The sequence below is a fragment of the Calliphora vicina genome, chromosome 5 (genome assembly GCF_958450345.1).
Source record: "Calliphora vicina chromosome 5, idCalVici1.1, whole genome shotgun sequence".
In the NCBI taxonomy this organism is placed as follows: Eukaryota; Metazoa; Arthropoda; class Insecta; order Diptera; family Calliphoridae; genus Calliphora; species Calliphora vicina.
Genome location: NC_088784.1, coordinates 66249396 through 66321484, shown reverse-complemented (window position 1 = coordinate 66321484; position 72089 = coordinate 66249396). Strand labels below are relative to the sequence as shown.

Below are 72089 nucleotides of genomic sequence, written 5' to 3'. Positions count from 1 at the left end.
ATACTAATAATTTTTTTTTATATTTTAATTTTTAACAAAAAAAAATTTTTTCATACATTTTTTTTACTAATAAATTTAAAAAAAAAAATGGAAAAAAATTAAAATAAAAAACTATTTCGAACAAAAAAAAAAATTTTTGTTAAAAATTTTGAAAAACATTTTTGAAAAATTTGTATTTATTTTTTTGAAAATTTTAAATATTTAAAATTTGTATTTTAAAGTATAATAATTTGGTGAAGGGTAGTCAGATTCGGTACAGCTGAATATAGCTCTCTTACTTGTTTAATTTCAAATCATTTATTCTACTCTAGAATGCGCATTTTACGAAATTTGTTGGTGTTCAAAAGTAATTTCCAAAATATTTTCGGATCGAAATAATTTGGATTCACCCTATAGTGTATATTTATAAATTCTCCAAATTCACATTTTTCCCAAATCTGCAGTATTTTTGAAATATCCTTCCAAATTGAACCTGTTGGTTTTAATTTCGTGCGAAAGAAGTGCTGCGTATGTTATTTCGTGTGGAAAAATAAGGTTGCGAGATGTATTTCACACATTTTCCACAATAAAAACAGAGTACTGCTTTTGCGAAATTATTTCACATATGGGGCATTTCATGTCAAGTGAACCAACTTTTGAAATCGATGTCTTCCGATCGGGATGAAATTTGCACCAAGGTTAGCTCTATTGGATAGTAACTCAGACACAATTTTTCAACAACATCGGTCGAGAACTCTCTGAGTTATTTTTAATATTTTTTTTCCGAAATCAAAAACTTTTTTGACTTTTTTTTAAAATTTTTTCTCTTTTTTTTTTTTTTTTTTTTTTTTCTTAAAATAAAGTTTAGATATTTTCCTTGAACACCTACTTTGTCGCTTAGTGGGATGCGAGTGGGATATCTATCAAAATAAATATTTTGTAACTCAAAACATAAAATTTTTGACTTTTTTTGCAAAATCAAAAACTTTGTTGACTTTTTTTTTTCAAAATGGACCCTTTTTTAATCTTTTTTTTTAGGTCAAACAAAAGCTTAGATATTATCCTTGAAGACCCTTTTGGTCGCTTAGTGGGATGCGAGTGGGATATCTATCAAAATAAATATTTTTTAACTCAAGACTTACAATTTTTGACTTTTTTTTTTGCAAATACGATTTTTTTTCCAAATGGGCCCTTTTTTTAAAATTTTTTTTGTAGTCAAAAGAAAGCTTAGGTCCATTCCTTTAAGATATTTTTAGTCCCTTAGTGGGATGCGAGTGGGATATCTATCAAAATAAATATTTTTTAACTCAAGACTTACAATTTTTTACTTTTTTTTTGCAAAATCAAAATTTTTTTCCAATATGGGCCCTTTTTTAATTTTTTTTTTGCTCAAAAGAAAGCCTAGGTCCATTCCTTTAAGATATTTTTAGTCCCTTAGTGGGATGCGAGTGGGATATCTATCAAAATAAATATTTTGTAACAATTTTTTAATTTTTTTTTGCAAAATCGAAATTTTTTTCCAATATGGGACTTTTTTTTAAAAATTTTTTTTTGCTCAAAACAAAGCTTAGGTCTTTTCCTTTAAGACCTATTTTGTCACTTAGGAAGATGTGAGTAGGATATCTATTAAAATAAAAATGTTGTAACTCAAGACATTCAATTATTGACTTTTTTTTTGCAAATTCGAATTTTTTTTCAAAATGGGCCCTTTTTTAAAAATTTTTTTTTAGTCAAAAGAAGCTTAGGTCCATTCCTTTAAGATATTTTAGGTCCCTTAGTGGGATACGAGTGGGATATCTATCAAAATAAATATTTTGTAACTCAAGATATACAATTTTTGATTTTTTGGCAAAATCAAAAACTTTTTTGACTTTTTTTTTGCTATAAAGAAAGCTTAGGCCTATTCCTTTAAGATGGTTTTGATCGCTTAGTGGGATGCGAGTGGGATATATATCAAAATAAATGTTTTGTAACTCAAGACATACAATTTTTGTGTTAAAACATTTATTTTGATAGATATCCCACTCGCATCCCACTAAGGGACTAAAAATATCTTAAAGGAATGGACCTAGGCTTTCTTTTGAGCAAAAAAAAAAAATTAAAAAAGGGCCCATATTGGAAAAAAATTTTGATTTTGCAAAAAAAAATTAAAAAATTGTATGTCTTGCGTTACAAAATATTTATTTTGATAGATATCCCACTCGCATCCCACTAGGGACTAAAAATATCTTAAAGGAATGGACCTAAGCTTTCTTTTGACTACAAAAAATTTTGATTTTGCAAAAAAAAATTAAAAAATTGTAAGTCTTGAGTTAAAAAATATTTATTTTGATAGATATCCCACTCGCATCCCACTAAGCGACCAAAAGGGTCTTCAAGGATAATATCTAAGCTTTTGTTTGACCTAAAAAAAAAGATTAAAAAAGGGTCCATTTTGAAAAAAAAAAGTCAACAAAGTTTTTGATTTTGCAAAAAAAGTCAAAAATTTTATGTTTTGAGTTACAAAATATTTATTTTGATAGATATCCCACTCGCATCCCACTAAGCGACCAAGTAGGTGTTCAAGGAAAATATCTAAACTTTATTTTAAGAAAAAAAAAAAAAAAAAAAAAATGTACGCATTTTAAAAAAAAGTCAAAAAAGTTTTTGATTTCGGAAAAAAAATATTAAAAATTTTTTATTTTTTTTTTAAAATATTTTTTTTCGAAAGATCGAAGAAATAGCTATCTATACTATTTGGGACACATTTTGCTAAGAACAATAGGTAATAAGTTACATGGATAAGAAAAAACCCCTGTTTGACCAAATTGTCAAAATTTTACCCCCTATAACTCAGAGAGTTCTCGACCGATGTTGTTGAAAAATTGTGTCTGAGTTACTATCCAATAGAGCTAACCTTGGTGCAAATTTCATCCCGATCGGAAGACATCGATTTCAAAAGTTGGTTCACTTGACATGAAATGCCCCATATATGTATTTCATTCCAAATATTCTATATGTAGTTTGACAGCATTTCGCTTATCCTAGTACAAAAATCCTAAAATTAAAATTTTTGGGAATTTAACAAAATTGCTTTTTTGGATTTGTACCAAATCTAGTGCTTCAAACTAAATTAAAATCTTTGATTTTGGACAAACCACAACAAGCGCTTATAATTTTGTCTGAGGTGCGTGGATTTCGTCTTACAAAAATAAACTCGTATACTCCTCTGCTACGACTATGTGAATTTTCTTTTATAAACATACCAAGTTCTAAAGCAATATGATTAAGATTGATGAGACATGCAAGAGCCCTAAATTAGTTTTCATTACAGCGTGATTTAGATCTCCACTATATAAATTTTGAGCCATAATAGCCCACAGTAGGGTACATCCTACTTTTGAACCCCTTTTGAACTTGCAACTAGTAAGGGGAAGTTTATTATTTTTTGTGTTTTCTGTTGTAAATATAAACTAACTTAAAACAATCATGTCTGACTTAATACTTTGTTTTTTTTTTGTTTTTTTTTAATTTTTAGATTATTAAAGTTAAACGAATTGAAGAGAGGGAGGGCAGGAGACCATAAAGTGCAATCGACCGCATTTAATAATTTAAAATTCATTTGTGCATGTATAAAGTATATTTTGAGAAATGAATAGAGTAGAGTATCTAGATAAATACACAAATGACATACAAAATGAGTGACTGAATGAAACTAACTACCTGTATTTGCATTAACTTTACTGCAGTTACATATAAACTGCTATCGTACTCAAACTAGCACTTTTACTAGACATACTGCTATTAACGTATAAATTTGTGCAAAAGTACTCTGCATACTCTGGATATTTGTATTAAAAAGTTTTTGTATAACATTTTATTTTACGACTATGTATCTCGATAATACATTCTTAGATAGACGCACATAAAGAAGAAACAACACAAAAAAAAAACAGCAACACACGAGTATAAAAGAGTACTTCAAATGGCAAAATGAAAATGAAAAAAAAAAATTAAATAAATTTAAAAACAAAACACACACAATCACACAAACTGTTGCGCGGGTGCATTTAAACAAAAACCCTACGAAAAAAATCAGACACAATTTTAATGTTGTAGAACAACAAAAAAAATAATACAATATAGAAAAAAAAAAAAAAAACCTGAAACGTTGTACATGCTGCTGGTTTTATAATTCAGAAAAACATCTGTCGTTCTGGGTTTTGGAAATAAAAACAAAATTCAAAATAGGAGGTAAAAAAATTACCAACTGGCTATTTGTTTCAAGCCAAATAAACTTATACACTCTTAACTGTAGCTCTACTTTAAGAGAGCTGGGAGTATAATTTTTAAGGGAACTTTAATTATGCTCTTTTATTTGACTAAATTTCTTGTATAATACTTTCACAAGCTAAAATTATTTCGAAATATGATGGTCACCCCAGTAAAACAGTAGAAAACATTTTAAAGGATTCGATTTTCTAAGGAATAGTATCATTTCTTGATAAAGATTCTTTATTATAAATTAAGCATATAAAATTAACTATGCAACAATGTGGAAACAAGGAATAAGTAGTATTTATATAAACGAATTCTTGGAATATGAAGTAGTCGGACAAGCTCTAGCAAAGCACAAATACTACAGATTATATGATTGAGTATCGTTAGAGCAAAAGTCTTAAATTACTTCTAAGAAGGCAGCGTAGTTCAGGAGTTATAAAGAAAAACGTTATTACATACAGAAAAAGGATTGGTTGAGAAATGGTTACAATTACGAAAATATAGTACAGTTATCCAAAATTCTATATTAATTATCGAAAATATATAACTCTAACAAATATTCTTGAATTATAGCAGTAAAATCATTCTTATAATGGAAATTTGGTTCGTAGCATTGTTAGATTAGTTAGCATAATCAATTTGTGTCTGATAAAAATAAATTTTACAGAATCGACAATTGCAACCTAATTGAATTCATATTTTAATACATACAACTTATAATACGGTGTTCTGAACCGACTGATAATTATGTTAATCAAAAAATGTTTTTTGACATTCTTGAAAAATTATACAGAAACGAGATAAAAAATTTCAAAAATATTTACATATAAACGACGATAATCAATCATTAGCAGTAGTAAAAGTAAGTAAATAATTGATTGAGAAATGTGCATTGTTTACATTGTACACAGAAAAAACAAAAATTCAAATCCAATCACAAAATTCATAAAGTCAATTGAATATTTTATTGAAATGAGACCTATCACAAAAATTGCAAAATCAAACAACAAAATTTGTAAATATTTTATTAAAAAAAAATATTTTTTTTCTTATTAAAATATTTTAACTATCAATGAAACATATTATTTGAAATTCCAAATAAAATCAAACAATATTTTTAATAAAACCATACAAACAGATAATTGGTTTTGAATAGATATTCAAACAATACTTTTTATTAAATCAATTAAAATATTAATAACATTTAAATTCAAAATCAATAAATATTTTAATTAAATATTCTAATATAATAATATTATAAACAATATTTTCTATAGAAAATACTGATATACACAATATTTTCTAAAGAAAAACCCCGTTATACACAATAGTTTCTAAAGAAAATACTGTTAAACACAATATTTTCTACATAAAATACTGTTATGTACAATATTTTCTATATAAAATACTGTTATACACAATATTTTCTATACAAAAATACTGTTATACACAATACTTTCTATATAAAATACTGTTATACACAATATTTTCTATATAAAATACTGTTATACACAATATTTTCTATATAAAATACAGCTATTGACAATATTTTCTATATAAAATACAGCTATAGACAATATTTTCTATACAAAAATACTGTTATAGACAATATTTTCTATACAAAAATACTGTTATAGACAATATTTTCTATACAAAAATACTGTTATAGACAATATTTTCTATACAAAAATACTGTTATAGACAATATTTTCTATACAAAAATACTGTTATAGACAATATTTTCTATATAAAATACTGTTATACACAATATTTTCTATATAAAATACTGTTATACACAATATTTTCTATATAAAATACAACTATAGACAATATTTTCTATACAAAAATACTGCTATAGACAATATTTTCTATATAAAATACTGTTATAGACAATATTTTCTATATAAAATACTGTTATACACAATATTTTCTATATAAAATACTGCTATACACAATATTTTCTATATAAAATACTGTTATAGACAATATTTTCTATATAAAATACTGTTATACACAATATTTTCTATACAAAAATACTGTTATACACAATATTTTCTATATAAAATGCAGCTATAGACAATATTTTCTATACAAAAATACTGTTATAGACAATATTTTCTATACAAAAATACTGTTATAGACAATATTTTCTATACAAAAATACTGTTATAGACAATATTTTCTATACAAAAATACTGTTATAGACAATATTTTCTATACAAAAATACTGTTATAGACAATATTTTCTATATAAAATACTATTATACACAATATTTTCTATATAAAATACTGTTATACACAATATTTTCTATATAAAATACTGTTATACACAATATTTTCTATATAAAATACAACTATAGACAATATTTTCTATACAAAAATACTGTTATAGACAATATTTTCTATACAAAAATACTGTTATAGACAATATTTTCTATATAAAATACTGTTATACACAATATTTTCTATATAAAATACTGCTATACACAATATTTTCTATATAAAATACTGTTATAGACAATATTTTCTATATAAAATACTGTTATACACAATATTTTCTATACAAAAATACTGTTATACACAATATTTTCTATATAAAATGCAGCTATAGACAATATTTTCTATACAAAAATACTGTTATAGACAATATTTTCTATACAAAAATACTGTTATAGACAATATTTTCTATACAAAAATACTGTTATAGCCAATATTTTCTATACAAAAATACTGTTATAGACAATATTTTCTATACAAAAATACTGTTATAGACAATATTTTCTATACAAAAATACTGTTATAGACAATATTTTCTATACAAAAATACTGTTATAGACAATATTTTCTATATAAAATACTGTTATACACAATATTTTCTAAAGAAAATTCTGTTATACACAATATTTTCTAAAGAAAATACTGTTATACACAATATTTTCTAAAGAAAATACTGTTATACACAATATTTTCTATATAAAATACAGCTATACACAATATTTTCTATATAAAATACAACTATAGACAATATTTTCTATACAAAAATACTGTTATAGACAATATTTTCTATACAAAAATACTGTTATAGACAATATTTTCTATACAAAAATACTGTTATAGACAATATTTTCTATATAAAATACTGTTATACACAATATTTTCTATATAAAATACTGTTATACACAATATTTTCTATATAAAATACTGTTATACACAATATTTTCTATATAAAATACAACTATAGACAATATTTTCTAAACAAAAATACTGTTATAGACAATATTTTCTATACAAAAATACTGTTATAGACAATATTTTCTATACAAAAATACTGTTATAGACAATATTTTCTATATAAAATACTGTTATACACAATATTTTCTATATAAAATACTGTTATACACAATATTTTCTATATAAAATACAACTATAGACAATATTTTCTATACAAAAATACTGCTATAGACAATATTTTCTATATAAAATACTGTTATAGACAATATTTTCTATATAAAATACTGTTATACACAATATTTTCTATATAAAATACTGCTATACACAATATTTTCTATATAAAATACTGTTATAGACAATATTTTCTATATAAAATACTGTTATACACAATATTTTCTATACAAAAATACTGTTATACACAATATTTTCTATATAAAATGCAGCTATAGACAATATTTTCTATACAAAAATACTGTTATAGACAATATTTTCTATACAAAAATACTGTTATAGACAATATTTTCTATACAAAAATACTGTTATAGACAATATTTTCTATACAAAAATACTGTTATAGACAATATTTTCTATACAAAAATACTGTTATAGACAATATTTTCTATATAAAATACTATTATACACAATATTTTCTATATAAAATACTGTTATACACAATATTTTCTATATAAAATACTGTTATACACAATATTTTCTATATAAAATACTGTTATACACAATATTGTCTATATAAAATACAACTATAGACAATATTTTCTATACAAAAATACTGTTATAGACAATATTTTCTATACAAAAATACTGTTATAGACAATATTTTCTATATAAAATACTGTTATACACAATATTTTCTATATAAAATACTGCTATACACAATATTTTCTATATAAAATACTGTTATAGACAATATTTTCTATATAAAATACTGTTATACACAATATTTTCTATACAAAAATACTGTTATACACAATATTTTCTATATAAAATGCAGCTATAGACAATATTTTCTATACAAAAATACTGTTATAGACAATATTTTCTATACAAAAATACTGTTATAGACAATATTTTCTATACAAAAATACTGTTATAGCCAATATTTTCTATACAAAAATACTGTTATAGACAATATTTTCTATACAAAAATACTGTTATAGACAATATTTTCTATACAAAAATACTGTTATAGACAATATTTTCTATACAAAAATACTGTTATAGACAATATTTTCTATATAAAATACTGTTATACACAATATTTTCTAAAGAAAATTCTGTTATACACAATATTTTCTAAAGAAAATACTGTTATACACAATATTTTCTAAAGAAAATACTGTTATACACAATATTTTCTATATAAAATACAGCTATACACAATATTTTCTATATAAAATACAACTATAGACAATATTTTCTATACAAAAATACTGTTATAGACAATATTTTCTATACAAAAATACTGTTATAGACAATATTTTCTATACAAAAATACTGTTATAGACAATATTTTCTATATAAAATACTGTTATACACAATATTTTCTATATAAAATACTGTTATACACAATATTTTCTATATAAAATACTGTTATACACAATATTTTCTATATAAAATACAACTATAGACAATATTTTCTAAACAAAAATACTGTTATAGACAATATTTTCTATACAAAAATACTGTTATAGACAATATTTTCTATACAAAAATACTGTTATAGACAATATTTTCTATATAAAATACTGTTATACACAATATTTTCTATATAAAATACTGTTATACACAATATTTTCTATATAAAATACAACTATAGACAATATTTTCTATACAAAAATACTGCTATAGACAATATTTTCTATATAAAATACTGTTATAGACAATATTTTCTATATAAAATACTGTTATACACAATATTTTCTATATAAAATACTGCTATACACAATATTTTCTATATAAAATACTGTTATAGACAATATTTTCTATATAAAATACTGTTATACACAATATTTTCTATACAAAAATACTGTTATACACAATATTTTCTATATAAAATGCAGCTATAGACAATATTTTCTATACAAAAATACTGTTATAGACAATATTTTCTATACAAAAATACTGTTATAGACAATATTTTCTATACAAAAATACTGTTATAGACAATATTTTCTATACAAAAATACTGTTATAGACAATATTTTCTATACAAAAATACTGTTATAGACAATATTTTCTATATAAAATACTATTATACACAATATTTTCTATATAAAATACTGTTATACACAATATTTTCTATATAAAATACTGTTATACACAATATTTTCTATATAAAATACTGTTATACACAATATTTTCTATATAAAATACAACTATAGACAATATTTTCTATACAAAAATACTGTTATAGACAATATTTTCTATACAAAAATACTGTTATAGACAATATTTTCTATATAAAATACTGTTATACACAATATTTTCTATATAAAATACTGCTATACACAATATTTTCTATATAAAATACTGTTATAGACAATATTTTCTATATAAAATACTGTTATACACAATATTTTCTATACAAAAATACTGTTATACACAATATTTTCTATATAAAATGCAGCTATAGACAATATTTTCTATACAAAAATACTGTTATAGACAATATTTTCTATACAAAAATACTGTTATAGACAATATTTTCTATACAAAAATACTGTTATAGCCAATATTTTCTATACAAAAATACTGTTATAGACAATATTTTCTATACAAAAATACTGTTATAGACAATATTTTCTATACAAAAATACTGTTATAGACAATATTTTCTATACAAAAATACTGTTATAGACAATATTTTCTATATAAAATACTGTTATACACAATATTTTCTAAAGAAAATTCTGTTATACACAATATTTTCTAAAGAAAATACTGTTATACACAATATTTTCTAAAGAAAATACTGTTATACACAATATTTTCTATATAAAATACAGCTATACACAATATTTTCTATATAAAATACAACTATAGACAATATTTTCTATACAAAAATACTGTTATAGACAATATTTTCTATACAAAAATACTGTTATAGACAATATTTTCTATACAAAAATACTGTTATAGACAATATTTTCTATATAAAATACTGTTATACACAATATTTTCTATATAAAATACTGTTATACACAATATTTTCTATATAAAATACTGTTATACACAATATTTTCTATATAAAATACAACTATAGACAATATTTTCTATACAAAAATACTGTTATAGACAATATTTTCTATACAAAAATACTGTTATAGACAATATTTTCTATACAAAAATACTGTTATAGACAATATTTTCTATATAAAATACTGTTATACACAATATTTTCTATATAAAATACTGTTATACACAATATTTTCTATATAAAATACTGTTATACACAATATTTTCTATATAAAATACTGTTATAGACAATATTTTCTATATAAAATACTGTTATACACAATATTTTCTATATAAAATACTGTTATACACAATATTTTCTATATAAAATACAGCTATACACAATATTTTCTATATAAAATACAACTATAGACAATATTTTCTATACAAAAATACTGTTATAGACAATATTTTCTATACAAAAATACTGTTATAGACAATATTTTCTATACAAAAATACTGTTATAGACAATATTTTCTATACAAAAATACTGTTATAGACAATATTTTCTATACAAAAATACTGTTATAGACAATATTTTCTATACAAAAATACTGTTATAGACAATATTTTCTATACAAAAATACTGTTATAGACAATATTTTCTATATAAAATACTGTTATACACAATATTTTCTATATAAAATACTGTTATACACAATATTTTCTAAAGAAAATACTGTTATACACAATATTTACTAAAGAAAATACTGTTATACACAATATTTTCTAAAGAAAATACTGTTATACACAATATTTTCTAAAGAAAATACTGTTATACACAATATTTTCTATATAAAAATACTATTATACTCAATAGTTTCTAGAGAAAATACTGTTATACTCAATAGTTTCTAGAGAAAATACTGTTATACACAATATTTTCTATAGAAAATACTGTCATACAAAATATGAATTAGTTTCTCGCACTTACGGACTATCCAGCAAACGGGAATCCAAGTTATATGGATATTGTTCACCTGTGGGAACCAGTTTTCACATTCATATTAATGAAAATCAATCGTCTTACCATTTATGTCGTATTCTCCCAAATTTCTGTCATAGGAAGCTAACAACGTCTGCAATTATACCGGTTTAACAAAAATATAATAAAGAATTTTAAGTTCATATATACTTACCAATTTTGAAACGTGAGGAGTTATTGAGCCCGTGAACTCCTAGTCTGTTTCATGAAGACCGAAACTTAAAAAATGGTGTACAAATGTGCATATGTAAATATTTCTTTTCAAAATATATGTGTGTATAATTTATTTTTATTTTACAGCTGTTTGTCAAAATTCACTATAAATTTGATTTTGTTTCAAAGTAAACAAAAATTTTTTCAATCATTTAAAAAATTGTTTGATTTTATAAAAAAATTCAAACAAAATTTTAATAAAGAAAATATTTTGTTATGTACAAGTGTTGTCTATTATTTTTAATATTATAAAAATGTATCACAAAATGAAAACGTACTTGATTTTAAGTACATTACTTATGTTAAAAGATTTACAAAACAAAAAGACGTTTCTCATTATTAAAAAAAGTTGTTAGCATTGTTAACCATAAAATTTAAAACCAATTAAAATATTTATAAAACCAAATAAAATAAATAATAAAATACAAATCTGATTTCAACATGCACATGTTTGAAAATATTTTAGTCATAATTTTTTCTGTGTAGATAGAAACTTTTAAAAAAGTTCAATGAAAATTCATCCATTTTATCAACAGACTTGGACTATGATGGAAACGAAAGGCAGGCATTTCATGAAATAATCCGATGTTGAATTTAGCATTTGGTGACCGATGCTGACTGGTCTTGTCCTTATGTGAAATTCAATGCAGAAAGACCTCCAATGATTGCAGGTTTCATAAGATTACTAGGAGATACAATCGGTATCAGTTTATGCTGCCAAACATCTACAGAAGTCCCTTTGACCCATGATTGTAGATTTTATATACTCCCAGCTTTTATATGCAACCGATAACGGTAAGAAATTTTTCAATAAATCATATAAGATCATTAAATTATTTACATTTAAAAATCTTAAAAATTCTAGATCTCGAGAACAATCGACCTATATCATTCGTTATAGATATATCAAAACTGTTCAAGAATACCAAATACTTTTAGTTACTGAATAGTTTTTAAACTTTGCTATCAAGGATATCATGTTTTCCAACTCATGCCATCAAGAGTTGAATTTTCGAATCCATTATACATATCGATGGCTTAATATAAAAAGGCCCTAACTCGTGTTTTTTTGTAAGTCAAATAGATAAATGGTCCGATCATATATCATAATTAGCCAAAAAATCAAGGCATAAAAACACGAGTTAGGACATTATTTTCCATGTATTTTCTTTTGGATATTTCCTTGGAAATATCTAGAGCCACCACTTTACTTTCTCCAAAACGGAAAATGGAACGACACCATTTTTCCAATAGGAAGGCTAGCAAGTCTCCCGTAGTCAATGAAAGCGATTTTATTGATTATTTGACTGAACAAATTATTGCTCAATGATTCTGAATGAAGATGAACTAAATTAAATTATATTCAATAGGAAAAGAAATGGTAAAGTCGAATTAAACTTGCAATATCGCTTGTTGGGTCATATTGACCCAAAGGATATTAAATGTTTGTAAATCGTGTTTTGAAATGTGGAGGGGAAGGAAAAATTTAAATTTAATTATTTTCTTTTTAAAACATAGTTTTCATAGTAATGGATAAATTAAAGTTTCACGTTCATATCTCATAATTAAAGTGAAAAATTTTGCGTTTAAAAACCAAAATTGGGTCAAATTCACCCAAGTAGTGCAGAAGCGTTAAGAACAATATCTTTGGGTTTGAAATAGAGTCAAAAATTATGCTGGTCTTTGAGTAGTTTCAAAGTTATGGGTAATTATGTGTATATAATTTTAGACAATTTTAATAAATTCTTCAAATTTCAAATCGCTATATATTTGAAATGGAAAGGGTTTCTGATGATAAAGTCATTGATTTGAGGAACTTTTTGGAGCCGTAACACAGTGCTTTGTTTTCATATAGGCAATGGACAAAAATAGAAGGAGTTATTGCAGACGAATAAAAATTAGTGGAATATTACCTTTTGGTAAGATTAAGAAAAAATATAATTCTTGAAAAAAACCGTGAAAGGACACGGGTATCTCCCATATATCCTGAACATATAATTTTGAATAAAATTCACAGTTATACTCCTAACATTTTAAAATTTGGTTATAATCATTTTAATAAAGTTATTGTTGTTGGTGAAAATTTTTATTACAATAGCAGCACGGATTCGGGTGGCTGCCATACATCCTTTTCCTTAAAGAACCTATAAACCTGTATAAAATTATTAATTTTAAGAAATTATTGTTCTCTTATAATATTAGATGCAAAGTTATGAAAATTTTATCGGAAGGATATTCAAAATTCCAAGACATCATGATTTCAATATCCTGTATAACATCTATTTTTTTTTTAAAAAAATTCGTAAAAATCGTTTCTTATTTTGGAACCAATTTGGTTATAATCATTTTAATAATGTTATTGTTGTTTGTGAAAATTTTTATTACAATCACAGCAAGGATTTGGGTGGCTGCCATACATCCTTTTCCTTAAAAAACCTATGAACCTGAATAAAATTATTCATTTTCAGAAATTATTGTTCTCTTATAATATCAGATTAATTTAGTTATTAACATTTCAATTCTAGCAAGTATTTACATAACTGCCATATATCCTTTTTTTTAAAAAAAATACTGAAATATTTTATATATTTTCTAAATTCGGAAGGACGGATGGACGGACATTTTCAAATATTGATAGCCTTATGGTTCAGCTGTAATATTAGAAACTGGATGTTGGATTATACTTTAAGTGTTCATAATATCAGCAGAAGCTCATATTAATATCTCAATCTAAGGATATGTAGGTTATATTAAATTATTGAATTACTTACATTTACTGTAAAAATGTATTATTTATGGGTGCCATCAAAAACAAATTTTTTTTTAAGTTCTAGTCAAAACGGACAAATAATGATTTCACATTATAATAAATAAGAGATAGGCATTATATAAAATTAAAGAAAAATTAAAATTGATTAACATGTTTTCTTTCAAAATTAAATCAAACTTTGGAATTTTTTGTTGATTTCAGCAAAAAAACATACAACATCAAGAACCAAATAAAGACCTATTAATACACTTTATGACATCAAACTACTTTTGTTAAATAATGCTATATTTATTAGTTATTTAAAAGAAAAAACGGTATTATTTTATAAAAAACCAAAAATCTGGAGCTATTTCCCCAAACCATCAAATTGAAAATTTACGAAATGGTAATTTATACATTTAAACAAAAACAAAATTTTAATAGTTTTCATACGAAAGGACAACTAATGATTACATTTTCTTATAGATAATACTTATGGCTATTCTATAGTAAAACATAATCGAAATAGATTAACACGTATTTTACTAATATTCCAACAAAGTTTTAGAATTTCAGGCTTACAATAAAAAAAATGTTAATTATTAAAAAATTGCGCAGATTAAACTGTTAAACATTTTTTGACAAAAACAGTAATTTTCCATAATTCCACATTCATATTCTTTCATTTGCAGCCAATTGCGAGTTTATATCTTTTAAAACGAACTTTTAACAATGATTTTAAGTAACCTTAAAAAAAATATATTTTTCTTCATAAAATTTATTTTGAAAATGTACTAACTTTAGCGACCTCTAGTGACGACAAATAGAAATATTTATAAAAAAGTCTTTTTTACACGAATGAGTTATTTAGTTGTCTATTGAAAAATATAAATTTCATTAACATCAAAGACATGATCTTGTTTTTTATTTTTGTCCATTGAACAAAGCACTGTGCGTAATATGTGTGGTAAATTTCATTAAAATCGAAAATGTCAAATCCGAAAATAGCAGTTTCTGTCCGTTTTGATATGGACTTTTTGATAGTAACATTTTAGTGTTTTCTCATATTCAAATCATCTTGAAAAAAAGTTTTAAGGGTTTTTGTTTTTTCATTCGTTGTCTTCCTCATGGAATTGCGTATATGGATATTCTGTATCTTTATCAATATCAAAGTAGATTTGGCAATGTCTGTCTGTCTCATATCCAAAGTACGAAACAAAAACAATTTCAAAAGTATAGTATATTCTTTTTTTCAATAATTTTCATTTCGTAAATAGCCCTTATATGGGAGGAATGACCAATTATTTCTGTTAATATTTTAATGACTTTAAAATGCGGGACTTTTTCAAATATTTTACTTTTGTTTTGAAACATTTGTACAATGTAAATTCATTGAAAGTATTGGCCATTTGTTAGCTATGATTTTTTCCCATATTTCTGGCAACATATGGATTCTGAGCTAAAAGAAATACTCAACTTTTGAATCAAGCCAATTTCGGATACTCTGTTGTAAAGAGCGTTCGATCGAAACAAATAGTGTTCATACACTGAATCAATTAAGTCTCCGTACAGATTATATCATTTCATATATGGCTAATTTATTATTTGTTAACAAGGTATTTATTAAATTAATACATTTTTTTTTCATAATATCTATTATAAATTATAAAATAACATAAACAAAATATAACAATATTCATTAAAAACATAAAAAATAAAACAATTTCTTCAACTTCACTAAAAACAATCCCAAAAAAGTCTCCGTACAGTTCATCGTTTTTAGATTAAAATCCCTTATAATGACTTTTAATATGTGGTTGGTCCTCCTTTATTGGAAATTACTGCATTTAACCGGCTTTTCATTGAATGTACCAGCTTTGTTGTGGTCGTAGGATCTATTTTTTCCCATTCTTCCCGAATAACAGCTTTAAGTTGGTCTTTATTGGATATAATGTGCTGCCGGATCTTTTTTTCCAAGTGGTCCCACAAATGCTCAATCGGGTTGAGATCGGGTGACTGCGGTGGGTGTTTTAACTGCATTGGGACATTATTAGTGATCCATTCTTTCACTATTCCAGAGGTGTGTTTTGGATCGTTGTCCTGCTGGAAGTAATACAAGTGCCCCAAACCTAATTTTTCCGCGCTTTGTTTAAGGTTTTCTTCCAATATATTTAAATAAGCAAATTTGTCCATTGTATTTTCAATAAAAACGAGGTTACCAACACCAGAAGAGGCCATACATCCCCATACATCCCTTTACAGTTGGGGTCAAATGCTTCGAGTACATTTCGGTATTTGGCTTTCTCCATACCATTCTTCTTCCATCTGACCCAAAAACATTAAATTTGCTTTCATCACTGAAAATTACTCTATCCCAAAACAAAAAATCCTTATCAATATGTTCAGAGGCGTAATCTAATCGCTTCTTACGACTAACCCGTCCATTATATCCATTTCTTTTAAGGACGTTTCTTACCGTTTGGGGGTCTACAGTGATTCCGTCACTAGATTTCAAGTTTCCAGCAATGAGACACGCACTAATTTTGGGATTGTTGTTTACGGTTCGTATAATTCTCCTCTCCAAGTGTTGGTCTATTTTCCTTGGACGGCCAGTTCTAGGTTTGTTTGTCATTGTTCCAGTTTTTTTAAATTGTTGAATGACGTATTGAATGGATGAACGTGGTCTTTTAACAATTTCACTTATTTCCGATAGGCTTTTTCCATTATTTTTAAGGTCAATTATAATTTTTTTGGTATCTATTGAAATCTGCTTATTTTTGCACTCCATAATTTTTAATTTTATTAATTAACACTTTCGTTTAGAGAAAACACTACTTTCTTTGATATTCAATACTTTTTAGATCAAAAGAAAATGCTAGATTACCGTTATAATACAAAAACAAACATTGTACGGAGACTTTTTCGGTGTAAAAAACAGTGTTGCCATGTAAAAGTCATTATTACATGAGCATATTTGCAATATGACTCATAAAGTTGCCACATTGTAGTTCACTACTATTCATATATTAAATTAAAAAGTTCAATTATTAGAGATTTTATGTTTTTAGGGTAAAAATATAACATCAGTTACGAACAAAACATCTGTACGGAGACTTATTTGATTCAGTGTACGTACAATTTCTTACGTTTCGGGTTATCATAATGGATCCATTTTTCATTGCAAGTAATAATTTGGTGCAAAAATGATTTTCCCTTATAGCGTTCAAGCTTGTCTTTCGATTCGTATGGTACCGAATTTTCCTGCTGCTCACAAACGTTCATGGAGAATTCCTCCAATTCTTTGTCTTCAAACTGTTTTGGCTTGCCTGGGCGATCTTTGTCTTCCATTTCAAAATCACCACTTCTGAACAGCACAAAGCATCTCTCACACATAGAAAAATCTCAAACAAATGGCTGAGATATGAGGAAAAAACCAGGACAACCTCAATTTTTTACCTATATCTGGATTACTAAGTCATTAATATAGACAATATGGATATCTAATGATAGATATTGCAAATCGGAAAAAGTATTTTTTAACCCGAATTTTTTTTTTTCACCAAAAAACAAAATTTTTTTTTTTTAAATTAAAAAAAAAAAATTTTTAAATTTGAAAAAAAAAAATTAAAATAACAATTCGAAAAATTTTGTTCTCCAAAAAATTAAAAAAAAATAAATTTTGTTTACCTAAAAATATTTAAAATTTGTATTTTGAATTATAATTTGGTGAAGGGTATATAAGATTCGGCACAGCCGAATATAGCTCTCTTACTTGTTCAAATTATCGCATATGACGATTCTTTGGCACAAAATTCGATATTTTAGAAACCCAAAAAAAAAACTATAATGTTCAAAAATTAAGTGGGAATAATTGACAGATATGTACCCTTCAAAATGACATATGGGCAATTCCACGATAATCGCTACCACGACTGAAAACACAAAAACCCTTGAAACTTTTTTTAAAGATGATTTGAATAGAAGAAAATAATAAAATGTTATTAAGTTTAGATCATATTACAACTTTTTAAAGACAAAAATAATAATGTAAACTGATTGATTATATTTAATTTTTTAATATTTTAGGTGTGTTTAGGCTAAAATTGCGGCGAAAACTAGGCTCCCAATTAGATTGTATTATGAAATGAATTTGACTCTGATTGTTTTTTTGTTATTGCCAAATTGTTTATTGAAACCGAGTGTATATTTTCTATTCACTTTTTTAGTTTTTGTATACATATATTTACAGAGCATATATTGTTTTATTATAAGACAAAAATCTGTCACGTACGATATTAGATTTTATTTATTATAAAATCATCCAAAGATTGTTTTTATTTAAATATTACGGATTGTAAAGAAAAAATATTTCGTTTAGTGTAAGAAATTAAAAACAAAACATAACGCCTCTCACGATTCGAATATTTTCGCATATTTCTACATGTACCTCCAAATGAGTTCCGTTTTATATCACGTACGATATACCCTTATTTCGCTCAATATTTTGGACAAGAATATTTCGAAAGAAATTTTTATTATTTTAAAATATAGTACCCATAAAGACCAAATTATATTTCAGATACTCTTATTTTTGCAAAATATATTCCACTTTATTGGTGTACAAACGTCACATACGATGATATGGAATTGCCCATGAATGTTTGGGAAGATACTTCAAGAAGATAACATTAATTTTACAATAATCGTTAACAAAATATTTGAGAAAACCGAAAAACTTCAAACTTCAGAGTCGATGAGGCATGGATACAAAAGTCAAAATCAGCAGGTTTTCAATAGTGCTGAAAATCTATTATTTTTCTATTTTCTGAAACATAATGCATCCCAGTTCTGACATTTATTAAGTAATATTTAAGACTTTTATGCCAATATTCAGTTTTAGAATTCAACATATCATACTGAATTTGGTGTTAAGTATAAGGATTTTTTCCATTTTCCTAAGAAATCTCCTGCTGTTACAGATTTTAGATTGTTTAAACTTTAAATACTTCTTTGCCTACCCAATAATAATCTTTGAATTTTGCCGACAAGTGTTGTTACAAAATTTTTCTAATTTATTACAACAAAATGTTTACATATATGATAAAGAGAAACATGTATTAGATTCTCTTAATTGTTGCCACAAAAACACTTTGGATTCTCTTATAACAACGCACAAACACTCTTGAAATAACAACCTGTTTGCATTAGTCATACTCTTACCGCAGCACGGACAGCACGAATACAAGAGCATTTGCTTTAGTATTAAGTGTATAAAAGGACGAAGTAAGCAGTGAAACAACTTTAGTCCTAACTGAACTGTCGGCTAAATAACATAGTTAGTTGTTGCTCGGGATACGCTACATAAATAAATAAATATTGAACTTGTTCAATATTGGAAAAAAAAAAACAAAAGAAGTTTTGAAAAATTTTAAAGAATAACAACAGAGTTTATAATATATTGATATAAAAAATAATAATAAAAGAAAATTTACCATTTGTGAAATAAATATTCACTTTAAAGTGTTTTAAAAAGCAAATAATTTTAAAAAATTATAAGTAAAGTGTTTAAAAATTACACTGTTTTTTTTTAATACAAAAAAAATGATTTAAAAAAGAAAAGTTAAAAAGAATTTAAAAGTTTAATAAATTTCCCCCCAAAAAAGTTTATTTCTTAAAATTAATATTAACAAACAAGCAAAAAAATAAATAAATAACGTTAAAAATGTCGTTGACAAATTGCGGCCTGTTGGCAGTAATTATGCCCTTAATTGCTATAGCACTTTTAATGACCTGTGGTTTTGCCGGTTTCACACAAGCCAGCGTTATCAGCGATATGAATAATATAATGCGCGATATTTCGACGGAAGTAAATACATTGCCCTCACCAACTACCAGTACTGACATGACAACGTCGACAACCATACGTCAAATGATTTTACGAAACAGTGACGGCAAAAAGGATAACATTAACCGTGATAATTTCGGTAATGTTGATGATGATAACGAAGATAGTATCTCGTATAGTGAAACATCCAGTGCTGAACTTTTACGGTTTGTTAACGAAAACGATAATAACGATAACGATGATAGCGATACTAATGATTTTAGTGAAGTGAATGTCTATAATAGCAAAAATAACAATAATAATGAGATTGTTGCTAACAGTGACAGATTTGACAATGAAATCCCTGTATCAAACTCAAAAAATAATTATCAAACAATAAATGTTAATAATAATAATGACAATAATGAGTATATAGAATCATTAACTTTAAGAGATCAAGTGCGTTTATTGTCGAAACAATTAAATGTTTTAATGAATCGCCGTCGTGAGGATTATGAACTATTGGAGCGTAATTTACGTAAATCTCTAAGGATTACACAGAACAATCAACCACAACAACAACAGCAGCAGCAACAATCAATTTCAAATGATTTGGATTTACGCAATGAATTGGAAAAATTGAGGTTAGTATTTCTATGGTATTGTATTTTCCATTCCATTCTGTTTTGCTTTTTTTGTGTTTTGTTTGTTTCTTGCTGATATTTCCAGGATAATGCCCGAAATAATCTACATTTTTTTGTTTCGGTAGTTGTTGCTGTACAACAAAATCAACAGCTTTAGAAAAACCTGGAAAATTAATTCTTAGTAGTATATAAAAGTTCAGTCGACTATGTTAAGTATATATACATATATGTAAATGTCTGTATATAGAAAACAATACACATAAATTGGTTTATATATGGGTCTTTCCATTGCTGCAATACTTGTGGAAAATTTTATGGAAACTATTTTTAAATAATTATAAAATAAAGGTAGATACAAAATTGTAGGAAAGAATTTAAATTCTCATATTTACAAAATACCAAATCTCATAGGAAATATTTATGAAAAAATTTTTTAGATCCACACAAGATTACAAAATTTTATTTAAATCAACTAATTAATTTTTAGTCAAAAATATATGTGAGGAAGCAAAAACGTTTAAAATTTGTAACCCAGTTTTAATAAATTTTCTTAAAATCCTTTTAATTTGAACAATGGATATTGAACCCTAAAATTATCTTTGAATAAAGGATATCTCAAAAATTATATCTTCCATTTTTTAAAGATTTTCCTTAATTATAAGCCATTATATGGTTAACAACACATACAAAATTCGGAGTGGGACCACTATGGGATCTCGATATAATAACCATTTTTTTAAAAATTTCCTAACATTTCGAAAGATAATTAAAAAAAAATCAAATATATATTTAGGCATACCTTTGTCTTCTAACACAGTCCAACAGCATTTTTGGAACAGAATAGCGACTCTATAATTCTGAAAGGGTATAATTTTTGTAGAATAAACTTATAGTCCTGCTGGTCTGACTTATTTTTTACAAAGTTTTCATTTTTTGATCGAAGGGGACCATTATACTAACTGAAAAAAATGTTGTAAGTTAATGTCTGAGAGAATTCTTATTGTCAGAGTTATATTGTGGAATTTTATTGTCAGAGTTATATTGTGGAATTTTTTTTTTAGCTATCTCTTTACGGGTCAATTTGACACTTTTTTCGAGAAAGTCAAAAAAAATCCTTTAGAAAAGGACATTTAAGGATTAAAATATTCTACGAAAATTTATACCGGATAATTTCAGTGAGGGTCACCAAAGAAACCAAAGTTGTAAATAAGACTCTTTACGCTTAATTAGCAAAATTACACGTCACCTTGGGTCTCATATTTTTTTTTTTAAAAATCGCTAAAAATCCAAGTATAATCCGAATGAGCTTAAATTTAAAATATAAATAGTCCTTAAAGAGGTCTACAAAAAACATGCATAAATATGTACGTAATCTTTTTTAGTTCAAGTGATATTTAGATATATTTATTTATTTTTTTTTAATTCTGCTCGATCTATTTTTGGTTTTTTATATATGTCGGGCATAAGGAGGTTCGAATTTTTTTTTTTAAAATATCATCTATGTATATTTGCGATAAAATTTCGAATACCATAAAAACAACTGGCTAGCAGTTATCTTGTCCCTATAAAAAGTTACACGCATCCAAAGTTGGAACAAGTAAAAATGGCCGTATTTTTTTACGTTTTTTCCAAACATATTTTGAATATTTAAAAAAACGTTAACATTTTTCCAAAGGGACCAAGATTTGTTGAGCTCTTGATGAATAAATATAAGCTTTTGGTATAAGTAGTTGGTATTGGTGAATACCTTAGGACTTGAAGATTAACTGTTTGGTGAAATGAAATAATTTTATGTATCTTTTGGACGTCATTTACCTTAGAAACAAAAAAAAATTGAATATAGGGATTTTCCATGAACAAAAATATAAAATTTGAATTAATGTGCATTTTTTACGGTTAAAGATTTTACAACAAAATTTGGAAGTAATGTAGATCCAAATATCCTTAAATCGATGGCATTATAATTTTGGACAATATTTATTTTCAAATACCAAAATTCCTAAAACGGGGAAAATATGTTCCAAAAACTGATTTTTTTAGGAATCACCATACTGCGACGTTATTTACCGTGTGATAGTAAAATAACTTTGTGGTTATATAAATAAGATATAGGGCTATACAAGCATGTAGCTACTTCCAGGATCGGTGTTTTGCCTTTTTAGAATTTTTTACTCAAACCGAATTTTTTTTTAAATTTTAGAAGTTTGCATAGGTCTGGGGGCGACTAGCTCCGCTTAAGTTAGCCAAGTTTTACCTTGCCCGCTTTTGCATTAGGTTTTCTTTTCGGATCAAATACAAATTTTGTATAGTCCTAAAGAAATTTTTTTCTACAAAAGAAAAAATATAGGGACTTTTTGTGAAGAAACGTAAAAAATACGGCCATTTTTACATGTTTCAACTTTGGATGCTTGTAACTTTTTACAGGGACGAGCTAACTGTTAGATGATATTTTAAACAGAAATGTCAAAACTCCGTAGGCCCGACATATCTAAAACAAAAAAAGATCGAGCAAAATTAAAAAAAATAAATAAATAAATAAATCTAAATAACTCTTGACCTAAAAGTGATAACCTACATATTTATATATGTGTTATGTAGATCTTCTCTAGCACTATTTTATGTTAAATATCAGCTCATTCGGATAATAAATAGGTTATTGGCGATTTTTTTAAAAAATGTGAGACCCAAGGTGGCGTGTAATTTTGCTATTTAATTGTAAAGAGCTTTATTTACAACTTTAGTATTTTTGGTCACCCCCACTGAAATTTTTCGGCAAAAATTTTCGTAGAATATTTTAATCCTTTTGATTTGATCGAAAAAATGGTCAAATTGACCCCCAAAGAGAGGAGATAGAAGATTAAGGTCTTCAACAAAAATGATCCCCATAAAATTTTACGATATAACTCTGACAACAAGAATTCTCTCAGATATTCCTTACAACATTTTTTTCAGTTATTATTCGATCAAAAAATTAAAACTTTAACCCACTGTAAAAAAATTCAGACCAGCTGCTATTCTGTTCCAATCAAAAAGTCTCTATTTGTTGGACAGTTAAACAAATTAAAGAAATTTTATTAAAATCGAAAGGAAATCGATATATTAGAGTATAATGAGTTTGGAGCTATTGAAATAAAATTTCGCACACAGTTTACCAACAACACTATAACAGTATACAAGTATACCAATTTTCAAAAGTACAATTAAATTTTTAACACTCAGGATATATGGAAGGTGTGTCCTTGCATCGATTGGTTGAAAATATTTTTCCTAATTAGATAATCAGACACTAGTTTTCAAAATTTTATTGTCCTACGACTATTTTCATTGATTTGTTATTCATGAATGCCATTTTGGGATCAAATATCTTATATATTAATTTTTTGATACTTTGAAATTTTTAATTCCATTTAAAAGGACATGTGACCATGTCACTACTTTCTCGAATATATCCATGTGTATGGAAAAGATATTAAAATTGTTACATCGTGAAATTACAAAGGTTTTTCATAGTGTTTTCAGTAATGTTTTTTTTTTTCATTTTATACTTAAGAGGTCATTGCAAGTTATAGAAGAACCCATATACATAATATATATTTTTATAATATTCTGCTCTTTCTGTTTGATGTTTTATTGTGTGAACCCATACTTATCGTATCTGACCTAAACGAAAATAACAATTATTTTGTTGTTGCCATATTCTTTTAAACCTATAAAAACTTGTTATTTTATTGACTTTGATGGACATTTATTTTGAGGATACATATACTAGCTATACTAATAACATGTACATATATATTGCTATATTTGTATGTGCAAGTAAATGTGCATGTTAAATCATGCATAATTGAATTAAAGTTTTATATTGTACTTTTTAAGCCAATACTAAGTATATATATATACAAACATCCCTACAGATAGAAATGTTTATGTCAGTTTATATGGCAGGCTTTATGAAACACTAAATATGCATATTTTTTTAGGGATTTCAATTGAATTTGTGATTTAACAAAGCATTTTTTTAGGTTTTTGTTTTAGAGTTTAAATAAAACAGAAATAAATTGGATTTAATAAGTTTTACATATTTGTATATTTATTGTAATGGGAATTTTTGGCATACTTTTAGGATGCTAAACTACTGTGAGAAAAGTCAGAAAAAATTCAAATGATTGTAAAAATTAATATTTAAATAATATAATATGGTTATAAAAATGGTGAATGAAAAACACCTAATAGAAAATAAGGCATATGTTCAGGGTTAAATTTATATATAAAATTAGAAGCATACTTTTAAGAGGTTTAGCTGAGATTAGCTTAATATATATTAAAATTAAAAATACATCGATTTTTTTATGGAAATTTAGTTGATGAAATAACAATTTTATTTAAATTTATAAATTGTTTTATAATTTATTTATTTCTGTTGTAGTCAGTTTTAACAAAACTTTTTCTAAATGAAAGACTATTTCTTCCGGTAATTTTTTTTTTATTTAAGCATTTTGTTTATTTAAAGTGTCATTTATTGTTTGTATGTACAAAAGCTTTAATTTGTTTCCAAAATAATTGCTATTGCTAGTCATTATATTATATCCGTTTCCTTTTTCAACGTACCTACATTCATATTGTTGGGTATTTTTTTCATACAAAAAAAAAACTTATTTGTAAAACAGACATTGTTTTGCAAAACAAACAAAACAATTTTTGAACAATAAATAATAAAAAAACATTTAGAAAAGGTTGAAATTAAACAAACAAAAAACTACAACTTCCATTTTTCATTTTACCCCCCAAAAAAAAGTAAATCTGAACCTTTTTGTTGAGCACTATACAATTACATAACCCAGCGAATGTTGTCAAGGTTTGTTTTTAGATTTCAATTCAAATGATTCAAAAAAATTAGATTAGAGACTGTCTAAACATACCGAAATGTCTAAAGAACTGGCAGAGTCTTTTTTACTCAAATTTGCTACAAATTCATTGATAATCTCTTTCACATCTTATAATGCAATAACACTTTTCCCTCTAAAAATTTTGAATGCACATCTTAAATAATTCACTGGGCTCTTGAAGATAAGTGAAATACAATTTACTCACAATAGGGGGAGAATATAAAAAAGTTTCATTCTGTTTATTTATTTGTTATTTTATTTCACAATAATGACCATTACAGTAGCAGTAAGTATCCTAAAGTATTAAAAGTAATAATTGAACAAACTTTAGCTTAACTCAAACAAGAACAAAAATCATTAAAAGGTTAAAAATAATAATACTACAAAGTACTGCTTGTGAAGCAAACAAACAAACAAATATTTAGCATACCTTAGGGCGCTTGAGCATGTTTAACCTAAAACTATGCTTAATAAACTTATACATAGTATATGCATGAATAATTCTAAGAGAAATTATAATTGTAAACAGCAAAAAAGACAACTGAAACTGTAGCAAGTAATTGCAATTGTTAGAAATTAAAAATATTATTTTGTAAAATAATATGCAATATTATGAAAATTGTAGATATTTCAAGACATATTCATTACGTTTGCAATTTTTTTTAATTGAATATATAATTTGTTTAAAATATTATGCTTAATTAAACACAATGCCAGTGTGTAAGTTTAGAATTGTTATCTAAATATGTTTAATCTATTATGTGATTCAATTATTTTATTTTCTAATTTATATAAATTATGCAATAAGTAAATTTTCTTTAGTTAGGCTACATATTATGCAAATTTATTTAGTATTAATTAAGAAATTAAAATTTTTTTTAAAGTAAATTATGCCAATTAAAAAACTAAAATGTTCAGTTACAAAACTGAAATTACATATATTTTAATTATTGAAAATAAATGACATATTATTTGTATGATTACCCTGCAGTTCATTGAACTAGTTCCGCCACTTCGAATTAGTTAGCCACTGAGAACTACTACTAATGAATTTTAAACCCACACGCAATGTTAATGACTGGTGAATTTAACATGGGGATGTCATTGCAGATGGCCGATTGATACATTCTGCATAACACTTCACTATTAAATTCAATAGTACCAATTCTACTGTAAAATAGAATAAATTTATCAGAGAGCTGGGTTGAGCTCATGAACTCTCGTTTCCTAGTCAAATATTCTAACCACTAAGCAACAGAGCTCTATTTGTACTTCTCTCTATTCGTTATTAAGAATTGCATGTCAGTCTACTCTCAGTTCTCGCTTTTTCTGCATCATCAGTGAGAACGAAAACATGTGACCATCGAATTTTTTTTAAAATACTTAAGACCAATATCAGAATATTGTTTATTAGTGAATATGCTGGTGAAATGTAGTATAAATTAAAACCATTTAGCAGCCACATTGAACTAGTTAGTTGTACAAGTAGTAATATAGCTAATGTAATTGGCACATTTCAAACTGCTGGGTATTTAGTTATTTATTTGTTTATTTGTTTATTTATATATGTGTTTGTAGAATTTAATACGTTTCTATTATCTGAAAATATTCACATATCATATATTTAATAATTTTTACATTTTATATACAAAGCTAAATAACTATTTAGTTATTGACTTACGTCTATGACACTTTGAAATATTATTGTGGTCACTATAAACTATAATGGTCATTCAAGCACCTTTCATTTGATATATGGGCAATTCCATATCATCGTACGTGGCATTTGTACGCCTATAGAGTGGAATAGATTTTGCAAAAATAAGAGTATTTGCAAAAAATAATTTGGTCTTTATGTTCCATTCAGAGGGTACTATATTTTAAAATAATAAAAAGTTCTTTCGAAATATTGTTGTCCAAAATATTGAGCGAAATAAGGGTATATCGTACGTGACATAAAACGGAACTCATTTTGAGTTACATGTAGAAATATGCGAAAATATTCGAATCGTGAGAGGCGTTATGTTTTCTTTTAATTTCTTACACTAAACGAAATATTTTTCCTTTACAATCCGTCATATTTAAATAAAAACAATCTTTGGATGACTTTATAATAAATAAAATTTAATATCGTACGTGACATACCGTACGTGACATATTTTTCTCTTATAATAAAACAATATATATTTTGTAAATATATGTATACAAAAACTAAAAAAATTAATAGAAAATATACATTCGATTTCAATAAACAATTTGACAATAGCAAAAAAAACAGTCGAGAGTCAAATTCATTTCATACTACTCGCTAATTGGGAGCCTAGTTTTCGCCGCAATTTTAACTTAAAACATCAAAAAATTAAATATAATCAGTTTAAACTATTATTTTTGTCTTGAAAATGTTATAATATGATCTAAATACTTTCACATAGTAACATTTTATTATTTTCTTCTATTCAAATCATCTTGAAAAAAAGTTTCAAGGGTTGTTGTTTTTTCAGTCGTGGTAGCTATTCTCGTGGAATTGCCCATATATGAGGAGCCGCAAAACAAAATGTACTTTTTTGCTTATTTAAAAATTTTGGGAAATTAAGTTTTATTTATTTCGCCTCTTTAAAAACATAATGAACCTGAAAATGGTCACCATATTAAATATTAAGGATGTTTGATATAAAACTATTTTTATATCGGAAAAAGAACCTTTTGTTAAAAACTAATGTTAAAAAAGTACGTTTTGTTAAAAACTAAATTAAAAAGTAAGTTTTTATGCGTTTTTTTAAACGATAATATTTTGAATGAATGTCTTTAATCCTGATCTAATACATACAAATTACACATTGAAGGTAAATATGGTAGAAGATTTCAACCCATATATTATAAAAATACCATAAAATTAATTTTGTCAAAAAATACGAAAAAGTACCTTTTGTTCTGCAGCTTCTCATATATTGCACAGGGCAACAAAATCGAAAAAATTTAGATAGAGCAACAAATGTAAGCAATTTCTGCCGTTATAGATTTTTCTTGATTTTTTAAAACAAAAAAATTTTATATTTTCACATAAAAAATATATTTTTTACTTAAATTTGTTCTTATAACTCCGAAACTACTGAGCCGATTAAAAAGCAATATATACGTGAAAATTTGTACATAGCATGGGGAAAATGTTTTCAAAATTTAAGCAATCGAAAGAAGAACACTAACTACTCAATTTTATGTATATCAAACAAAAAAGTTAAATTTTGTGAAAATGAGCGAATTCACTTAATTGTGAATAAATTCGAAAAGAATCGATCGATTTTTATCTTCGATATCTCATTTTGTTGCTATTATACGCGGCTTTGCAATTAAGTAATAAACCTGAACAAGTTCTGCCGTTTTCGATTTTTCATGAGTTTTTTAAAACACAAAAATTTGCTATTTTCACGTAAAAAATATATTTTTTGCTTAATTATTATTTTAACTCCGAAGCTACTGAACCGATTAAAACGCAATATATAAACGGATTAAAGGCTATATAAATTTGAACTTTTCTGTGTTTACTTCAATAATATCGGACTAACCCTTTTTGATTTATCATAAATTATGTGGAGAAACATCTAAAAAAATTCTCAATTTTAGAAAAAAAAAATTTTAGAAAAAATCTTTCCATAGAATTCAAAAATTTTACCATTTTTGTACTTAGGTAACCATGATGCATCAAATCTATGTAGTGGTTAGTGAAGCCTTTTTTTTTGACCTGTGTTGTCTGTTTATAAAACTTAGTATCCAAGTTATATCAAACAATATTTCTAAAAATTGAGGTAGCCGTGGTTTTTTGATTATATCTCATTAAATTATGAACAGATTTTGTTGATTTTCAGTACCGAAATTATATAATATATGTATATCTGAAATATAATTATTTTCATATATATTGGACCTTTGGAAACTTGATTTCATGTAACATACTGAGAGACATACATACATCATTGTAACAATAATAAAAGCAGTTACAACTAGGGACGCTTTTCAGGGCGGAGTTTTATCAGCAATATTATGGATTAATGTCCTGAATGAAGTGGTTCTAAGGTAGTCGACTTAGAAACACTGTATCTCACATTATGCTCTAACGGCGTGATCAAAGTTTTCATTTTCTGAAATATCATGTCGTTTATTTAATATAATGGTGAAGGGTATTTCAGATTGTACGCTGCTGAATAACAAATTTTATCATAACTACAAATTTCATTAAAACACCACAAATGATATAATTTTTCAAATAATTTCCTGCATTACAACTCCATTAGCTTTTCCATACACAAAACAAAATAATTAATTGCAAACTTATGTGACCCAATCAGTGTATACAGTATTTCATTTTATATTATTTTATATAACGAAAATTGTTCTAATTGCAATTGGTATATTATTTAACCTCATTAGAAACTATGTTATAATTATGCACACACCTAAACGTATGCCTCTATTTATAATTCTATACATTAATTCATTAAGAATTCTTATGTCAGTAACTATGATACATATAATTTATAATTATCTTATACCACAACTTATATATTATTTCATACCTAAGTATATTTATACCATATAAATGAATATAAAATATAATATTTAATGTCAATTCCTAATTGTGTATAAATGCTCCTTAAGATATACTTTTATTTATTTGTGTTAATGTTTATGCATTAGAGACACAGATGCAAAAGCACTCTAACATTTAGATTAAGAACTACTAAATCAGCTTGCGGTGTTGAAGCTTTCATAATAGTGCCTCAAATTAGTGCATACATAAATCTTATGCCAATACTTGTATTTTCATGTGTGTTTTGTGTATGTTTTAAGATATATTTGTTTGTTTTTGTTTAATTTTTGAATGATAATAAATTCACTTTTAGCGCTAAATATTCAACATTTAGCATTAAATTATTAGATTTTTTAAAGAATTTCTAAAAATTACTTTTTTTCGGCTTTAATGCTTAACTTGATTTCTAACTACACCTATTTGATAGAAATGACAAACATTTGACAAACAAAGAATGCTTTTAAATAATGTTTAATTAATAAAAAGTATTGTTAAGCACTTCCCTCTACTTTAAAATAATTAACCTATTTGTCAGTTTACTTATCTTGACAATTAGGTTGAAAGTATATGTTATTAATATATTAAAACACATATTTATCTAAGGTAACGCCTTAATATACACCTTTAAAGTGTAATATTTAACACAGCCTAAAAATATACTACATTTATTTATTTAATTATTCATATTCTGCTTTAAATAACATAATTATTGAGTTTCTTGTCAACTGTGAAACGTAGCAGACGTATTTAAAAAAAGCTCTGAAAATATTTAAAAAAAAAATTTTTTCCTGTCAAAAAAAAATAAATTAAATATAACAAATTTTATTTTCAATTGTTTGGCTAAATCAAACATTTAAAAACTCTTATTCCATCAATTTCAATTGAACAATTTAAATGGAAAGGGATCCATTGCTTTCCCAGACTGGAGGACGTCCTCCGAACAATTCCCAAAAATCGTTAACAAATGATAACGTTGAAACATCAGCAATTCTCAATGGCGCAATGAATATATTACCATCTGGCTCGCAATCAAGAGCAGAAATTGTAAATAAATTTAAAGAAGCTGTAAAAAATATTGATGTTGAAAAAAATTCTAAACTTGGAAAACAATTTTTCGATGCTGTATTTGCTGAACAGTCAACAACAACTCAATTGAATGATTCTAAAAAAACATTGGAATCTAGCAACAACAATGTTACAATTTTAGAGAACATACAAATTCAGAATGTACAATTGGAAGAAGAATTCTATATGGATCAAGAATCAAGTTCAATATCCTCAATAGAAGAAGACTTTAAAACTGTCAAAAATAAAAAACGAAAATTTCAAGGTGACGTAAAAATCGATTTGACAAAATGTCAATTTATAAATAAGGTAGTTGATAGTATTAATCGTACAAATAAGTATTCACTTTTAGGAGATTTGAATGTAGAAGCCGAAAGGCCAATTAATAACACGAATTCAGAACGTAATAATTCTAGAAATAATAATGATTCTCAAACACGTGTTAACAAAAATAATTCGTATTGTCCCCCTATATTTCTGGAGAATGTAAATGTAAAATCTCTTATTGACCAGTTAAATTCCAAAAATGTAGAATTTAAAATCAAAAATCAGTCTAAATACAAAAGTAAATTGTATTTTAAAGATTCATCTGCTCATGCGGAAATGATGCAGTTATTAAAAGAAAAGGAAATTCCTTCATACACGTATACTCCTAAGGAATATAAACGACAGAGCGTAGTTTGTAGAGGCCTTTATTATAAATCTGATATTAACGATATTAAGTCGGAAATTGATAGAATTATTCCGGATACGGTTGATTCTATTTCGAAATTTTCGACTGAATATTCTAGGAAAAACGGTACCGACACAGGATTGTTTTTGGTGATCCTTAAGCCCAATCATAAAGCTAATGAGTTGCTCGGTTTGAAGTATATTCTGAATCAAGTAGTGTCATGGGAACGCCCAAAGGCTAGTAAAAAAATACCCCAATGTTGGAGATGTCAACGTTGGGGTCATTATTCAAGAAATTGTAGCCGTCCATTTTCTTGTGTAAAATGCCACAATAAACACAACCCTGGTGAATGCACTATTACTTCTGAAAGTAATGTAACACCATTTTGTGTTAACTGTAATGAGAATGGGCATACTTCAAGTTATAGGGGCTGCCCCGCTTACAAGAAATACGTTTCATTTAAGGAAAAGTCATATCAGGAAGCAAAAAATAGGAAAATGTCCGCAGCTGACAATGTTGCCAGAGCATTAAATCCCTCCAATTCCATTTTAGCTGATAGGCCATTTGCCAGTTTGTTCAATGTTTTGAATGAGGTACCGACACAAAGCAAACCGGAAAAACCTTTATTAATTCAAGAATTTATAAAGCTTGCAAAAATGTTATGTGCTCCTGATCCTCTAACTTTAGAGGAAAAAGTTAATAATTTTATGCAAAATTATAAGACAATGTCAAGAGATCAGGCAAGGAAAGAGTGCTTGAGTTTAATTAAAGATATTCAAGATGTATATGGTCCGTAATTCTCTAAATTTAATTACATTTAATGTTGGTTCTCTTATCCATATAGGAAGGAAAATTGAGCTGAATAGGCTACTGAATCAATTTAATATTGAGATTGCTTTTTTACAAGAAATGCATTTGTATTCGGACACAAATGTATATTTTGATAATTATACTGTTCTGAGGGATGACAGCTCATTAGGTGTTAGTATAGCTTTAAAGAAATCTATATCATTTTCAAAGATCAGTATTCCAAATCTTCGGTTTCCAAATTTGTTTGTGGAAGTAAATGTTTCTATAAATGGTAGTATTAAGAAAATTCTCTGTGGTTCAATTTATTTTAAATGTAACTGTAATCGTCAAATTATTTGTAGTGGTCTTTCTTCAATTTTGAATGTTTCTAACTCTTATGATGGGTTGATACTTGGAGGTGATTTAAATGCGAAACACATTTCATGGGGTGATGTTAACAACAATTTCAATGGTGAAGTGCTATCGACATGGCTTCAAGACGAATCTATTTCGGTTACTAGAATTTGTGATGCATACCCAACATACCCTGGCGGTTCCTCCCATTTAGACCACTTTATAGTAAGCACAAATTTTATTGATAATTCTCACCAAAATTTTAAGACATCTACACTTCCAACTTTTTCGGATCATATTCCTTTGGGACTTCGGATATGCCTTTCAGATTTTAACTTTATTTTTGAAACTCCAAAATGTTTTGTGTCTTTTAAAGAAACAAACTGGAATGCATTCAAAATGGATATAAGTAATAGCCTATTAAATCACTTCCCCCCAAACAATGGAAATTTAACTAATGATGAAATAGATTATTTTATAGAGGAATTTAATACTTCTGTTAGTTTTATAACGGAAATACATTCTAAAAGGATTGAAAACAGAAATCGAAAATATATTGTTTCGGAGAAAGTAAAAAAGTTGTTGAAGATTAAATATAACTGGCAAAAAGATTTAAAGAGGATATTCACTAGAACATTAAACAGGAGACATCCTGAATATTTGCTTATTTCGAAACAAATTGATTTACTTAAAATTATTATAAAGGAACAGATCGAAAAGGAACAGGCAACCCTTTTCAATGAGAAATTAAGGGAAATAAAACCAGGTCCATGGGCTTATAAACAAATTTTTAAGATGATAGGAAATAAGAATCGTTCTTACGTTAAGGAAGTTTCAGTAAATGGTGTCAAAATTACACAGCTAGATCAGAAATTAGACGTTTTAAGGGAACATTTTGCAACTGTTTATCAAGGTTCTCCACCAAATAGAAATATTTCGGAAATAAATGAAGCAATCACTGACACTATTTCTCAAGTTTCAAATTGTATAACATTCAATGATGACATAACATCATTGAATAATCTAGGCAACCCAAAATTTACTGATTTAAATTCTCTTTTAGACATCTCTAAATTAATAAATAATAAGAAATCGTGCGGTTTGGATAATATATCAAATTATATAATTGGTAAATTTCCAGCTAAGGCTTTTGAGTATCTGACCATATTGTTTAATAATTGTTTAAATAATTGCTATTTTCCCCGTGTGTGGAAAATTGCTAAAATCGTTCCTATTCCGAAACAGAAGGGTAATAGCGATGTTAATAACTTGAGACCAATTTCGTTACTTTCTAATCTAGGGAAGTTATTTGAAAGAATTATTCGGGAGAAAATGGATATAGCCTTAAATGAAGCGTATATTCCTGAGAATCAATTTGGGTTTAAGAAAGGTAATTCTACGGTGCATGCTCTTTTGAAGTTTCACTCTGAAGTAATACAGAATTTGAGAGGAGGTAAATGTACTGTTGCAGTATCGCTTGACATCGAGAAAGCTTTTGATAAGGCGTACTATGATGGCATATTATTCAAAATGATAAGGATAGGTTTTGATTCATCAATTATAAAACTTTTTAGGAGCTTTTTCGATGAGAGGAGATTTTGCATACAGATTGATAATGTGTTATCATCTCAGGGTGGTGTTTCTTGTGGTGTTCCGCAGGGATCTGTATTGGCACCTCATTTATACAATATTTTTATATATGATTTTCCCCATGAATATAATGATTCCAAAGGAATACTTTATGCCGACGATTCATTGCTTTATGCTCATGATGAGTCACCTCAAACTGCACTTCAACGTGTTTCATTGCACCTTAAGAATGTTGATGAATTTTATTCTCATTGGGGAATAAAAATTAATGCTTCGAAAAGCAATGCAATCTGTTTAAGAAATGCTTCCGGTAAATGTAAATATACTGTTGTTCCGGAGAGCAAGAATTTGAAATTAATGTTAAATGGTTCTGAAATCACGTTTAAGGACAGCATAAAATATCTCGGAGTTAACTTTAGTAAACTTTTAAAGTTTAATGAACATGCTGCTTTTAACATGGAGAAGGCAAATCGTGTTAAGGGTGCCTTTTCAAAGCTATTTAATAGCAAATTCTTGCCAATTAATACTAAATTACTTTTATACAAAGTAAGTATAAGACCAATTCTTCTATATGCTTTTCCAATATGGTTCAGCATTTCAAAAACAATGATGAAAAAGATGGACATTTTTGAACGTCATATTGTACGAAAGTGCATAGAGAAGAATTTCAAAGCTTATAATAAAAGGTTTTCAAATAAATTTATTTATGAGGAGGCCAAAATATCTCCACTTTCATTCTATGCTCTGGATTTGACGAAACGCTTTGTTGACAGACTGTCTTATTTTGAAGGCAATGTAATGCAAGATATTCTGTCAAACGAGCAAAGATTTAGTTGGTCAAACACTAATTACCTTTCCCCTGTTGGAATTTTACATGAACCACTAAATCATTTTCCAGGTCTAAACTTCTACTCAAGTACAACTCCCGGAATACATAGGGGGTGAACATTATTTTTAATTATTATTATTTTTTTTTTTTTTTTGTTAATTTTATTATTTATTTCATTTTTGTTTTGGTTTTAGTTAATTAGATTTAAGATTTAGTTTTTAAGTGTTTTAGTTTTAAGTTCAATAAATGTAGATATAACTCTACTCGTATTGCTAAATGTCGGGAGCAAACATTGTTTCACACAATATTAATAATTAATTTTACATATAAGTAATTAGTTTTCTAGAATTTTGATAAGCTAGTCGCATAACCAAATGAATACTCATGAAATTAAAATAATACGCTATAGTTTTAAGTTTTCTTATAATTTTTAATGTTGTAAATCTTGTAATATGAAAAAAAGAAGTCTCAATAAAGTTAACTAACTAACTATTGATTTTGATTTGATTTTTTAACATAATTATTGTTAGCCATAGTATTATGTTATGAAATACTACTTCATTTCGTAACAATTACTAATAATATGATCCTGGAAAATTAAATTACCCATTAAATAGACAGTAGCTTAATAATAATTGAGACTTTTTAATATAAACTACACAATAAAATGCTTAACATATAAATGTTTCTGCCAGCACTTTCATTAATTTTAACCATATTTCTCCATTTAGCCTAACAGTAGGCAAAAGTTGAAGGTTAAACAAAAGCGCTGATACAGTTTAATTGAAAATAATTATGGGCCACAATATAAACAGTGAAATTTCATAATTTGCCAAAGTGCAAATTAACAAATGTGGATATTGAAATATGGCCATAAAGCAAAATAATAATAAAACATTGTTTTTTGCTTTGTTATTAGATTTTATTGCTGCTTTCTAGTCTGCTTTGATTAGATTATAACTAAAGAAAAAGTTCAAGGTTTATTTATAATTTATTATGCTGTTTCTGAAATATTCTCGTTTTAATTGTGGGTGTGTGCGTGCTGGTTTTTTTCATATTTTTTGTTGGCTTGAAGTGTTGTTAAACAGAAAACAATAATAAATTGTAGCCTATATTTGGGCGTATTAATGTTTAGTTAAAGTTTCTCTTTGCTTGTCGAGTAGCTGTTAGCAAGTAAGTTGCGACAGTTAGCTGTTTTTCTTTTTTCCCTATTATTACAATATATAAAGTGTTTTGGAGTTGATTGATGTTTTTTTAATTAGTTGAACAGCAGAGAATATGAGCTAAAAGGAAGCATCAGCAGCCATAGATAAATTAAAAATTAGTTGAAAATAAATGAATCACATTTCACTTGAATTTAAAACCAAATGATGCTTATGCATATCCCTGTATGTTTAAATCAATCACTTTTTGTTGGCATACTTTTAGGATGAGAAAAAAATAATGGGTGTAATTTAAGCGTTAACTAAGTAATTATTTGGGCTATTCACAACGACTTGTAAACAATTTTAATCAAAGCTGAAGTTTTTATATTTGTTATAGACATTAGTGTGAAATTAATTAATTGTTTGTATTTATTAATTTCATTACATATTAATTTCTCATATTTTTTATTCGGTTTTAATACAATTATGTGTTGTAAATGAAACTGTGATCAGCCTAACTGTTGTGTTTATGATATCTTTAATACAAGTACATTATTATACCCACCATCAAAAAATATATGGGGTCATTCCGTTTGTAACACATCAAAACCTAGCTGACTGACACTTTCCACAATTTTATTTTATTGTCACATATTGATGGTGGGTATACAAGATTCGGCACTGCCGATTATTACACTCTTACTTATTATTAATGTTATGTTCAGAGTGATTTACAAATACTGTGTCAGGATTAAGTATTTGAGAATAATTTTGTGTAGGAATCTGAAATACATATAAATATATTAGGATGGCCCAGTTTTTGGATTTTCGAATAATTTTACTTCAAGTAAACGGAGAAATATTTTTTCAAAATTAAATAGTGAAAAATTCCAATTAAAAGTAGTTCTTGTATTGCATAGAAATTTAAATATAAAATAAAAACATTTTTAAATAAAAATTGCAATTTTTTTCTACCGTAATTTCAAACATTTAAAAATTTGATTTTCGATTCTAATAGGGATTAAAAATGCAAATTTTAATAATTTTTCTGTTATGAGTCATCCTGGAACATATTTGAAATCCATCTATTGCTGTATTGGACAGTCTTGATCCCAGATATAAAGAGGTTGACAGTGTTCTAAAAATTTGAAACTATGAACTCGTAGATGCCAAAGGAAACAGTCTGAAAATTAATATTATAAAAAATCGGTTTTTCGAAAAATTATTTTAATGAAAAACAAAATTTCTTCAATTGAAAAAAATTTAATCATTCAATACATTTTCTTAAGCGATTTGAATTAAATAATTTGAATGATTCAATAAGGAATTAATTCTATAAAGAACGAATACTGAAAGGAATGAAGTCAATACTTTAAAAAACAGAAACTGCGAAACGGTTTGCTTGTCTTCAGATATAACCCGCAACCCTCAGATTGATACTCCAGCACACTATCAAGTCTATCGAGGCACCCTGCAGCCTTGCAACCGTGGCAGAACTAAGTGCTGAATGCTTTAAAGGAATTGTTAAGAGAATATTCATATTAATTTTGATTTAAAAATTAATTATTTCGTAATAAAGGCTGTACTCATAGCGTAGAACTAGACACGCAGCTGAGAGTAAAAATAATAACACTTTCCCAAATTTTATGACTGACACAACCACAAAATACATTGATTTACAGACTTAGGATTTTTGTCTCCCAGTTACGCTGTTATGTACATTTTATTCTATGGTGTGTACCATAGAGAAACATAAAGCTGAACTAGAAAAGAACTCAAACAAAAAAATTACTCAAAATAATTGTTTTCACATAGAATTTTCTACTAATACATTCTCACCACTTAGGTTTCTGACAACTGAGTTAGGTCTTAGACAGGAGAGTTTCCGCTCTATGTCTATTCTCTTTGGTAAATACACTTCAAATTTGCTTTTTATAACCTTCATCTTCGTGAGAAGGGTACACAGAGAAAACAGATTCGTGATAGCAACCGAATTTGTTGCCAATCGAATTATTCTAACTTAGTGATCGAATTTTACAGTTGTGGCTATAAAATTTTGGAAGGTTTAACAAAAGTTTGGTAGCTTCAAACGAAATTATTCTTTAGCAACTGACTTTCTGTTAATAGGACCGAAAAATTCTATGTCTGCAACCGAATCATTCGATTGGCAACAAATTCGGTTGCTATCACGAATCTATTTTCTCTGTGTATATATAAGCTTGTCATTCCAATTGTAATTTCCACAATCTAATTTTCCGACCCTATAAAGTATATATATTCTGGATCCTTATAGACCTTTACAACGACGTATATAAGACCATAGTACGTTGGAACAACAATGGGTCAAAATCGGAAAAAAAATTTAATCCGAATTTTTTTTTCTACAAAAAAAAAAATTAAAAAACAAAAAAAAAATTTTTTTCACCGAAAATGAAATAAATTTTTTTTAATTGTAGTTTTTAAAAATGTATTTTTTTTACATCGAAAATTCAAATTAAATTTTCAGCAATTGGTTTTTAGATCACCTATAACTTGGGAGCATCGAAAATCCGAAGAGTGCAAAATAAGGGATACCATCGGATTTTTGAATTGAAAAAATCTAACAAACTTTAAAGAATTATATTATATAACTTTGACCAAAAAATCTAACCACCCTAATGCATATTTCTTTTTAATTTATTCTTGCACTAAGCTAAATCTACCAAACAAAATTACCATTTTCTCATATTTAGCATTTTGCAAAATTTCATTTTATTACAGACAAGAAGTGCAATCTTTGCGCAATGGCCAGATGACGGATGTTTCGAACAACAAAGAACGTTTAACCATTGAATGGTTGCAGCAATCCATTGGTGAATTACGCAAACAACTTGTGGAATTGCAACAAATTGCCAGTAATGCGATGAGAGATGTGACAACACGCACCCAAAGTTGGGAAGATTTAACAACAATACGTAGTGATTTTCAACAACTTAAGCTCGAATTAGCCGCACTTAAAGAACGTCAACAGCAAACCGATGTCTATGTGCAGGAATTGCGTGAGGAGACCGAACAGCAAGAGGAGGAATTTCAACATTTTATAATGCAAAGCAAACAAATGTATGCCAACAAACGAACAGCGAACACTAACAGCAACCAGCCAGAACAGCAGTCAGCAGAAGATGACAAGACCATGGATACGACAACCAGGCGTTTAAGTGCCAGTGAAAGTTTAGAAGGAGAAGAAGTAGAAGATAATAAAGATATAAAAGAGGTAAGTATCTTGTTTATACTCAAATAAAAACATGTTATATACAATACATATATAAGTAAGTAAGTATATATATGTACAGACAAATAAATATTTATTTATATATATATATTTGTCTGTACATATATATACTTATGTATATAGTATATGGTTTATTTCCTTATATTTATTTATTTGGGTTGAGTATTGAAAGCAGCAGGAGCAGGTTTTTATGTGATTTTTGTGTTCATCCTTCTAAATATCAGCAATGGGGAATACAAAAGAGAAAGTGTTTTATACATTTATTTTTATTATTATTATGCTAAATTTATCGTTTCAACCTTGAAATAGGCTTTATGTACATAAATATTTGTTATGCCTTAAAATAGGCTTTAATATTATGAATAATAACAAAAGGATTTCATATGCAAAATAAGTCTCTTAAGAAGATATGTTTAAAAAATGAAAATATTTAAATTTTAGTAAGGAATAAAGGGATATTCTTTTATTACAAATACCAAAATAAGGTTTCGAAACCTTAAGAAAGCCCTAATGATTTAAATGTTTTCCTTTAAATCTATAAATTCTATAGTTTGTGTGATAAGAAAATCCCTTAAACTATGCAAAGTTTTTCTATTGTTCTATTAGTTATTAGATAAATCACAAAAAAGATTTAGTAGAGTTTGGCTTATTTTTTAGAAAATTTTACATGTTTTTAAGCCATTTAAAAAACTATTTATATTTAGTTTTTCAGGCGAAATTTCGGCTTGTTTTTGCTAAAAGTTTTATCAAAATTTTACTTTTTTTTTATAAAATAATATATAAATTGCTAAACCTATGATTAGTTACAGTAAATATTATTTAAATTAAATCTACCTAAAGCTCACATTAACACCAACAATTAAACTAAAACTTTTATTTAGTATTTTTGTCGAATAGCATAAATTTTATGTGATAAATGCAAATATAAATACTTGTAAGCGTTTGCTAATAATATTAAATTTAATTTAGCATAGTTTTAGGAAACATTTATTAAAACATAAATTATTCATGAGCAAAAGAACAAATATTTTTGTATTTTTATCAAAATAATACATATTGTATGTACATTGTATACATTTTATAACTAATTTGTTAAACAAAATAAATTTGAGTTTAATGTATTTATTATTTGCTTCTGTTTTATTTTCCAAAGCATACAACAAGGCTTTGACATATTATTGCATATATTTGCTTGATTGAAAGTAAACAAATTGATTTATTAGTTTGCTGCTCATTTTTCTCCTTGTGTTTTGTATTTTTCAATCAAGCCAAAGACAAAATTTCATTATCTTGTCTCTGTGTCATATAAAAAGAATTTAATAAATAAATAATTTTCTCTCTCTCACTCAAGTTATCTTTATGCTTTGTTATGACATGTGTTTGTTTCAATTGTGAAATAACAATATTAAAAAATGAATCAAATTGAAATTGTATTCTTTTTTCTTTATTATTATTATACTGCTGCTCATCATTGTTAAATAGGAGAAAGGAAGAGTACAACGTTATTGGTCGAATTAGATACACTTTGTTCATAAAAGAATTTAATTAAATAAAAGTATGTTAAAGCAAGATATGAAATGATCTATTTAGTAGACAGATCTTAAATATAGTATGGTTGAATGATACATCAAATTTCACAGCTTTAGAGTAATGTCACTCTGGCGATAAATATGTGCCTGAATAGTTGCTGCAAGATTTACTTCTGATTCTTTGTCAAGAGGATTCAAAACAGTATCAACACTTTATATTAAACGTTTCTGAGTGGAGGGCGTATTGTGACTAAATTTAAGGAAAAATCCAACCTTTTTGTCAGAAATATTTTCATCAAAATCCTACCCTCCCAATTGCAATCAATTAGTGCCCTTGATACCTAAATAATTTTTTGTGATTTATCCAGCATCTACTACACTTTTTCAAAGAAAGGTTCAGCCTTTCATATGGTTCTGAAATTTCTCTTCATTGTTGGAAGGTGGCCAACATATAACCGAGTCCCGCAACCCTGATAACTCGTATAGAATCCTTTGAATGATATTTTTGATCATCCTACTAGAGATCGTATGGCATTTTACTCGGAGTCGTGAAGCCTGATCGAAACTGATCTCGTTTGGTGGATCGTTTGAGGAGGAGTTTTCACGTTTCGTTTCGAATTTCCTTCATGGTAGTAATATATAGAGTTTGTTCTGATGACTTTACATTGAACTTAGGAGTTTCCTAGAGCTCTACTCTTTCACATTATATTTTTCTAATTTTCCATTCAAATCTAATTTATTATGCAATGAGTCATTGATATAAGATATCTTTCCCATGTACGCAGTTGATCCTTACACTGGTCAACTTGTATTGAAGTAGAAAAATGCGAATATCTTTGTCAGGTAGTAACTGACAAGCTTCCCTTACCGACCTTCTAAAATACGTTGTTTTTATTAAGAATTCGAAAAAAGAATCTTATTCCAAGTGTCAAATTCACGCGATAAACTAAACACTTATTCGGTGTATGACTTAAAAATGCCGTATTATTTCAAATCCTTATATTAGCTATAACCCATTCCCATCTTTCTGGAAACATATTGATTCCGCGCCAAAAGAACTGCTCATCTTATGAGGCCAAGAATGAATCAAGACAATTTCGGATATTCTGTTCTGAAGTGAAGCATATTCCATAGAGAGCGTTCTGTATCGATCGAAACAAATAGTAGTCGGACGGGGCACGGTCTGAACTATAAGGCGGGTGAGGCGAAACTTCCCAACCACTTCTTTCTAATTAGTTTTTACAGGAATTGTATCATGTGGCCTAGCGTTTTCATAATTTTTCAATATTCTGGGTGTTTTTCGGCCAATGCTCACTTCTAACAAACCACTTGTATTCGATACATTTTCCCTGTGATGACCGGTCCAGATTTCAGCGGCTCATAATGGAGGAGGAACCCTTTTGGTACCACCAAATACTGAGCGCCATAGTTATTTGGCTTTGGTATCGAGTCGACTGGTTGGCCGAGCTTCACATACGCTTCGGGTGATCATGGATCAGTTTTTCAACGCTAGTAATGATTCGATGGAAACATTATTTTCTTTTATAGCGTTCAAGCAGCATTTCAGACAAACAAAATCGTCTTTCAAGGTATCTGGGATTCAATTCATATGGCACTTAATTCCCTAATCCTTCTGATTGCAAACAATTTGAAATTGCTGATAGAGTAGCTCCCAATGATTTTGTAAAATCTTGTAAAATATTCAATGAGTAAAGCCTGCAATTCTTGGTCTTCAAACTTTGTCCTGTCGACCTTTGTCTTCCGTGAAAAAATCACCAATTCTGAACCGCTCAGAGCATCTCTCGCACATTGAGGCCAATGAAACATATTCACCATAAGCTTCGGTGAGCAGTCATTGTGCTTCAGTAACAAAAATCACAATAAATAGATCTTCATATTACAACAGAGAAATAATGTTCATAACATTTTATTAAAATCAACAGTTCATGTTCTATTTATGCCGATCACCGTTTTAATAAACATAAATTTCCATTTGAACTTCCCAGTTGTAGTACTTAAAAAGTGCACAGGTTTCATATGTCAATAACAAAGTCAGCCAGCCAGCCAGTCAACAGTTGTTGTAGGGTATCAAAAGATTTTCATTTTCCAAAAAATATAAAATACTGAATATTTGGCAACATATTGTGAGTCAGTAAGTATATTATACGTAAATATACCCTTTTCATACATGCAAACAGTTTGTACAGTTTTCAAATCAAACATTCTCCATGTGACCCGGTATGTTGTTGCTGTTCAGCAGCATTAACAACAAAACAAATCTACATTATGACACGTTTATAACTATAAAATATTAGCTTGTCACATTTATAAATATTTTGTTAAGCTGGTTGTCATATACACACACACACATTCACAACACATCCATATAAATCTAACTTTTCTGAAAAGGGGAGCAATAGCAAAAAAAAATAAAGGGAGAAAGCAACACATGTTTAAACAGAGTTAAATAAAATGTATAGCATACATTTGTGCTACGATTTAGGATTTGTATAGGAATTTGTTTATTAGTGTGACTAGGAGTAAGTGTGTGTGTTTTTTTGATATTTTACAATTTTGCAAAACACGTAAAATCCAAATGTTTCAATAAACTTGTTTTCATTGACATATTTTCTTTTTACTTTTTGTTTCCTTTTGCACTTGCCAAACTTCCTTTGCTTGATTTTCATTCGATTTTCATACATTTACACAATAATGTTGTATACTTTTAGGAGGTAGATGAAATTCTTTGGAAAATATACACATAACTGTTTATTTTTGTGTATATGTTTGTGGCATATGTACTTTGTTTAATGAAAATATGAGCTTTTTTTTTATAAAAGTCTGTTGTGTATAAATGGAAATAAACATGTTTTGAAATTGTTAGAAGAATATAGAATAAAACGTATTTATTTATGCTATTGAATTTTCATATGAATCAGAGAATTTGTTCTCTTTACTTGTCTAGTTAAATATCTATTTGTTGAAATAATTTGCAAATGTGTTGGGTAAAGAAATATTTTATTGCAAAATATTTATTATTGTGTAGGTATAAATAAATATTTATGGAATGAATGCATTGCTATGGTTATGTATTGTTGCATACTTTTAGTCATTTGTTCGGGTGTAATTCAATAATATTAAATGGGCCAGTTTTTGTATAAACTAAATAATTTTCTTGTGTAAATTTGCTTTATAAACAACAAATAAAATGAGTATTTTGCAAAATAATAATAATTTGGAGTTTTACAAAAGGAGGCCCAATATTTTTCTTTATACAATTTTACAAATTAAAATTGTAGTAAATTATGTATGTATATGCAAAATAATGAGTTCTAACTTTAGAAGTATGTTTGCATCAAATGGAATATTAAATATTTGTTCAAAAGTTAGCAAAACACATTTAATGTATATGTGTTTTGCTCCGTTTTAATGATGTCGAAAAACATAGTCAAAGTTGCCAAAGTTTACTTTATTTTAAAATAGCATTTTTAAAATTTTTTGTCTTAGCACTAGAACTTTTTCAAGTTTTTAAATTTTTTTGCCAAAAAATGCAAGATTTTTTTATAAAATTAAATTTTTTAAATTTGAAAAAATTGATTTATTTGCCGAATAACATAAGTATATTTTAGATATACAAGTCATTTAATGAATGAATGATTAAACCTGAAATATTTTTTAAAATAAATTTTTCACGTCCAAAATACAAAAAAAAATAAGTTTGTTATAGAAAATCAGTAAAATCGGTACTGTAGTACCAGAGTTATGGACCAAAATATTTGATATTTTTCAAAATTTTTTTCCTAAAAAAAATTATATTTTTGGGATTTTTAAAAATCTTTGGGAGATGTGGGATTTCGAATAAAAAAACTATAATAATGGATTTATTGTAGCATTATAAACTAAACTGTAAAATTTTATTCAAAAACACTTAGAAACAAAATCAACTTTCCGTAGCCGCCAAATAACTTACATACATGATTCATTGATCTATAGAGAGAAGATCGACCTACAAATGGCTGATATATAAAGAAAAAAACAAGATCACCTCGATTTTTTACCTTTTTTTGAGCAATTTGGATTTCTAAGGCATTAAATAGACAATATGGATATATAATGATAGATATTTCAAAGACCTTTGCAACGACATATATAACGCCAAAGTAAGTCGGACCTACAATGGGTCAAAATCGGGAAACATATATTATAACCTGAATTTTTTCACCAACAAATTTTTTATTAAAAAATGTGAAAAATAAACATTTTGAAAAAAATTAAAAATTAAATTTTGAAAAAAAAAAATTATTTTTAAAAAAATTTGGAAATGAATATTAAATTTAGTTTACCTAAAATATTTAAAATTTTTATTTTAAAGTATAATAGACTTTTTGGTCGGAAAAAAGTCGAATAGTCGATAAAAGTCGAAAATAGTCGGAAAAAGTCGAATAGTCAATAAAAGTCGACATTTTAGATTGTTAAAAACATATTTAATTTCAACATTAAACTAAAACTATTGCAATTTGGTACACTTGCATTTTTTGTATTGTGTGCTAATATAAATAATAAATAAATGTTTATAAAATAAAGCTTTTTTCTGCACAAAATTCTTACAACATTCTTCTAACTATTATCGCCTTGATAAATTTTATTTTTATTGCTAAACATTACAAAAGGCGCATCAATAAATGTAGAAACTATGTATATATTTTTTACAAGAAATGGTAAAAAGTTGAAAAAGTCGAAAATAGTCTAAAAAAGTCGAAAATAGTTTAAAAAAGTCGAAAAGTCGATTTAACTAAAAAGTCGAAAAGTCGACTTTTTAAAAAACGAAAAAAGTCGAAAGTTGGAAGTTCGAAAAGTCGACTTTTTGTTTCAGCTATAGAACCCTATTGGTTATGCCGTGGCAAAATAAACATGACAAAATATCAGCATTCAACAATTTTTCTATATGTTTTTTAATAGGTTTAGTAGACAACAACTAGTATATATAGTTTAAGCTTTCAAACCTGATAAACATATAAATTTTGAGCTATTGCAGTTTTGGTAATGCCGTGTTCAAAAATACAGGATAAAAAAGAAAGTTTAATAGGTTTTCGTAGAACACAACCACTAAATTTAATATTATGACAAATATTTTAAATTAGATCAAAAACATTAATTTGTCTTAGTTTTAATTTTTTCATTCATTCGAGGTTTTCCTATAAATATTTATATTAATTTAGATACATACGTAAAACACACAGATCTTTTCGCTCACTATAGTTCATTGACAATTATTTTGAATAAATTTTATTTAAAAAGAAACCTCATTGTATTGGTCTATTTTCAATTAAAATACGTTCTTAGTAACAGCACATTTTCATCATGCCCCTATAAATATGTTTTCTAATTAAAAGTGTATTTATTTTGAACATTTTGTTTAATTTCAGCTTAATAAAAAAAACAAACATTTTGTAATTTTCTTTGTTTTTTTTTTTAATAATTTCATCTATCAAAAGCATGTTGTGATGTTGTCATCTCTTTTTTAATCAATATTGCTTCATTTTTTTTTTTTATTTGGTCCCTTTTTATGTTCTTTTGAGTTTTTTCTTATCCAACATATTTTTTTTTTATGTTTTGAAACAATTATAAAAATTGACCACAATGAAGTAACTTGTCATAAACATGTCATATTCAATAACAAGTTTGAAATTATAGTCCACTTTTGTAAATACATTTTGTTTTCCCAGCAAACATTTGGATTTAGTAACAGGACTATACAGTTTCGATGTCTAACTTGATTCATGCAATATCATATTATTGTACCCCATCTTTCACCAATACTTTTTTCCAATATAAAATCGATGTGACCCATATTTTACTGACTAATTGTGACTTTTTCTGATTAAAACTTGTAATTTTCACTAGTATTATTTATGTCTAATGGTTTCATATTGAAAAATTATGAAAAAATACATACATATCTATTACACATTATTATCAATGACTCACAATTCATACTAAATCATTTACAAAATTCTTGCTGGCTTATGTTAATGATAATTGAAGTTGAAAGCTGGGAAACCATTTTATTTTATTAAGTACCATACATTTTTTGTTTTACTAAAAAACTAAATTTTGTTTACTGCCATAAAAAGGAGTAAAGAAATAAAAAAAGCAAAAACAGATGTTTAATGAACTGCCCAAGTAAAAAAAAAGCAACAACAAAAAATTGGTAACAGAACCCAAAAAAAATCTACATACATAAATTATGGCCAACAACAGCACAATGCAGCAGCAGCAGCAACCACCAAAAAAAGGGGTCAGCTGTTAAAAACTTAAAATTTTATGGATTTAAAAATTCTCACGTTCGTTTTTAACATAAACTTATAAACACACAACATGAAATAAATACATATTTCTCTAGGGAAAATAAATAATATAAATTAAACCTTGTAAAAGGATTTATTTCAATACACAAAAGTATACATAAATGCAGACAGACAGACGAACGGAAGGACGGACAATCGTATATATACTTGCATACAAGTACAAGTTTATTATAAATGTATATAAGTAATGATAATTGCTTTATAAATATTTATAGATTAATTTAATAATATTATTATTGAATTATAATTGTTATTGTTGTTGTTACTTGGGGTCGCAATTATTATTATTAATATTATTCTCCATTCACATTTGGGTAAAACCCAAAATGCATGTAAATTTTCTCATTTAAACTGCATGTGGCCATATTAATCATAATTAAACATAAATGTGGTATAAATTACATTCAACTTTATATAGAAAATGCAAATACAGTGACAAGCAATTTAAATATAATACACAATTTTAATTTTGTTATATAACAAAATATTTCTTAAAGTATAATTGCTTTTGCTTTCCACTGTATCAACATTATACAATATTATTATAGTTAATCCCTTAAGTATGCTACATTATGTTGATTTTATATACGATTGAGATATAAAGTAATGCATATATTTATTAAGTAATCTTTTTACAACTATTTACTACAAATTGTGTGAATATATTAGTTATTTCATGAAAATATTTAATTTTGTGAAATTATTGCAAACTTAATATTAAATGCCAGAGTTGCAGTGAGAATTCAAACACCTGCTGATAGGCAACAAGTAAAAAAAAGAGAAAAAACAAAAAGTATGTGTTTAAGTGTGTATATGTGTTTAATTTGTCTTTTGCCTCAATGGTATGGTGAATGTCTATTAGTGGATTTCGTATTGTCCAGTAAAGTGCTTCAATTATAATTAATTGCTGTGCCCTAAAAGTATGCTAATTACTTTTAATGATTTGTTTTTAAAGTTGAAAACGGGAGCAATAAACTGTTGCAATGAGTTAAGAACAATTTTGAATTGCATACTCTTAGGAGAATTTTCGTTTTGGGACATTTAATAACGTAGTGTTATTTTCTGCTTTCTATGATTTTCGATAACTTTGGTATGAATTTTAGTCAAACTAGGATAACGTTTTTCCGTTCCAATTTATGGCCAAACAAATTAAATGTTTTTTACACAATTTTCTAAGAAATTAGTAAGAAATTCAGAAAATTTATAAAATGAATTTGAGTCAATTATTACAATAAATATATCAATCCGTGATTAAATTGTACAGTTACTTAATTTTACTAATATAAATTCAGAATATCATTTGCCAATAGATAGGAACTATATAACGATAATTTATCTATAATCTGAAGACTTTAACCCATTCACCACTGAAGTTAAAATTCAAATTTTTAGGAATAGCTTTGCTTTGTTAGCTAAAATTAAATTGAATAAAACATAGACTTCTTTGTTAAATTTAGTTTGCTAAAATGAATTTCAAAAATTTCGTTGGACTTTTGTGACTAAAAGTTTTGTTTATATTTAAAAGTATTGACCATTATATTAAATTGTTTATAGCTAAATACTTAGTATATGTACACTAATAATTGCCTACACCAAAAATGCAAAAACATAAACACAATGTCATGAAGTACACATTAAATATATACTAAACAAACTGCACAGTTGCTAGGCTTTAAAAGCATTTCAAAAAACCGTAGCATATGTTAAGGCAGTTTATGAAAATTAATATGTAGTGTTGTTGTAATGTTGTTCAATGCTATAAAAATTCATGTGAAAAACAAAAGTTTTATTATGCTTTTAAGATAACATTTTGAAAATTGTTTGTTTGTTTAAAAAATTCAGAAGAAACTAATTTCGCAGAAATGTTAGTAGGTTGAGTTTTTCGAAGAATTATGTTTGAAAAACATTTTCCAACACGAAATCATGTTTAAAGGTATTTAATATCAAAAATTATACATTCTTCAATAACAAGTTATGTTTAACCCAATTATTATACTTACTATTTGCTAAAACTGTAGTCTATCCTAAGGCTTAATGAAAATCTTTTTTTAAATTTATGTAAAGAACTTAAATTCCCCTAAAATTCGTTAAAACTTTAAGCATAATTACGAAAAATAAGTAACAAATCTAAACAATTTACATATTATAAATTCAAGGCAGGGCAACAAAATTGTGTAAAAATATTTAAAAATCCACTTAATGTTTTATTTTACTTTTGGTGGCATAACACTTGAACCCTTTATTTTTGTTATATGAAACACCACTAACACCAACAAAGAATGCCAAAACATTTCTAGGCATGTGATTTAAAACACCCTCGGTTTTTTATTTTTTTTTCTAGAAAACAAATATTTAAGGCATATTTGTAGCTGTTTGTAAAGTATCCAATGTTTAGCATATTTTTAGAAATCCCAGATAATGTTTACAAATATTTGGTAGTAAATTTTTTTTTATGTAACCTCTTTAGCATAAAACAATGTTTATTGGTAATAAATTAAGGCAAAAAGAAATAAATAAAATGTTCCATTAAGGAATATCAAAAAAAAAAAAAATAAACTTTCGCTCTTTTGATATTTCAGTTCCTTTTTTATAGCTGTTTAAAGAAGCATATCTTAGGGTCGTTTTGTTAAATATGTTTTCCTTTATCCGTTTTTGTGTGCGGGGCAATTCTTTATTTATTTTCTTTTAATCTCTAGAGCTCAATATGTTATTGGTTTAAGTGGATTTCGGCTGTTAGCAGAAAACACACACACAAAAAAAATATGAATTTATTTTGAATTTATGTTTAAATATTGGTGTTAGAATCATATACAAAATACTAGCTTTAGGGCTAAATCTATACTTGTAAAGTATGTGAAAATGATACCGACCTTGTTACCAATATAAGCTTATTTTGTGTGTTATTTTTTATAACCTTCAGCAAAAGTTTTTAGATAAGTTTGTCATTTTATAGGCAACATTATGAAAATGTCATGATATGTAACATTAACTTAGAGTGTAAAGGGGCTGAGTCAACTTTTATAAATTTTAAAGAAGCAAGTTCTTATAAATATTAATTTTCACCAACAAAAACACTTTATTTACTTTTTTAAGAATTTTAAATTTATTAAGATATGATTAATTACAGATTTTTAAAAAAATATTAAAAAAAGGATATAAGAAGTAGCTTCAAAAACATAAAGTTAAATTAAAAACTTGTATAACATCTAAAAGCTTGCCAGAAACCACGTCCTGTCTTAAGACAACATTTTGAAAAAAGCTATTTCTTACCAAATTGAGAAGAATATAAATTTAAGGCTCACAGATTTTTTGAAAATTTATATTTTATATATTTTAAAAGTACAAACTTCATTAATAAATTAAAAACGTTTTAAACATTTCAAAAAATTTCATTTCAAGGTACTTTAACCCTTGAAAAATATTAATTTAAAGGAATACAATGAGAAAAAACGTTAATTTACAAAAAAAAAAAAAACATATAATATCTATTAAAACACAAATCAAAAACATTTCAGTTATAAATTAAAAGAGCTTGAAAGAAACTACTTCAGGCATTAAAATAAAATATTCTTACCAAATTGTGAGCGAAATCAATATATGACTTACAAATATGATTCCAATTTTTATATAGTATCTATTAAAAGCACAAACGAAAAACATTTCAGTTATAAATTGAAAATTTCTAAGAAAACAATGCTAGAGGAAAAAATGGTATATCATATGAAAGCTTAAAAGAAACTACATCCTGCATTAGAACAAACGTTTTTAAAACAGCAACTTCTTAACAAATTGTGAAGGAATAAAATATATGGCTTACATTTTTTTGTTTAATGTTTATATAATATCTATTGAAAGCTTAAATGAAAATTATTTCAGTTAGAAATTTAAAATTTTTAAGAAATTTAAAAAAGGGATATGTGAAGTACATTATAGAAGACAATACTAGAGGAAAAAATGGTATATCAAATGAAAACTTAAAACAAACTACGTCCTGCCTTAGAACAAAAGTTTTTAAAAGAGCAACTTCTTATGAAATTGGTGAAGGAATAAAATTTATGTATGGCTTACAATTTGTTTTAGTGTTTATATCTATTGAAAGCTTAAAAGAAAATTATTTCAGTTATAAACTGAAATTTTTTAAGAAATTTAAAAAAAGGATATGTGAAGCAGCTTGTAGAAAACAATGCAAGAAGAAAAAATGGCATATCATACGAAAGCTTAATAGAATCTACGTCCTGTCTTAGAACAAAAGTTTTCAAAAGAGTAACTTCTTAACAAATTTTGAAGGAATAAATTATATGGCTTACAATTTTATTTTAATGTTTATATAATATCTATTAAAAGCACAAATGAAAAACTTGTCAGTTATTAATTTAACAATTTTAAAACATTTCAAAAAAGGACATTTAGAACAACTTCTAAAAAATAAATTTAAATTAACAAATTTTATAGCAGCTAAAAGCTCGTAAGCAATTACGTCCCGTCTTAAAATAAAATTTTGAAAAAAACGTCTTACAAAAATTTTGAAGGAAAAAAATGTAAAAATTCAATTTGAAAACCTGCTAAAGTTTTAAACAATTTAGTAAATTAAAAAAAGGTTTCCTTTTTTTATTTGTTTAATTTTACCAAAACATAGCCCTAAAGTATGCTAATGTTATGTTAATTAATTATTTTCTTCTAGTTCTTAAAGCTAAATTTAATATTAACTACTGTAAGTCCCTTAAATGTGTATCTTTACACTTCTTCAGCCAACTTAATCCACATGTTGTATTTTTTATTGACTTTATGGCCTCTTTAGCTTGTGACTAATAAATAAATAAAAATGCTAAACACCTGTTTTGTTTTCCTTCTCTTTATGGGATTTTTTTTCTTTTGACGTTTCCTTACTAATATTAATATAATTTATATATAAATATTTTTTTTTTGTTTATGATATTCATTATACTTATTATAACAATAAAAACCAGGAAAATGTTTATTTGTTGTTTGGTGTAGTTGTTATACTTAATACTTGAATATAAATCATGAGCATTTTGAGACGACTATGACCCCAGCCATTAGAGAGTGCTGAAGTTTCCTTTTCCTACAGCCATGTGTTCTGTTTGTATTATTTTAAGGGAAATTGTTAACCTTTTTCTGGTGTGTTTGTTTTGTTGTGTGTGTTTCTGTGTGGGTATGTGTGTTTTTTTTATTTTCACTTTGGCAAATTTTCATTTTTATTCAAAGTACTTTTTTTGTGTGTTTTCTTTTTCAGTTCAGTTCGTTTTTCCATTTTTTCGGGTATAATATTTCCCTTTGTGTTTTCGTTTTCCGCTCATAAAGAATCGTATACAATTTACACATTAAAGCATTATAACGAAGCGTTACATTATGGTACTTATAAAAAGTAATAATCATAATAATAAAATAAATATTTATACGTTTATATACATTTGTAAAAAATACCTACATATAATATATGTAGATTAGACCTGCTCTAGGAATAAATTTAACTAGAATAAGGTTAATTTCATTTTATTGATATTTAAAATTAATTGATGTACAATTTTGACCAAATCACATAAGAGAACCCCCTAAAATATATCGATTGAATTTTGTTAACTTACAAAAAATTTTATTTTGTTTTCATTGTCAGTTTTGAAAAAGTTATTTTGGAAAACTTTTTTCTACAAAGAGGGACAGGCTTAATGCTTGATTTTATAAATGTATGTGTTTATGTATTTTAAACGTGTAAAAAAGTACGAGTGTTATTCCCTTTAGACTTGTTTTCTTAACTCCCCTGTCCCAAAACACGTGAACATGATTTTCATTTTAAATAAAAAAAAAGTAAAACCCACCATCCTTATTCTTTTTTTGTAATAAATAAGTGTTGCATATTGTTGTTACTATTTCTTTTTTCGTTTAACATTACCAAAAAACCGGAAACAGCTGAATTTTATTGTATAATTATAGCATGGGTTATTTTTTCTCACTTTCTTTTCGTGTGTATTACTTTTTTAACACTGGGATGTGGCAACCAAAAAAAGAAAACACTTGTTCATTAAAAAAATGTTTCTATTTTTTCTTGCCAAAGGTTAACAATAGAAAAGTATAATATAAATATTTGCTTTCATTTCTGTAAAAATATTACTTTGAAATACAAAAAACACAAATCATGCTTTATAAAAGCTGACTAGATCATAAATATTTAATTATCACTCTTTTAAATCATCCCTAAAATAGGCTTTACCGCAACAACCAAATAAGTATGCTAAGAAATTGTTATGTTTAAAATATTTATAAGACTGTTGAACGTTTTATAGTCAAAACCAATTAATTGAGTGTAGGAGGATTAGGGCATTTAATTTTCAAAAAAAAACATAAAGCATTTTACCACAACCTTTTTTTAAAGAAAATAAAAATATTATAGACGTTTTAAAAGAAAAAAGATTACATCATTTGAAACACTTAATACATTTGCTTAATGTTTTTTTAAAGGGAAATCCTTTCATCCGTTCTGATACTGTCAAACCTTTGTGATATTCCAGATTTTAAACATTTGAGTCCAGACCTTATTGACCTTAGTAGTTGAATACTTGGTTTAACAGACAATATGGAAAATGCTTTCAGTTTTAACATTATCAAACGAACATTAAAATGTTACTACTATATTATAGAATATAATAAAGGACAGCTTAATTTGTTTGTACCATTATACTAATCCATGTCGGAGATATCTTAATAGTGATATTGAAAGGTCGAGCTTTAAAGTTGTATATATTTTAAAATAATAAATTTTCTTGTGTAGGACTTATTAATTACAGCAGACATTTTCAGAAACGCCCGGAAAATTTTAAGATATTCTGAAATATTTTCAGGCTAATGCTCCTAACTAAAATATAATCTTTCGTAAATTTTTATTTTTTTAAACGATTTTAGAAAGAAGACAAAATGAAATTGGTATGTGTACATATTTTTTTATTTGTACATCTTTTGACTTTGACTTATTTCCTTTAATAATTTTTCCATTAAAGCAATATCAGTTTTATATTAATTTTGTAAGAATATTGTGATCTGAATACAACAATATCTCAATTTTTAAAATTGGATGGAAGTTATAGAATCTATTGCAATTTACATTAGTTTCATTTGAAATTAATAATGACTCCTAAATGTATGCTTAAAATAAAGCAGAGGATTGAACTTTTAGAAAAAGTTTAATAAATTCTATAATTTTCAACCGATTTTAATAATGGATGTCTTATTTTATTCGAAATAAAATATTTTTTACAACTATTTACAACAAATTATTTGCTTTCAAAGAAAAATGTTAAAGAAACCGTTATTAAAGTGGAAGAATTGAATTCGAAAAAAAACTTCAACAATTTTATGGAAATTTTCATTAAAGCAAGATAATTTGTGAATTAATTTTGTTCTGAATACATTAAAATAACAGTTTTTCAAATCGAATGAAAATTATAGATTTTTTCATATGTATATACTTTAGTTTCCATATGAATTTAATAGCAACCCCTAAAACTATGCTATAAAAAACTGATTGCATATTCTATTCCAAATACAATATTCTATAAAAATATATATTTACTTTCAAAGAAAAATGTTAAAGAAAACGTAGAACAATTTAAAAAAAAGAATCAAAAACGTTATATAACTTGTTTATAATTTGTTTCTTTTAAGCTAATGTTAAATCGTGGAAGAACTTGCAAACATTTAAACTCAAATGCATACAACCTTAATATTAATCTTGTGATAGATGTAAGCTGTTCTGAGAGATACAAAAATATTTGAATAAATAACTAATAAAATCAAATTCTCAGTACAATGCATATCAATGTATTAAATCTGCTTTTAAACATAAAGAATTGCAGCATACTTTTAGATAAACATTGAATGTTACCAGGTATTTTCGCATACTTTTAGATAAACATTGAATGTTACCAGGTATTTTCGTTTATTGCATTTCTGTTATGTATCAATTGTTAAATACAAATCAACAAATTCGATATAAAATATGATTGGATTTCAACAATGCAATATACTTAAAATTTACATAATAAAAAAAAATACCACAATATTTACAGTAATAACGCGGTGACCTAATAAAATATTTTGCGTAATCAACTGGCATACAATTTTATTTATAATTCTCATAAAAACCTCAATTTATGGCGTATTTAAACTAAAACTCAAACACATACAAACATTTTATAAATTGGTAGGAAAATATTTACTAAATACACACAAGTATTTATATATATTTTTTTTTGACTCAAACATATTTATTTATTTTTTGTTACACACAATCGCCTTCATCAACATCCACAACAGATTTATTCCCCTGATAAAAAAAAATTAAACAACAAAAGTATTCGTACACTGCGCAAAAAAACTCAAAAATGCAAATGCAATAAAACAATATTAAGACAGAAAAAAAGACACACAACTATATGCATATATGAACTACTCTACCAAATAAATATCGTATGTATTGTTAAATTGTACCAGCACATACGAATATAGATTTATATAAAAGAAAAAAACTGCAAAAAAACACATGACTTTAAATAAAACAACTGCAACATAAGAGTGAACCAAAAAAATATAATGAAAAACACTAACAATAATATTAATGATCTGAATATGTCAACGAATGACAATACAATAGAATACCATTAATTTGTTAAAAGTCAAACGAAAAAATTATTTATATATGGGCAATTCCACGAGAATGACAACCACTAGTTAAAAAAAAAACTTGAAACTTTTTTTCGAGATGATTTGATTAGAAGAAACACTAAAATGGTACTATGTGAAAGTAAAATAATAGTTTAAACTGGCTAAGATTGCGCCGAAAACTAAACTTACAATTAGCATGTAGTATGAAATGACTTTGACTCTGATAGTTTTTTTGCTTTACTAACCACTATATAGATTTGATGCATCATGGCTACCTAAGTACAAAAATGGTAAAATTTTTTAATTCTATTGTTTTTTTTTTCTAAAATTGTGATTTTTTAGATGTTTCTCTACATAATTTATGATATCTCAAAAAGGGTTAGTCCAATGTTACTGAAGTAAACTTACAAAAGTTCAAATTTACATAACCTTTAATCCGTTTATATATTGAGTTTTAATCGGCTCAGTAGTTTCGGAGTTATAATAACAAATTGAAGCAAAAAATATATTTTTTACATGAAAATAGCAAATTTTTGTGTTTTAGAAAAACTCATGAAAAATAGAAAACTGCAGAAATTGCTCAGATTTATTACTTTATCGTAAACCCAAATATAATAGCAACAAAATGAGATATCGATTATAAAAATCGATTGATTTTTTTCGAATTTATTCACAATTAAGTGAATTCGCCCATTTTCACAAAATTTAACATTTTTGTTTAAAAATATAAAATTGAGTAGTTAATGTTCTTCTTTCGATTGATTGAATTTTGAAAACATTTTCCCCATGCTATATACAAATTTGCACATATATATTGCGTTTCAATCGACTCGGTAGTTTCGGAGTTATAATAAAAAATTTAAGCAAAAAAAATATTTTTTATGTGAAAATAGCTATTTTTTTTGTTTTAAAAAAATCATTAAAAATTGAAAACGGCGAATTTGTTCAGATTTATTAGTTTATCGCAAAGCCACATGTAATGGGAATAAAATGAGGTATGGGTCATAAAAATCGATTGATTCTTTTCGAATTTATTCACAATTAAGTGAAATCGCTCATTTCCACATAATTGTATGTGTGTGGTTTTTGAGTGTAAATTTTACATGTGTTTTGTTTTTGTTACAATAAAAAAATTTACAATCAAAGTACACGCTTGTAAGCACATACAATTTTGTGAAAATGAGCGAATTCACTTAAAAAATTTCTCCATTAAGTTTTGAATTGTAATGATTAGTTATATGATGCATTTTTTCTAGGTTTTCATAAAAAAGCTCATGATTTTATATCTATAGATATTTAAATTAAGTATTTTTAAGAACTTTTGATACAAATTTGTAATAAAAATTAAATTTTAATCAATTTTCATAAAGTAAAATAGTACAAAGTATAATTTCCATCCCTGATACATTACATATGTATATTCGCAGTAATACACAAACAAATAAAAATATCCACGAAATGGAAATATCAGTGGGAAAAAATCTGAAATAAAATTCAAATAGGAACAATAAAGAATGTATGTATGCTTGTGTGTGGATATGGTGTGGTATGTTGTACTCGATTGTGGCAGTTGCAAATTGTGCCAATATATACCAACAATTATAAAAGAAAAACAAAACATTTGTACAAATTCATACACTCGTAACCAATCAACCAACCAGTGTTAAAAAGAAGAAGTAAAGAGGCCTTATAAAATGCCTTTAGGCTTCAAATCCCATAGCATATTCAGATATGAGTTGTCACTGCGGACCAATGCTATCAGTAATCCCTTCCTTTTACAAGACTTCGAAAAATGTCTACTTTAGAAGGATTTTTGGAAGTCCTTGTAAACATTTTCTGAAGTAAACCCAAATATATTCTAGTACATAATTTTATTTTGCATTATTTATGACTACAAAGATAAATATTATAATATTATTTAAAACAAGTAAGAAAATATAACACCCTACACTAAGTAAATGAGCAAAAACATTTTTCTTCTAAAATATCAATAATTTATATTGGTGAGTGATTTTCGGAAGTGGGCCTTATATATTAGCTATGAACAATTATGACCGATCACCATGAAAGTTATTTATGGTGAATTTTGTGTGTATACCAACGGACGGACAGACATCATTTATTCGACTCAGAAAGTGATTCGAATGATTTTTAAGTGAGAGAATAGACCTTCTGCAGCAGTGGTCGGCACAAACAAATAATGCTCTATTAGTAATTATCTCCCATTGTTTGCCATTGTAATCATTTTAACGAGTTTTACTCACATTCGTGTTGTGTACATCCGAATACTCAATATACTTTTGCCCTTGGAGGCAATGACTGCCGACCACTGTTATAGAAGGTCTATCCACAACGTCTTCTTAGCAAAAAGAATTATAAAACAATGTTTAAGTAGACCTTTTATCTGGCCTGTTAAGTGAAGGCCTTTTTCTTTTCAGAGCTTGGAATCTGTAGGGAAACGCATACATTTACACACTGAGTATTTTGAATGCGATTGAAACAACATAAAATAATGAACATCAATCTGTTGTCAAATGACAAAAACAAATATCAGTTTACTTTCTCACATACTACATTTCCAGCAGTTCTGGGTGGCAGTACCGAACTTTTAATTTCAACTACAATTACAGAATTAGCCATGTGTCTCGTTATTTTAACATGTTAATGAGGGATGGTAATTGTCTCTATATAGACATCTATTACAAAGGCTGGACTCCGCGTTACAAAAGCACACTTAGGGACATTTGGCTTTCCAATATCCTATTTATGGTGGATAAATAACGACTTAACGTTAAAAAAGTTTAAAGTAACTACACCAAAGATTACTTAGGGACACTAAAATGAAGCTACATTACCTTGAATGTATTAAGTTAACAATTTAATTCTGCTTGCATTAAAAATAGCACATACATGTTAAATGAACTAAAAATATATAAATTGGAATCAGTCAAATACTTCATTAGATATTTTTAGAAACTACTATCTATGTAAGTAATAGGAATACATAGACTTCATCTGCATGTATGTAGAGTATGTTGGCGTATTTATCAAACCTAATGCTGATAATTTTATTCAAATCGAATAATGTTTAGAGGTTGCACATTTTATTTGAAGTATGGAGTTTTGAGTCGTAGCAATATTTTCAAAGCTAAATGTTGAAAAAAAAAATCCAATTAAAACTAATTTTTAACCACGTTTAACTCTTTAAGCTACGGTTTTATGTGTTTAAGTTTATAATCAAAACAATTGCATATTTACTTTAATTAAGGTTCATTTATTATTAAATAAGAAAAAATATTAAAACAGCTAAAGGTTTTTATAGAATGGGGTGGTTAGTTTATTAACCACCATTACGTTTGGCATTAAAAACAATTATTATAAACATTTTCGTAGTGTATAAATTTGTTGGAAAGCTAATAATTTTCAAACGAAATAGCTGTGTAGGTGCATTCCCCAACATTCCCCAATTTTATTATAACATTTGGTATATACTAGGGTATTCGAATTATTCGATATTTCTCTTGTTCGAATAAAACGATTAATTCGAATAAGAGATTTTAACTTGTTCGAATCATTCGATCACACGTTGAAAATTAATCGAATTATTCGAATAATTTAAATTTTTTTTAAAAATGTAAAGAATGAAGTTTTGATGTCGGTTTTTTAATATTTTGTTGTTAAAGAAAAACAAAAAATAACGTTAAAGTTAATAATTCAAGTATTGATAATGTTAAAAAATATTCGAAAACAAAGTCCATCATTAAATTTTCAACAGAAATATTCTGATCAGATTAACTCCCGAACAATTGACTAGCAAACCCATTTGTTTTTGGATCTATGCTTTAAAAAATTTGAGCTAGTTGGACATGATCCTGAATTCAAATACAATATAAACGTATTAAGAACTTTTTTATGTCGTTCATTAATTCGGGTTTTAAATTGAGTAACTAATTCTTTAGTAAATTAATTATTCACTATTTCTAAATTATTTATAATAAATTGTATTATACATCAAGCTCTATCAACGTTGCTAAATCTTTGCTTAATAAAGTGGTCTTGGAAAATTACACAATAAAGGGAATTTGTCCAAAGTTTGATATCATTGTCAGTGAACGTGGCTAATTTTAAGTCAGTTATTGCCATGTTAGACAAAGATGTTCAATGAAACGTTAGTTTGAAATATTTGTGTTTATCATTCGATTTATTAATTATTTTGCAGCACTTACGTACGCGGTTAATAACATCACTTATATACATATATTTTAAGATCATGGCCTTCATCTATTTCTATGTAATCATTATAAATGTCATCCTCAATATCACTTTCGACGACCGTTTCAAAATCACATTCTCCATCACATTCAACTCCACTTTAATCTAAATTAATATTTTGATTATTAATTGCGATTCTTCTAATATTTCGCCAGCTAAATAACAAATATTTTATTCCGTACCTTTTATTTTCATTGGTCCAAAGTCATAATTTAAAAATTTTGAAATATATGTTTTTAGAATTGTAACTTCTTGCAGTAATATTTATACATTTATAGAGGGAGCTATCGGAACACTCATCTAAAGTGATCGAAAGTCCATTTGTCTTTAGTTATTTGTCGAATTTCAGAAAAAATACAATTTTTGTGAGTCATTATTATTTATTTAAATTTGAAATTATGAAAAATGTTAAGCAATTTAATAAATTTAAATATATATGAACATTTATTCGTTTTATTCGATTATTCTACATAAAATTGTTGGAATTATTCGTTATTCGAAAATGGACATTTTTAAATTGTTCGTATAATTATTCGTAAGAAATTATTCGATTAATCGAACGATCATTAGTCGAATGAATACCCTACTATATACCCATTTCTAATGTAATCACCCGGCTCTTATAGCCTTGAATTGTTTCCACATTTTGGTTCCACCACTGCGGTTTGGGTAGATAAATCACTAACAGAAGTATTAGCCAATTTTAATAGAGATATGTATGTCTTCATACGAATCAAAATCTCCATAAAATTTTAACTGGAGCTTCAAAGGTATGTCACCAAGCATCATCCAAACGGTTTGTTCCTCAAAATTATCTTCTTCGTCGGATTCAAGACTGCAGACACTTTCACCATTGTTTAGCAAAATACGAATAGATGTCAATAAAAATATTTTAAAGACCATTGAAAAGGCGGTTAGAAAAGTGACCACTTAATTGCAAACAGTTAAATATAAACAATTTCTGAAGCTGTTAAACCATTTCATTCATACATCTCAAAATCCAAATTTTCTAAAAATTTTGTTTTCGTTTCTAATAAACGCTAAATAGTGATTACAATTGCTATATTGCTACTTTGACCCAAAATTCGATATTTCAAATAATGTGTGCAACGTCCAAACGTTATCCGATTTTGTAAAAGTTTCAGCTAATTTGTGTGTCATTGCAATATTTTCATTAATAAAAACTTTCTTTGAACCTTTTAAAAAATATTTTACATAGCATTTTAATGGAAATATTGAAACCAAATAGTACCTCCATACATATGTTATTGAAGTTCTGTTAATTTGGTTTTTTGCTTTACTGAAAAACAATTTCTTTTTCCTGCCAGCCTCATGAAACATCGAAAAAATTCCTTAAATGTCCTGATTCCTTTTGTACATTTTATACAGGCCTTGTCAATAAAAATGCGTATTCAAACCAGCAAAATATATTGTTTGATACACAAGGTTTATATTTATTATATTTTTTTTTTTATAAAAAAAACAGTGAAATTTTTTCTGGTAAACAATATAAAAAAATATACATACATGCATATGAAAACACAAGAAAAATACGCCAAAAATATATTTGTATTGAAGAGTACAATAAACCAGTTGTTAAAATACAGATAAAAGAATATTATAAAGTCACTGCATTTCATCAGCAGTCGATTTATTAAAAGGATGTCAAGTGTAAAACGAGGGAAACTGAATGGCAAAAGAATAACAAAAATGTAGAGTACAGAGAAATCAAATTTCACGGCTAATATAAGAATTATAAAGTAGTGATATCAACTTTGATTTAAACAAAAAAAAAAAAAACAAACATATGTTAAAGCTACTCAGTAAATACACCTTAAAGTATGCTAATAAATAATAAACAACAAGCTGTTTGATAAGATACGACAACTCAAGTTATACTTTTAGGTTTTTGCATAGTTTAAACATTTAAATAAAGTTTTACAATATAAAGATATTAAAATGTTTACAGAGATTTTGTAAAACAAGACTTGTACATAAATTGTAACATTATCTTGATTTATGTACAAAATTTCATAATGTGTTGTTATATTCATAGCCAGGTGAAAGCTAAAAGCAGAAATATATTAAAAACCTTTTAAAATACCTACAGCTTAAGTTGTGCTTTAAATAATGTATGTATAAATTTTATAAACTATGCTATATTTTTATATACAGGAAACATTTTGAAAATAATTTAGACATGCTCTAAAGTATGCTTTAAATTTAAATTTGTTATAACCTGGATGTTTTAAATTATTATGAATATTTGTGGAAATTTAATATGCTTTAATTTCATTTAAAACAACAGCATAATTAAAGCATACACTCAATAAATTATGCTTTAAAACTTTAAGTTTGTTGTAACATAAATGTATGATATATTAATGGAAAGAGATGTTATATTGGGAACAATTAAGAAGAATTGAATTAATATATTTGAAATATATGCACACCTTAAGGTATGCTTTAAAAGTTCAAATTTATTAAAGCCTGAATGTATTAAAACATTGACTATCTATTGTAAAACAGTATGCTTTAATTGAATTTCATTTAACCTAGTTTCGTGGCTGAAATAAAATTCATAAATATAGCATACTTTCCAGCATCAACACTATATTTGCTCTTTCAGTATTCTACCCTCAACTCAACTCCAAGATAAACAAACCAAAAAATTTACATATTGCTTATTTTCATTTCATTTCTTTTTTTTTTATTTCACGTATTTTACAGACATCTTCACTCACTCAACTGGCTGACCACAGAAGACGCCACTGCCGTTTCCAACGTCAACAACTTCATGAGCTACAATTGTCACAGCGTCAACTGAAACGTCAATTCAATGAATTGAAATATCATCGGATTGCCGAACGTGTACGCAGCATTGAAATTGAACAACATCGTATAGCTGATGCCAATTTTAATCTATCACGTCAAATAGCCTCACTCGATAAGTTACACTCGTCCATGCTGGAGCTGCTCGAAGACGTGGAGAATGTGCAAACGAAAGTGGATAAAAATCTACCCGAATTACGTCACGAAATCTCAAAATTGGAATTTGCCAATGCCCAGCTAATGTCCGAACAGAATTTGGTGCGTGAAGAGGGCAAGAATGTGGCACGTTCGCTGCAGGCAATGGCTGTGAGTGTTAGTACTTTGCAGGATGAACGTGATGGCATACGGCGTATGCAATCAGGCGTTGGTGAAATGCGTACAAAATTGGATCGTTTGCAAACAATGGTTGAGGATGTACAAAGGGCTCTGCAGCATCGTCAGCATCGTGGTTATGGCAACAAGGATACCAAGGTATGTAGCACCAAACAACAAGAAATTGTAGTTATATGTATTTATAAAAAAAGGAATATATATGTACTTATATACAATATAACAGTATAAAAGGATTTCAACAAAATGACTATGAAACCTGATAGACAAAAGTATATTCAAAAAAATAAAAAATTCTTCACAATAGCTACAACATTTCAAATTTACACAATACGTTTACATTTTGGTTTTCTACATACGTATGTATATCCTGGAAAGGGCTGACGTTTCTGGTATTTTTTTTTTTATTTGTCTGCCGAATTTTTGTATATTTTTGGGGAGATTTTTTCCATTCTAATAAATTTCAAATTGAGATTTTTGTAAAGTTTTTTTTTTTTTTTTAGCTTCATGTGGTTGCTGTTTTATTATCATTTTATTTTTGTATTTCATTTTTTTTTTAAATCTGTCACGTTGTGTCAACGTTTGCATACACATGATTTGTTTGTTAAAATACAACATGCCATTATTTTTGCATTTTTCAACTCCAACATTTACAATGAAAACTGACAATTTCTACTGCAATACACAAATAGCTAAAATGAATGAACAAAAAACATTCACAACTACAAACCCCTAAAAGTATATTTTAATTTAAAGTTAGCAAACTATTCAAAAGCAATTTTCTCTCTCTCATACATTTAAAACTCAAACATCCAGTTTATATAGTAAATTTAACACTAAATCAGTTTTAGCAAATGCAAATTTAAAGGAGTAAGCAACATTTTGCCAGCATTTTTCGTTGCTGCTTAGTTTAATTAATATATTTTTTTTGTTTTGTTCATTTCAGTAAACTTTGCTTTTAATTTAGAACTGTTTTTGAGTTTATGAAATCCTTAAAGTATACTATAGTTTAAAACATTTTATTTTCACCATTCAATAAGTACTTGTGCTAGTATTGTTTATGTTATATTACAAACAATGGTATTGTATTTTTGAATTGTAATAATTCCAAGGAAATACACAACTTAGGCCATTTAAGAGAATTTGTTTTCATAAAGCCTAAAAGTAGACTGCATCTGACATATTTATTATGTTTGGTCAAGTAATATGAAACTTTAAAGAGAGATTTTAATATTATTTTACTGGAACACAGACAGTAGAATATTAGTTCTCAAAAAGATTAATTAATATAACAAATTTAAAGAATTATAACAAGAGGCTATATTTCAAAAATGTAAAATCAAAACAAAATGCTTTCATAGGATTCAAAAAAACTGTTTAATTTGCGAAGTATTTATACCGTTCTTTGGTGAAATTCATGATAAAACCACAGTCAATTCAAAAAAGTAATTTTAGGCATAGAACTTCATTATGACAATCAATAATTTAATTTGTTTCTAAACAGCCTCTTTAAAGGCTTTTTGCACATTTATTATCCAAACACTTCTCGGTTAATGTTCAAGTACTAATTCAAAAATCATTTCTTTTTTCTCTCTTTTGTTTTTCTGTTTGTACTTTTTTAGAAGTTTTTACACCATCATAACAATACATCATTCACCACACAACAACAGCAACAGCAGACCACAACAGGCACACCAACACAAAATGCTGAATCCTTAGTTGCCAAATTGGAAAATGTTGAAGCACAATTTGAATCAATTATTGAGAAACTCCCCAAGGATTGCAGCGAAGTGACACCAACAGCCACAACAGGCAGCAACGTTAATGGCGGCGGTCTGTATCTTATTGCACCTTCGGCCGAACGACGTCCCTTGATGGCTCACTGCAGCGCTGATGGTTGGACAACAATACAGAGGCGTTATGATGGCAGTGCAGATTTCAATCGTTCATGGGAGGATTATGCCAACGGTTTTGGCTCGCCGGCCGGTGAATTTTGGATGGGCAATGAACAATTACATCATTTGACGCTTAACAATTGCACACGCCTGCGGGTAGTCATGCAAGACATTTACGACAATGTCTGGCTGGCCGACTATACACAATTTTACATATCGTCGCGCTCCGATGGTTATCGTTTGCACATTGGTGGCTACAGCGGCAATGCCTCTGATGCCTTGGACTATCAACAAGGCATGCAATTTTCGGCCATCGATGTTGATCGTGACATATCGCAAACGCATTGTGCTGCTAACTATGAGGGTGGGTGGTGGTTCTCTCATTGTCAGCATGCAAATCTAAATGGTCGCTACAACTTGGGCTTGACATGGTTCGATGCGGCTCGTAATGAATGGATTGCCGTCAAGTCATCACAGATGATGGTCAAACGTCAGTCAACGTCCACATGCAACTACATACAAGAGTCTTTAGCTAAAGCACAACAGCAGCCACAAGCATCGGCCACAACAGCCTCAGCGACAATGACAATGACAGCAACGACGACGACGACAGCGACACCATCTTCAACGACAATAAATTCTAACAAGTCAATACCTTTAAATAACTTAAGAATAACAGGGCAAACACAGATTTCATCGTAGAATAGTTACCCTCAACTTTCCACCCTTGTCATCCTCATCTAAACCATTTTCATATCATAATCATCATAATTTTCCCATTTCATTCTCTGTGTTGTCCTCATTCTTAAGTTATTGATGCATAAAGGGAATTACAGAAAAAGAAAATCATTCTAAATTGTATTTGAAAATTTGTTGCAAAATTTTCAAATGACAAATTGGTAAGAGACATGAAGAGAGAGCGATAGAGATAGAAATAAAGAAAACTTGTTAGAGTTAGAACCACCAAAGCCATACCTTATTATAGTTTGGAGTACAGTACGATTGTGTATGTGTAAATCTGAAAGATTGATTGATTGATGAAGCAAAAGATAGAGTGAGAGTGAAAACAAATGTATTTATATGTAAATGTTGGTTATGTGGATGAATTATAGGAAAAGGAAATAAGTTTCTTTCTTTTAATTTGTTTTAATTATAAAATAAAATGTTTTTTTATGTTTTTCCTAAGGCCTTCGATATCTGAAGGCCCAAATATATACCAAAAATCGGTTCATAAATATCTGAGATAAGATTTTTCGGTATATCTCGAATATTATATTATGTGTATAGACAATATGTATATCAAATGAAAAGTATTGAAAATTAGCAAAGTCGGTTCATAATTACCTAAGATACAAATTTGAATATATGGGAAAAACACAATTTTGTTTGAGTGTGAGTAATTATTTTTCTCTTACGAAATCAATAAGATTTTGTTTGAACAAAAATGAGTATTTCAGCGTATAAAATTCGATGGCGTGAATTAGGAACTGCCGTTCCTTTCAAGAGATGTTCTGGCTAAAAGCTTAAACACTGCGATTCCCTAATCGATTTTAATTTTAAAAAAAAATATACAGATTTTTATTTCCGTCGGTTAAATTTGCAAAATTTTAGGATAAAGTTTGTTAAAAGCTTTTTATTGCATACAGTTTTCAAAACTTTCAGTAATTATCTTGAATTTACCTCAGCAAAATGTGTTGGGATAAAAGTATCTCGTTTTCGGAGTACAAAAATGTACTAAACTATTTTTAACTTGTTAGAGCTACTCCAAAGTGTTTTGTGTTTATATTAGACCAATTTTGTTAATACAATTGGTGGAACAATATATGAAAATTTATTGAAATTTACCAGTGGTCCAAAAAAAATTCAATTCGCGCAATAAACCAGTATATTTTATATAATCCTGTGCATGTGCCTCCTGAAAAACTATATTTTGTAAAAAATTCATGATAATTTAAAGTTTTAAAGCGATAAAACTCCGTTATATATTGCGTTTACGTTTCAGTTATATATTTCTACGTTTTTACCTTTTAAAAACGGTGGTTTATTTCCTTTAAAAAAAACCATAGTCGTTTAAATACAAATAAAAGCAGTTTAGTAGTTAAAAATTTTAACAACTCTTTATTTATTGTGATTTTATATACGTTTATAATTCACAGAAATACACACACTTAAATTACACACTTTATAATGTACAAGAATACAGTTTATGTTAATTTTAACAGCGCCTATGATAAACTGACTTAATGCAATTATATACACAGTGCCATCTTCTAGTAGTTTCATGAAATCTTTTATAACGGACAAAACTAAAATGTCTTATTAGTAGAGGCTTTAGCTGCTTTAACAGTTAATGTTGCCATACCCACAAACAATGTTAATAACACATCTTGTTACCAACATTGTTGATAAGTAGATGTTTCAAGCACTTTGTAACATTATATATTCAGTTGATACCAATTGGCTTTGCGTCTAATTATGGTCAAAAATTAAATATATTAAAACCACCAAAATATTGACTTCAATTTATCATCTCAAAACTTTTGACTGAATGGTTATTGAGAAATAACGCAATGAGAAATATTGTTCCTCCATATATGTTGGACAGATCATTCATACTACTCCAAATCCAAAAGTTGAAATTTGTGGTAAAAAAATTAAAAATAACTCCATTCCTTTCAATAATATTTTTATTATATTTTTCAACTTGGATCTGAAATGTAGCAATTTTGTTGCTAGTAGCAATATTAATTTTGTAGGTCAGAAATCAGAAACACTTAAGGAATAATGAAAAATAAATGTGGGTTTCATAGATTTTGAAAGAATAGTGTTTTTGTCTATATATCATATTGATACGTTTTTGCCTTTTAAAAACGGTGGTTTATTTCCATTAAATAAACCACTATTTAAAGAACAACAGTCACTATGTGTTTTTATCTAAATACACGTTTATAATTCAATTTATAATGTACAAGAATGCAGTTGATGTTAACGCCAATAATACACTAAAATCACCGACTGCATGTGCTGCCAATATTTTTACACAGCGCCATCTTCCTTCCAGTAGCTTCATGATAGTTCTATTTCTACAATGATCCACTGTGAAGTGATTTCATTCAATGTTGTATGTTCCACAGCTATGTTCATAATATACACAGTTATGTTAACTGCTGTCAATCGGCCGGTAAACAACATTGTACACAATTAGAAGTCTCCAGAAATAGAAACATGATGCAACTTGGAACCAGCCGTTAGAAACCGATATATTTGAATTCAAATACAATTTCGTAACAATATATTATGTTGTGTATATAGACAATATATATATATAAAATGAAAGGTATTTCAATAGCCTTTCCATCATTAATTATCTCCAGGTTTTATTAAAAATTAAATTTTATATTTTTTCTTATTTAAAAAAAATTATAATTTTTCTTTTAAATACGGAAGAAAAAACTTTTACCCTAACTGTAATATAACCAATATTACATATACATACATTTACACAAACATATATTTTGTAAATATCACAAACATTTGACTAAATAATATTTTAAGTTTTTTTTCTTTAAATTACTTTTTAGTGTATCTTATTATTTCTTAAGCAGTTTTGCAAGAATATATTCTTCAACTAAATTTATTTTAATAAAAATATTTTTTAAATTTTATTTTTATTATTAAGAAGAATTTTATTACTCATTTGTTTACTTTATCTAATATATTTTTTATTTACCTAAAAACAATTTCAATTTTATTTAAATTTATAAATGAAAATGAAAATTGCAGAAAATAAATACAAACAAACAAATAAACAATAAACCTAAGCGTCCATTAACAGTCAATATCACTTACATTTACATTTACATAATAAATAAATTAAAAAAAAGAAATATTAAATAAAATATTTAACAAAATAATAAAACAAAAATATAAAAAACTGAATATTTAAACAGACAAAGATATATAAATAATAATAATAATAGTTACTAATATTGGGTAGTCATCCGATGAATGCATTGAAAAGAATATGTGAAAATTTTGAAAGAATTTATTTGTAGTTTTTAAAAACTGAAACTAAATAAATAAATAAAATAGGAAAAAATCAGAATAAAAACTTAAGAACTAATAACAATTGTAAATAGTTTTGTAATTTAAGTTTAGTTTGTACGTCTAATGTATGTCTAATTGTATTGTAAGTGAAGCAAAAAACCAGAAAAAAATAACAAATGAAACTATTTATAAAAAAACTAACAACAAAAGCCAAATATTGAACAAAAATTATAAAAAAAAGAAACTCTAAAAAATAAAAAAAACCTTGGTATTTTATTTGTCTTTACAACTTCAACTGCAGCCGATCTAGCTTAAGGGTTTGGGATTTCATTTTATAATTAAATAGCTTAAAGGGTTTTATCAGCAAACTAGCTTAAGCCGTTGCGCTTCGCTACCCCAATCGTAAAAATGTTAAAGGAATTTTTTGTTAGTATTTAATTGTATACCATGCTTTTGCCATTGAACGTATAAAAAATATCCTGCGATTTTAATAAATCTTGATACTTTTCTTAAGACTTTCGTTCTGCTATAATATCCAGCCTATTTATATTCCATTTCATTTATTTTTTAAGTCAATGGAAATACATACAGATTCCTTACAGACTATGATTAAGTATAAAAATAAAATTAACAATGCTTTTGAAAATATTACTCAAACAACTTTAGTCAATTTTAGTCAAATAACTTACAATGATAGGAAAGTTAAATACTCAAAATTAACTATTTATTTTGTAATCCAATCCCGATCATTTTCAGCTAAACTGTGAAATGATAAGTGAGCGATCGGACAAAGTTTAAAGAGTCTCGCAATTGCAGTTATCAAGGGCTTTAGAACTAACTACAGTGGAGTCGGGATAGAGTGAACTAATTAATGCAAGGCCTGTTCACTTTATCCAATAAATTCATTTTATCGAGATTGAAAAAATAATAAAAAATTCTTAAAATTTTATGTTAAAAATGTACATTTTGTTGTATTTTTATAAAGAGACAAATAAATCATTAATGGTTACTTGTTTTGTACATGTAATTTAGGCTTTTTGTACTGCTAAATCACAGATTTTCTTATTCGTCAGCACTATCTTCTGAAATCACACAATCACCTAATAGAGGAACCCAATTTATTTATCATATCTGACGATAACTCCTCCCATGCCAACATAAGAACAGAAGTGGCATCTTTTAGGTTTAATCCTTTTAAAAACTCATACGGTTGGATAATTGGAGTTACATATACCACAAAAATAGAACCGTCCTCAGATATAACGTCTTTCTCCGCCGTATGACACCGGATATTGTCAAGGAGCAAAATGGCCTTTGTTGGTAAGCCTTTTTGCTGTAAATTTGACTGTAAATTTGACTTGACCTAAAATGTAAAAAAAAACCTGACGGACGAACGATGTATGGAACCATTCCTTAAATATTGCTGTCATCCAGGCATTTGTGGAACTTTTATATTCGATCGGTACGTTAACGGATTTAAATGAAAAAAAGTTATTCTCGTTTTCTTTCTGGTGCCGTTTTTTCTTTACTGCAAATATAGTATGTTTTTTCGGCAACATCTTCCAAAACAGCCCAGATTCGTCTGCGTTGTAAATTTGTTCATCACATACTCCATGTTCTTTGATTAAAACATCAAATTTTCTTTTAAATGGATTGACGGTAGTACTATCGGTAATTTTTAATAGGCTTTATACCCTTGAAGCCAGCCGGCGCTTGCATTGAAATCTCCTGTATCGTGTAACTGCTCGTGTATTTTTGTTGATTTTGCTTTAAGAATTTCTCCACTGACAGGCAAATTTTTACACGCTGCTTTAA

General features: G+C 26.8%; 1 protein-coding gene across 1 annotated transcript; it reads left to right on the top strand.

The window, feature by feature from the left end:
- The first annotated feature begins 20372 nt into the window (after window positions 1-20372).
- Window positions 20373-66929, top strand: sca (scabrous). Its single transcript, XM_065512831.1, has 4 exons — window positions 20373-21138; window positions 39815-40307; window positions 63901-64473; window positions 65955-66929. Exons 1-4 carry the CDS (start codon window positions 20393-20395, stop codon window positions 66927-66929), a joined length of 2787 nt encoding a protein of 928 aa, XP_065368903.1. The 5' UTR covers window positions 20373-20392.
- Window positions 66930-72089: the final 5160 nt, after the last annotated feature.

Bases quoted from the DNA above. Each gene is read 5' to 3' on its own strand.
- sca (XM_065512831.1), top strand. From the start codon at position 20,393: ATGTCGTTGACAAATTGCGGCCTGTTGGCAGTAATTATGCCCTTAATT. The intron at 40,308-63,900 runs GTAAGTATCTTG...CGTATTTTACAG, and splicing joins ATAATAAAGATATAAAAGAG to ACATCTTCACTCACTCAACT. The intron at 64,474-65,954 runs GTATGTAGCACC...GTACTTTTTTAG, and splicing joins ATGGCAACAAGGATACCAAG to AAGTTTTTACACCATCATAA.